The following is a 51,667-nucleotide window of genomic DNA, read 5'->3' on the forward strand; positions in this document are numbered from 1 at the left end:
TAACTGAAAATATGGCCGTTCTATCTTATGTACCTTGTTTTGTTTGTAGGACCAATGTCACTTCTCCTATAATTAGCAAATAGCCAGGCATAATGTAGGGCGTGCGTGGAGATGGATGCCAAAAGAAGAGCAATTGGAGTCTCTTTCGCAAAAAAGTTTTCGTCGATGTAGAAATAGCTTTTCGTTCCCTCTCTAAAGTTGGTAACTGCTAATGCATCTCTCTCTCTCCAAATAAAACTGAAAAAAAAAGAGAAAAACTGTTATAATTTAACAAGTTATACGTAATGATTCGAGCAGCGTTTTGTACTAAGTGGTTCAATATATACATTCATACTCTTCGATTTCCATCTTGAATACAGTAGACCATATTCGATAAGTTGATAGTTTCAATATATAGCGCGGCTAAATTGGAGTCAACATGAAGGTCCTTCCCAGATGCATGCATCGAGAGGAATATGTTAGGGATGTTATTTCATATTGACATATCGAAAGCTTCTTATGATGTTAGATGAGTGAGTTTCCTCATGTAAGGTAATGAATGGACGAACTCTATTAAGATTCACATTTAAAAATGTTCCACTTGTTGGTTATAATTCTATGGTACGTAGTACATACACTTGGAAATAATTATGCTGCAAAATTGACGTAGTTCGTTGTGCTGATCCGTGTAATAGAATTTCACATATGTTTGCCATACCATATGACTTCTCCCTCAAGCTGCCTAAGCGAGAATGTTGATTAAAATGAATAACAATTAGTTGTGTAGCGATGTATGCGGACTCCAAATATGAAGGTTCCCATTGATTCTAAATGAATTTCCATATTAAATTGGTTTAGGAAGTTAATTTACAAGGTCAGGTTATAGATTCTTATTGCGTGTACTTGAAGTTCGCTATATGACTTTGTAGATCAGTTTTGAAAATCAGAGGGTATATTCTTAGCATTACTAAATCTATCCTTGACCCTTGTTTTGCTGACGCAAGAGATGATAAATCTAAATGCTGCAAGAATCTTAGATCCAACAACGTACAATTGATATGATAGTTGACCAAAAAAAAAAACAACAATGAAATTGATGAACAAAAGAACTGATTCGAATCTTTCTTGCTTCAATCAGTCAACTAGGAAAAAGAAACACACCCAGCAATCATTTAAGGACAAATGCTTGAAGATTACAACCCAACATCCATCAATGACGAATCAAGAAGGGAGAGAGAGAGAGAGAGAGAGAGAGAGAGAGAGTTCGACATCCTCTCATGTCGAACTCATCCGCGTGAACTCATCCGCGTGTCCGGCAATCTAAGCAACCTGAAAAAAACACAAAAATATTTGAGAAATTTAATGAGCAAACAGTAGTTTAGGCCAACGAGCATTTAAACCCAGAATGTCCTGCGTATGAAGAAGATATTTCACGAGAGAGAAGAAGGGTACATTCTAGGAGTCACGTGACCATTTCTGTCACGCACTTTGAGGTTTGTGTCCCCCCAATCAGAGTCCATTGTTGGAGAGAGACATTTTCACGGGGTAAAAAAGAAGGAAAATGTGGGTCTCATTCGCTTGGGGAGATGACAATTTAATTATAAAGTTTGTACCCTTTCCATCACCTATCAAAGAATTATTTTCCCTGCCACACTGGTTGTGAAAATAGTGTTTTCTTGTTCTTTTTTTGGACATCATAACCAGCTAACACAACTCATGCAACCTTTCCAAGGAACATTTCTCACTGTACTTTTTTTCTGGGTTCACTCGTGTTCTCTTTATCAAGAGAATGTTGTGTTGTCCGTAGATGAATCTCTCGATAAAGCTATAATACTATAACATAAACACATTCATATATTATCAGCAGGATGTACGTGGTCTCTCTATTGCCAACGTTAGCGTGATGAACCGATATTCAAGACACGCTGTATCTTCACAAGTTACTTCAAGCAAAGAGAAAACAAAAGATGGTTAGGGTTCTTGAGATATAACTTGGGATAAATACTTAACTTGGATCTAGAGAGAGCAAGTGTAACCGGGAGGAGGAGCCTTGCCACAAGTGAGCAGGAGCTGAAGAGCGAGAGGGACATAAATGCTGAGGTTCAAGAGCTTGAGCTTGAGGGTAGTGCACAAGCACACTGCCGCTTCGAGCTCGACAAGCCCTTTAAGCACTGGGCAACACTCATTCACCAACGGGTCGCCAAGCCCTATGTGCACCAATCCTCCCAGCAAGTCCACACAAGCCCCTAACTTGAGTGAGTCGATTGGGCACGTTGCCGGGGTCGTCGGTGGGGGCGGGCAGGGCTTGGTGACGGGGGGAACAGTGATGGGAGGGACGGTGATGGGGGGTACGGTCACGGGGGGCACCGTGATGGGCGGCTTAACAATTGGGGGTAGGGTGACGGGCGGCTCAACAATTGGGGGTAGGGTGATGGGCGGCTCAACAATGGGGGGTAGGGTGATGGGCGGCTTGACGATCGGTGGGAGGGTTATAGGTGGTTTGACAATGGGGGGCAATGTGACTGGGGGCAATGTGACTGGCGGCTTGACGATCGGCGGCAATGTGATGGGCGGTACAACAACGATGGGCCCCTTGCGGTGGTGCTTGTGGCCAGGCTTCTTGGGCTTCGGGGCGTGCCTGCTGCAGGAGCCGCAGCCGAGGATGGGGGCGGCCGAGGAGAGGCAGAGCATGAGGATAAGGAAGAGGGCATGGATCTTGGAGGAATCCATGGCTGCCTCAGAGAGAGAGAGAGAGAGAGAGAGAGGGTTTATGGAAGGTGATGAATCATATTAGTAGAGAGCACTGATATATAGGAAGAGGGAGGAGTGGAAGAGAACAAAATCCATTAATTAAGAGGCACATCACGTGAACTTTGGGCAGGCTCAAGGGGCAGCTGCCAAAATTTGCTAGTTGGCAAAACTGCCTTTCAAGTGCATGAATCCATTGGAAATTTATTAATCATCATTTTTAAATAATCGTTCGTAACTTAGGTACCGCATGATAACCATTCTGGTTCTGTCCAGAACTGATTTTTTATTCCCAGAATCAATTTTGGACCAGAAACCCGTTTGTTAACGCAATTTCATTTTTCTATTTCTGGGACAAGTTTTTGTTCCAGAACAGATTCTGAACCAGAAATCAGAACAAAAAAAAAGTTGGTTTTCTATTTCTAGACAAAAAATGAGAATCATTTCTGAGAGAACTCTTTCTTCAAAACACATGTTCATCTGGAAGTCACGATCTTTGAGGTGAGAAAAAAAAGCAAATAATCAAAAATTTCAAAACTTCACATAATGGTTTAAAATCTGTGGCTACCCACTTTGAGCGAAATTTAAATTTTTTTAGGTACCGAAAAAAATAAAAAAATCAAAAATTTCAAAATTTCACAAAATGGCTTTGAATACCTATGGCCACCCACTTTGAGCGAAATTTAATTTTTTTTAGATGCCAAAAAAATAAAAAATAATCAAAAAATCTAAATTTTAAAAACTTCACAGAATATCTTAGAATACATGTGGCCACCCAATTTGAGCGAAATTTAATTTTTTTTAGATGCCGAAAAATATTTAAAAAATAAAAAAATAAAAAATTTCAAACTTCACAGAATGGCTTAGAATACTTGTGGCTATCCACTTTGAGTGAAATTTAAATTTTTTTTATGTGTCCAAAAAAATAAAAAAATAAAAAATTTAAAAACTGTACAGAATGGCTTAGAATGCCTGTGGCCACCCACTTTGAGAGAAATTTAATTTTTTTTAGATGCCAAAAAAATAAAATAAGAAAAAAAGCAAAAATTTCAAAACTTCACAGAATGGCTTAAAATACCTGTGGCCACCCACTTTGAGCGATATTTTATTTTTGTAGGGACCTAAAAAAATAAAAAAAAAGCAAAAAAGTAAAAATTTTAAAACTTCACATAATGACTTAGAATACCTGTGGCCATCAACTTTGAGCAAAATTTTAATTTTTTTAGGTGCCGAAAAAAATAAAAAAATAAAAAATTCAAAACTTCACAGAATTGCTTAGAATACCTATGGCCACCCACTTTGAGCGAAATTTAATTTTTTTAGGTGCCAAAAAAATAACGATAAGCAAAAAAGCAAAAATTTCAAAACTTCACAGAATGGCTTAGAATACCTGGCCACCAACTTTGAATGAAATTTTATTTTTTTAGGTGCCGAAAAAAATAAAAAAATAAAAAATTTCAAAATTTCACGGAATGGCTTTGAATACATGTGGCCATCCACTTTGAGACAAATTTAATTTTTTTTAGGTGCTGAAAAAAATTTAAAAATCAAAAATACCATTTGGGCACCTAAAAAAATTAAATTGCACTCAAAGTGGGTGGCTAGAGGCATTCTAAGTCATTCTGTGAAGTTTTAAAATTTTTGATTTTTTTGTGTTTTTATTTTTTTTCGGCACCTAAAAAAATTTAAATTTCACTCAAAGTGAGTGGCCACAGATATTCTAAGTCATTCTATAAAGTTTTGAAATTTTTGATTTTTTGCTTTTTTTTCACCTCAAAAAATTAAAATTTCACTCAAAGTGGGTGGCCACAGGTATTCTAAGCTATTCTGTGAAGTTTTGAAATTTTTGAGTTTTTGAATCTTTTTAGGCACCATAAAAAATTTAAATTTCACTCAAAGTGGGTGGCCACATATATTCTAAACTATTTTGTGAATTTTTGGAATTTTTGACTTTTTGATTTTTTTTTGGCACTTAAAAAAATTTAAGTTTCATTAAAAGTGAGTGGCCACAGGTATTTTAAGTCATTCTATGAAGTTTTGAAATTTTTGATTTTTTGATTTTTTTTGAAAAAATTCAACAAATTTCCTATTTTCTAGAAAAATCTGAATTTTTTTTTATTTTTTGGAAATTGTGATGAATTTTTCTAGAATTTTTCAATTTTTTTGGATTTTTTGAATTTTTTTGAGATTTTTAGGAATTTTTTGGATTTTCTAATTATTTTTATTCCATTTAAAAAAAAATGATTTTTGTTCCTGGAAATAGAATTTCGTGTTGTTTATCAAATGGGTTTTTGTTTCAAGAAATAGAAATTTTGTGCTGTTATCAAACGGGTTTCTGTTCCAGAAATAGAAATTTTTGATCGTTATCAAACGGGTTTCTTTTATCAGAAACTCATCCTGAAACCAGAAATAGTAAAATCTATTTCTGGTTCAGGAACTTATTCCAGAACAGAATGGTTATCATTCGCTATCTTAGTGAGCGACGAGTGATTTTACTTCGGGGGTATAACACTGAACCGTAGGTGATAGACTTCGAGTAGTGACTGTTCACGTCCACGTGATTAGTCTTTGCGCAATTCAATTTGTATTTATCTCGTTGATACCCTTTAATCTCTTGTTATGCGATCTGCTTAATTTTCTTTGCTTTACATACGATAAAATGTGGGACCATTGAAGTGGATATGCTTTTTATTATATGATGATGATCGGAAGCGGAACTCGCACCTTCCTTGCTTGCGCCGGTTATGGAAGATAACTCCGCACGGTTGCTAGGAGGGCCTTGCCCTTAGCCCGAGATAACTCCGAGGTGCAATGCAAGCCAGAGGATTTGAACTTGCATCGCATGGGTGGGATTGAAGTACCGTGAGCAGTTGCCCTTTATCTCATGAGGCGACTTTTTTTTATTTACATGATCGGCTTATTATATGGGAAACTTTTAGGTATTCTTGAAACACGATTCCATCTTAGTCAATTGCAACATACCATTTGTTTTTTCAAAACCGATAACACTTGATAATTTATTTGGGCGAATAGATAATGTTATTTCCTTGAAATGCCCACGATATCTTTAAAGGTTAGAAATTCATTATGTATCAACAATAATTAACTACGAATTCACATATCTCAATGCAATGTGCATATACATTCTATGAACAATTCGAACTTATCGTCATCGTTCAAAATGTACATACATTTACGTATGGTTCCTTTCTTTATAGAGAGGATACTTGCCCAGCTACATTTTAGTACACCAATCAAATCTCATATAAGGAAAAATAAATGAACTTGCATTTCCATCGAATGTGCATGAGGAGCTCTGGGAGTTGAACTTTGTAATAGAGACGACAATTCGATCAGTCCACAATATAGATACACACTATCACCCTAATTGTAAAGAATACATTTTAGCCTTGCAATGGAGGATTACAATTACTCAATTTATGCTTAAAATGCATTTTTTGTGACATTCCGAAATTTCGCCCATTTGGGATTTATGAAATAGCTGATTTTATTAATGTACTTGTAGGTAGTCTCGCCTGGAACTGATCATTCCTAGGAAACTAACCATTAGGGAAAGGCTAATTAGGGATTTAAATTCGTACGACTAGAGAGAGTCGATCGTGACCCGACTCTCGATCAGAAAATCTTCGAGGTGACATTTTGAGCCAATGAGGGCCGATCGTAGGATAGTGAAGGGCCGATTCGTCACTGTTACACTAGTGGATCACGGGTGATTCCGTTTGACCACGAAATGAATTGACGAACGATGCAGAATCTATACTGAACGATCGTACCCATCGGAACTAGTAATTGATCCTTGCGATTTTATTGACAATTGAGGTCGCCACGATTTGAACGAACTTGCACGTGACTTGATTCAGTATCAGTCACGGGTCGATTCTTCGAATTTCCCTGAAAGCCGCCCGTTAGTCTGAGATATGCACAAATTACATTATATAGAATTCAATTATTAAATTGAGACCAAATTGGGCATCGAAAAATTAGGAAGTCACGGCAGAACGTTAGGACGACGCTGCGGTTGTAAAGTGCAATTTTGGATGTGCCCGAATCCTTTAGAAAAATTCAATTTGGGCAAGAAAATGGGAAAGTGACCATTTTACCCCTAAGGATTTCTAAAGGGCTAGTTTTATAAAGCAAGGGCATTTTGGTAATTTTGCCCTAAAATTTGGAAAAGACACTTTTGCCCTTGGACTTTTTGAGAAATTCCAAGATTGCCCTTGGATATTTTGGATGAGATTCGATCTGGGCCGTCGATTTCAAGATAAGATCGAATCTAGACCGTCGGATGAAAAGATTAAAGAGGGGCATTTTGGTCATTTTACAAAATTGGGTCAAAACTTGGTAATTAAGTCAAGACCCATTTCTCTCTCTCCCATTCTCGGCTCCACCTCCCTCTCTCCCTCCTGATCTCTCTCTCTCCCACCGTGAGCTTCCCCACCGCCGGACGCCGCCCTCACGCCGCCGTGCCGCGCCGCGCCACCGCACCGCCCGTCCGCCGAGCCCCACCGCGCCACCGCCGTTCTCTCTCTCTCTCTCTCTCTCTCTCTCTCTCTCTCTCTCTCTCTCTCTCTCTCTCTCTCTCTCTCTCTCTCTCTCTCCCTCTTGGTCTCTCTTGGCCGTGAACTAGCCGAGCCGCCCAAGCCACCGCCGTGAGCCGTCGTGAGCCGATCGCCACCGCCGCCGCAAGCCGCCGCCGATCGACGCCTGTTTCTCTCTAGCCGCTTGAGTCTAGAGCCGGGTAAGTTCAATCTAAACCTCGCCTAGTTTTTCGGGTAAATTTGGACCCGTTTAGACGCTGTTTGATAGAAATTAGGGGCTGAACGAGATAACAGGCCGTAGGATTGAATTCGGGAAATTTTGGAGGAATTTTAGAGACCGAGTGTTGGCTGTGAATGGCTGTTCGAGGTGCTGTGGTGTGCTGTTGGGTACGTGGATGGTACCGTTAGGTCCGGCTCGGAATTTTATGAAAGTGCCGTGAAGAGCCGGGAATGAAATATTGTGATTTTAAGTGTGAAAATGACAGATTGATGGCTGTGCTGTGCGGTTCTATGTGCTGTGATGTGCCGATGGACATATGGTTTGTACTGTTAGGTCCGGCTCGGAATTTCGTGAAAGCGTCGTGAAGAGCCGGGAGTGAAATATGGTGATTTTGAGGGCGAAAAAGGGTGATTGATGGCTGTGATGGGTTGTGTTATGTGCTGTGGGGGTGTTGTTTGTTGTGTGGTTGGTACCGTTAGGTCTGGCTCGAGATTTTGTGAAAATGCCGTGAAGGGCATGAACTGATTTGATAATGTTTAGGTGTGGAAAAATGCCAATTTGTGTGTTGATCGTGTGTTTCGTGATATGACGGTGTGGTTGTGATGTATTGGGTGCAATTGTGTGCATGGAATTTAATGAGAATGTGTGTGAGCTTGAGATTGGGATCGGGCCGAGGCATTATAAACTCGGGTCGCGATCACGTAGGCCTGTCGCATTTGGCGCAGGCTGAGGATCGAGGAAATGGGAAATGAGATTGGCCCGAAGCATGATCAGCTCGGGTGAGAATGAGATCGGGCCGAGACGTTCTAAAACTCGGGTCGCGATCACGTAGGCCTGTCGCATTTGGCGCGTATTGAGGAAGTGTGAATGTGCGATCGGACCGAGGCGTGTGATGCTTGGGGCGCGATCGAGTGGGCCGAGGCGTGTTGACGCGGGCCGGGAAAGCGATCGAGTGGGCCGAGGCGTGTTGACGCGGGCCGGGAAAGTGTTTGAGCAAATGTGGGTTCGACGAGTGGATTGGAAATGTGGTGTGATTGATGTGTGAATTGATATGTAGAAAGTTCGTATATTGTGGCATGTGCGTGCGAAATAAATTGTTATGAGTATGGACTAATGTGCAGGTTGCGTGTGCCGAGAGTCCAGGTATGTGTGCTTGTGGATTGTTGTTTGTGGATTGGTTGGTTACGTGTCTGGATGTGTCTGGAATTACGTGGTGGCCTAGGTAGGGTTTAGGTTGTGACTTATTGAGAAGTGTCTCATGGTTGTTTCAACCAAACCATTTCAGAGCACCCGCCCGAGCCTTGAACCTTCCGCCGCTACCGCCGCAGCGTTTTGGGGATCCCGATGCACACCGAGCATTCAGGAGTAGAATATACCTTGGCTGCAAATCCCTTTTGAGGTCGAGGATGCGATCTGTAGAAACCAGTTGGTGTGCGTGTATTATAGGTTTGATATTAAATTGGTGAGTGTTTGATGTGAATAGTTGGTGGTGTAATCAGGAAATCCGTTCAGGTGTGTACTATCAGTTGATGTAAATCTGAGGAGTGTTGGAAGTATTTGGTTGTAAAGAATTGGATGTTGTATATTTATATATCGAGGTATAGTATTCTGTTTGGTGGTTTAGTAGTTTGCTTCTCCCTGGTTCTCCAATATTATTGTCTGGGATAATATGATTTGTTTTCGCCGCGAATTTACTCTGATGGAATCTTTGGGTCAGCGACGATTTCCTGGGACGTCGCACTGATTCGACCTGAGTAAGGGATGCCGCGCGCTCGATGGGGTTTGGGGCGTGACATTTTTTTTGTGATAAAAAAATTGAAAGTGCTTATAAACAGTGAGAAGAGTTAAGAGTAATAAAGGATCTATGACTACGTACTACCCTCCAAAAAAGGAGCCTCATAAAAATTGCGTTCGACATACTAGGCCTACAAGCATCCCATCAAATAACGAACAACATACCCTTTCATTAGAATGCCCTACATCCTTCATATGTATTTGGGTTAATACCACGAAAAATCCCAAACTGGTACATCTATGATAATTTTATCCTAAACTAATTTTTTGACCATGAAAAATCCCAAATTAGTTTACCTGTGATAAATTTACCCAAAACTAATTTTTTGACCGCAAAAAACCCCGAAATGGTATATTTGTAACAAATTTATCCTCCGTTAGTTTCCATTAAGTTGAATTTACCACAAAAAATCATAAATTGGGACGCCTGTGACAAACGGAGGGTAAAACATAAAATTAGTATATCTGTCAATTGCCGCGTGTCATTAAACTAAACAATTTGACAGTAAAATTTAACGGAAATAAATTGAGGGTAAATTTGTCACAGGTATATCAGTTTGGAGTTTTTGGTGGTCAAAAAATTAGTTTAAGATAAAATTATCACAAGCGTAACAGTTTGGGGTTTTTCGCGGTATTAATTCTATGTATTTTGGTCTTATCTTCTTGGCACTATATCGGTGAAGTCAAAATAGCACACTTCTCTAGCAAAAAAATGAAATTGTTTGACATAATCGTACTTATAAAAGTAGTAACCGCATATATGGTAGCCTTAAAAATAACACTAAGACGTAATCAGCAGGTTGCGATATTTACGGCTCTTGAAAAAATAAAATTAATATTTGACCAATAAGACTGGCTTATTTTTCATCTGAACGATACCTAGTTCGCATGAGGCTAACATTAATACGCCAGAAAATTAGTTATTGCGACTATAATTGCCCACTTTGATCAATCAATCCTAAAATGAGCAGCATATGATTAAGCACCTCATTCCTTTCAAGGTAATAAATCTTTTAATTTAGTCTGTAGCCAACACCGATTTCAAAGGGAATATATGTCAGATCTAACATGGAAGAAGAAACAAAAGCCCGTTAATTTTCTTTCCATGAAATGTATCATGTACCCCACGTCACATGCACTTCACATGCGCAAACCCTAACTTGTATATGAAGCTTACAACACATTGAAGACTACATATCATTACCCCTTCTCTCATGTTCTCCCATTTACAGCTTCCCACCAAAATCTTTCTCCAGGAAAATGAATTGATAGATAAAAAATATTTCTTCCAATTCTGTGTTGTCATAGTCTAAGATATGCCAAAAGTGACTTCTTCGCGTTGGAAGATATATCTATCACAGACATATATTTTGTACAAACCCTAACCAGTGCGACTTCATTCATTCATGCGTGTACACACGACTAAAGATGGTAACAAAGATGGAAATCTGTGTAGGGCTCCATGCTTGAGCATTTTGGAGTTACACATCGCAATGCATGTGAGGGGACCAGCTTGGAGCAGGAGATATTAGAAATTGCAGGGGTGTGTTCACGTGTTGAGAGATATGGGATTTGTTTATAATATCAATATTATTCCCTCCCACAAGAATAATAGTGTTGGTGATATTAAATAATTTATATCAATGACGTACTATTTTTCTTGATCCGGTTATTTTATATTGGTTGGAAGTTTCACCATCGGGTTCGACCAACAACAGGTCTACTTGGTACGTAGATCAAGTAATAGGTTATGTTAGGGGTGAGCGGTTCCAGGTTCCTTCGAGGTTTCACCTAGAACTTGGAACTTACCATCGGGCACTGATTCCTCATTTTTTGGAACCTGGAACTTACCCGTCGGAACTTGGAACCTATCCTGTCACAGGTTTCAGGGTAGGTTTCAGGATCTAACATGTTCTTTTATTATTTATTTCATTTTTAGTTAAAGAAAATGCAAATGAACGAAATAATACCGAACAAGCTTGTTGTTCACCAAATAGAATACAAAAGACTAGTTTTCCTAGTATTACGATTCAAATATACAATTAAAATGAGAAGTCATTACGTGAATCGATACTAGGAGTACGTGGTTTCATGTTCTGTACATGTTCCACCTTGAACCTGTCCATGAGAATAGGTTTATCATTTTTTGGAATTTGGAATTATCACAGGTTCCAGGTTGGTTCCAAGGTCGACCTATGTTCCACCATTTGCTGCTTCGATCCACTGACCACAACGTGTATTTAGACACACGAAAAATATGAAACATTAACAAGTCAAAAAATGAAAGCTCAGACTAGTGTTTCTAGATTATATATTCATTATCTAACGCCATAAAACATCACAAGATCACGTGAAGACAATGATCAAGAAAAAACGCAAAAAAACTTGTTTAGGTTTCAGGTTCCAGATTCCATCTACCTAGAACGTGGAACTTACCCGTTGAAACATGTTCTCCAATTTTTGAAACCTGAAACCTACATGTTCTCACCAGTCAGGTTTTCAGGTCCCAGGGTAGAACCTAGAACCATGCTCACCCCTAAGCTCTGTTTAACAAAACTCTCTTAGGATGCTCGTGTGACATTCGTGGTAGGTCATTGAGGAATATTAAGCTTATAAATATATTTTATTTTTGGGTCGTCTCGTTATTAGAAATTTCAAGAGGAAATGGGCCTTCATTTTTTACTCCAGCAGGATCAAATTGCTATATTTCAAGCTGTATAATTAGGGTAATATCACTGGTGATTTAATTGAAAATGATCGCTTGAATCACTTACAAAAATGAATGATCAAAAAAATATTTTCATCGTCCACAAAAATGATTAGATATAAATTATTGTCGATAATGAAAATATTTTTTATTGGCTAATTATTTCAAACAATACAAGTGATCATTTTTTGGAAAATATTTTTCAAATCATTCATTTCTCGTGAAATAAACAAAACTGTCAATTAAGTCACCTCAACTGTTTTATTGACATAATGAAACCACAAGTAATCTGAACATTAACAGATGTTCAGTCACATTCATTGTAACAATAACCATGCACCAACCTTCCTAAGAAATTTTTGATAGGTGCTTTCTTTAAGGCGAATGTCGAATCACACTTAATATTTGGAAGTGTTTTGCCAGCATAACAGTTTTTGGATCATTGTAAGAGTAGCAGTATGTTGGAGTCACAAATTCTTGAAGGAATGGACCATAATAATTTATAATAATTTATTATTTATTTTTTTATAGTCCAAAACATATTATCAATCTTATAGATGATTAAAGATTGACACACAATCATTTCTCTGTTTGGAATTATAATCTGCTTTCCTTCATATTCACAAGACTTCAGTCGAAAAAGCCAACTATTAAACAGCTAATTAATGCAGATCTGTGCAAGCATTAATCATGATAAACCTTCTGGTGGCATTTTGTTTTTTGTGCAGACTCGCTAATTAATTGGAAAGCGATGAATGTCTACTTTACCCCCAATTTGTTCTATCCGTTTGTCCTCTCTTAACTGTCTGTTTAAACTAGGTCAAATTAGGAGGCAGAGCACAGTGTTTTCAAGGCCAAGAGATGAAGAAGAAAGAAGAGAGATGGGTATGGAACAACACAGTAAGGCAACCATGTGACGAAGAAAGTGATCTTTCATGTACGTCACCAGCTGATCAGATTAGAGAGAGAGAGAGAGAGAGAGAGAGAGAGAGAGAGAGAGAGAGAGCAGAATCTCATGGATGCACAACCCAACAAAAAGCAGAATCTCATGGATGCACAACCCAACAAAAATCCATCCGCCACCTCTCAATGACAAACACCAGTTCACCCAAGTCACGGATGCACACAAAGACACCATCTTTGAGACCACATGTCCCCTCTCTCTCTCTCTCTCTCTCGTATTAGGGACTCGTGTTCAAATAATTCTTAATTGCTTTTGTATTTTAATTTTTTTGATTTTGTTAAGGTGACATGGCTCCCAAGTGGACGCTATGTCTGCGCCACGTGTCTAACATGTTATCGTTTCACCAAATTCTGGCCAAAGTGCATGACTTGCAAACGAAAAAAAAGTTCAGTGCCTTAGGTAATTGAAATCAATTAGTGGCCCAATTGCTGCGAACACTTGAAAACATTGAGTAAGATCAAACTCATCATCTTTTGACACATATACACTGTTCACTTATTTTTTTTTTCCCAAGAATCATATTCAAATAGTGTCAGTTTCAAGTAATAGTGATCTAACATTCTTCTTGTAAAAAAGAATATCAGATTTTCTAAAGTTTACAAGAGTGCGATCAAATCTTAAAATTTTCTAAATAAGTGCAATCAAATCAAAATTTTATCTAAAGAACGGAATCGAATACTTTCTTTTGCTTTGTTTATTTTGAGTGATAGAAAAATTGAATGTGACTCTTTTTCCAACTAGTCTTGGTTTTGATAAGGCACTAATGTGGTTTCAAAAGTAGGCTAAAGAACGGAAAAGTAGCTAGCAACCCTTTTGCTGGGTCCCCACGAGAAGCAGCCAAACTTTTCATGGCCAGCGGTTTGGGCTTATGCCTCAACTTGAGCAAGTGAGGGCCTCTTTGAGCTCCCTATCACCTGGCAAGGGGTTGGTTGATAAGGGTCAATTGATCCTCGCATGACAATCGTTATGGCCAACTAGGATGGCGGCGCACGGTGGCACCGCCACAAGCAAGGGCTTGCCCTCATGGCAGGGCCCGTGGTCCTCGTATGAGTGGCTGCAAGAGGGTTGGTCTCCCTTGCTGTCCACATAGGTGCTGCGGCGCGGCCCCCTTTCCCCATCTCTCTCTCATTTTTTTTCGGGTTTTAGTTAATTTTGCTGATTGGTGCCTACCATTGAGTATCCTCGAGAATATTAAATGACGCATTGGAGCTGTTTTGTTGCTCCAAATGAAGGTAGCTAATAGGAGTACCTGATTGCATTTCTGATTGTTTTTTTCAAACAAATTTTAGGACTTTATAACACTACTTTAAAGTTGTCCAACTTGATTGTACTTCATTTTGCTACAAGTGTTGGGAAATTTGGTTGTCATCCCTTCACAAAAACCAATTACAACCAAAGACACTTGTATTCGCTAAAACATGACTAGATTGTCAATCATCACGAATCACAATCCACCGGTGCGTACTACTATCTCTAAATCTTAATATTCAATTAATTACCCATAAAGAATCTAAAATCACCATTACCAGGGAAAAAATTCTCACCATCAACCACCAATACAAAGCCAAACGGGAGAAGGCGGAGCAACAAGATTCACCACAACAACAAAGAACAATTCTAGAGAGCACCCGCGTTTCGTGCAACATCATTGCTTTTAATTGAGCACCGAATTCTTCTGTCGAACAGGACAATTCTGCAGCATTAGTTGGACTGTCACATCTGTTTGTGTGTGTAGTAACTCACCATCAACCACCAATACAAAGCCAAAAGGGAGAAGGCGGAGCAACAAGATTCACCACAACAACATAGAACAATTCTAGAGAGCACCCGCGTTTCGTGCAACATCATTGCTTTTAATTGAGCACCGAATTCTTCTGTCGAACAGGACAATTCTGCAGCATTAGTTGGACTGTCACATCTGTTTGTGTGTGTAGTAAAAAGTTGATGAAGGCTTGGATTTTCACTGGTCACCCAATTGGGCTCTGATCTCCTCCAGTGAATGAATGGCTCCCAATGGAGCTTTGTCTTCCGCAACGATGTGTGGGGGTTTGAGATGTGGTGGTCGTGCTTCCTTCTTACAAAATTGACTTTCAGACAAAGTACAAAACAACCACGGGGTTTCTCAAGTTGTATTGGTATTCCTCCTTTCTTTTTCATTGGTCAGAGAATCTGTAGTACAATGGAGGAAAGGATCAATGCCCCTCATTGGACGTGGATGGCACGTGGTCTTGGCCGTGTTGGGATTGTATTCTTGGGGCTAGGAATGATCTTTTCGTTTTCGTTTTCAGATGAACTCCCTATGAGGATACGTGGTCGGAAGCGTTTTCTAATGATGTTCTGATTAGGGGAAAAATTTACTTTTCGCTTGCATGCTTTCATGATTTTTCTAATCAACTCTCTATAGTTTTAATCTTTCTAATCAAGTCTTACTATTTGCGTAAATTAGCTAATCAGGTCTTTCGACATTAACTCTGGCCAAATCCAGTTGACATGTCTGTCGGACAAAGTCAGAGTGCGATGTGGGTAATATTTTGCCAATATTGATGGCCACATAAATTCTACCATGGGAAGAAAAAGAAGAAAAGAAAAAAAGGCAAAAGTATCTTTTTTTTTTCATGGCAGCATACGTGTTGGCAAAATGTTGTCCATGTCACGTCGTCGAACAATAGCTTTGGCTAGATTTGGCCAAATTTAGTGTTGGAGTGTCTCAATTAGACTATTTGACGAGCATAATGATTTAATTAGAACAATTAAAAGTAGTGGGACTTCATTAGAAAAAGCGAAAAAACATAGGAATGAAAAGTAATTTTTTTAATTAATTCCTATTTCAGTTAGTTGCTCTGTAGTTCTCTTAAGATGGAATGAACTTTGTTTCTTCGGTATGATTGGATATAACTCTAATAGATCATGTACAAAGAATGTCAAGATTTAGACCGCTTGTCTTGAATATGGACCTACAACTTATAAACTGTCACTTTCTTGGCTATATATTCAACCTAGAGGGGGTGAATAGGGTGATTATCAAAACTTGAGGTAAAATTGCTGCAAAAACAAGTTTGAAGGTGCATAAACATTTAAATATATGCAAGAGTAAGCTGATGAAATCAAGTGCAGTATACTTTTATGAAATAAATATGGAAATAAGTAGAGAGGGATAGAAGATGTTATACACAGAACTTATAATGGTTCGATTTAGATTAAGCCTACGTCCACTTTCCGGAACTAACAACCACCAGGCTGGCATCTACTAATAATCTTTTGAGAGGTTACAAAGTAGCTTGAGCAGCTTTTACCCAAAGCTGGTAAATCACACTACCGAAACCCAAGCACTACTGCAATACTCGTACACTTTTCAAGAGAGATTACAATCCATGACAAACACTCTCGGTAAATGAAGTTCTTGCTTAATAACTCAACAAAGTATAAGTGTATCAAAGAATAAAGCTTTCTCAGTTTGTAGTTGTTCGCATTATTCGTGTTTTCTCGGGCATGCATTGATCTTCTTGTATAGTCTTCTTCAGTATACAAGCTAGCTGCTTGACAATCTTGAAGAGGATCAATTTAGCTGTTGAAGATAAACAACACAATCACTAGGAGAATTGGTTGTCCATACAATCAAATCTTCCTAGCAATTGTGTAGTTTTCACGAATAGAGTTGCCTATATTAAAAAATCCCTTTCATCAAAGTGATTGACAATTGATTGGATTCTCCTTCATGTATCTCTTATGGAGTTCTAGGATGTGGCTTGTGTTGTCAATATTCCTTGGGACTTAGATTGGTAGTCAAAGGAAAATCCGAGTCTTCAAATCAGAATGTGTAATCACATGACATGTACGTTCATCTCATGTTATATAAAGAGCTGCTCATATCAGCGATCCGTGAGTCTATCCAACCATTTCGCTGGTAGTAGGGGTGTGCAAAAGAACCGGGACCCGCTCGGATCGCCCGGAACCGGACTGGAACCGGTCCGGTTCCTGGTTCCAATTTTTTGGAACCGGTACTGTTTGGGCCGGTTCCCGGTTCCAGGTGTGGAACCGCCCACCCGGACCGGACCGATAATATAATAATAATATATATATATATTTTTTTAATTTTTAATTAAAAAAATTTGACCAAAAAAATTAAAAAAAAGAAGAAAATTTGTTATCATGTCTAAAGCTCTTGTGTAGTTGGGATACCTTGGTCATTTTTCCCAATAATTAATGGGTACCCACTTGATTTATGGATGATGTGGTTAATATAATCGATCATAGTGTAGGAATTGTATGAAAAGTTATGTTATTTTCCTTTTATTCTGTTGATCCGATGTTGGTCCACAAAATTTTTTTTTATTTGTCTAGGAAAACTTGTTGAGACCGGTTCCATGGACTCGCCCAAGAACCGGACCGGACCGGTGGTCCGGTTCTCGAGCGGGTCCATGGAACCGACGGGCGGTTCTCGGTTTCAATTTTTGGAACCGGTCCTGTAGTGGGCGGTCCACGGTTCCGGGGTGGGAACCGCCCACCCGGACCATGCACACCCCTAGCTGGTAGCTGAACAATACACTGTTCACCTAATACCTCCAAGTTTCCAAGAACTTCCCGTTTCTCTGCCTTGTTCACCCTCTATTGAGGTCCTTTCAGTCTTCACGAGTATTTCCACTTGGTATTTCGGAACTCAATAATGATGATATAACTTCCTTATATCAGTCTTACCTGAAAAAAAAAAACATCATTGCATTTATCAAGTAATAACAAAAATTAGATGATTATGTCAACTTCACAATATCATAGAAGATGTTCTCAACATTCTTGAATAATGTCATATTGCTTCGTTATGCACTGCATAACAGATTGAACATGTATCTTCCACTCATAAGTTGTCGCTTCTCTTGAATGTTTCCTTATCTTCACTGTAAGATTCGAAGAACTGAAAAGTTTGCGCCAAATTCGGAAGAACTGCGTAAATCCAGGAAGTTGGACTAGAAGAACAAGAGCATAAATGAAAGATCGCGCCTCTTCTCATCAGACGTTTTTTTTTTCACCATGATCTGCATGCATCTTGAGAAGAGAAATGCTATATGCACTAAGAAATCCCACTAGAATATTTCTTTTATTAAGTGATAACACAGGATTTAATTCAGTGTTGAAACAAGTGGGACCCGTGCTATGAATGATTTAGCTTGTTTAAACATCCAATATGAAGTTATTGCATCATTTAGTAAAAGAATTTCAGTAAGTTTTCTTAGCACATGTAGCATTACTCTTTATGAGAACATACCAACTTAGGGAAGCCATTTCTCTTCTGATCTTTCCCTTCATCCACTAGATATCAACTTTGTTTGGCTGAATTGGGAAGCGTATTAAAGTCAGAAGAGGATTCTGCCTGATTCATCGCGTTGGTTGGGCTAAGCTTGACGAATATAAGATTTTTGGGCCCCATAGTTAAGAAAAAAGCTCATAGAGCACACTAACTTGCGAATATGCCCACTAACAGTAATCGCATGATCTCACTCTGCAAAATACAAATGTCCTTCGGCAATGTATGCTTATCTGTAGCCTCTCTTTCTGGACAAATACATTGACTTGGGCATTGGAGATTCTCGGTGGACAAACGTCCGACCGCTTAATTTTTTGGCGGTGCGAATCTTTCAAAGCATTTGGGTCGATCACCGTTTGGTTGAGGATCCGCCCAGTTTGTGCGTCAACAAAGCTTATTTTTACTAAATAGATTCTTATCATACTGGTCTCCTCCTCTTAACATGTTCTTAACATGTCAAATTATGCAACGGGGCACAACATTTACTGAAAGGTCTTGAAACGAAAACTTCCCAAACTCAAGACTGTCAGCGTCAAGAAAACTTCTAGATCGAGGTGTTAGCATTCACAAACATACCATCCATTATCTGGTGATAGTTATCTTATTTCGAGAAACTTGCCTGTTTCTGGTGACTGTCTATCTTATTCAGCCAAGAAGGCTCTGAAAGTTCTATCGTAATTTGAACCAGCCAATGAGAGAATCAGATTACAATGTTTACCAAACTTGATGAGTGTAACTTCAATCAGAGCATGATGGTTCAGAAACCTCTGCATTGTGATCGACTTATGGGTGACTTGGCATGATGGTTCAGAAAACCTCTTTCCTTGAAAGACCACGCCAGTCCAATGTAATCCACGTCTCACGATCAGAAAATGTTAGCAAACATTCAAAAAAACACCGGGTACACCTGCAAAAACAGCTTCTTGTTGAATGGACAAAATGCCGACACACTGCATAAACTCAAGTGGATGCTCAATGTCAGACTCTTGAGAATTGAGATGACATAGACAGTAGTCTGTGCCCTTGCTTCCGCCGTTAAAATCTCATCCAGAAGAAGTTAGAATTGCTTCTAGATATCATCTAGTTAGTATCTTCTACCATCAGTTTTGCCCACTTCACAGACATTGGCACGGAAAGACAAACATCTTCTCCTCTTAGATCTAGTCATCCATGACAGCATAACAGTAGGATCAAGGATTGCGCGAGTTAGTAATCTTGTTAGATTTTGGAGGAGCTTTTGCTGAAGATTTTAATGATCACAATCATTTTTGGGACATCCCAAAATTGTCTACTTGTGCTTGTTTCTTCTTCATTTCTCCTTTTGGTTTTTTGCACGTTTAAGTTATTTAAGAAATCTTGGTAGAATCATTCATTTACCTAGATAGAACTAGTGCTTGCTCTGTATGACCAAAAAATTGATAACAGTAACAGAAACTGACTCTAAAGTAGGGGTGAGCAGTTTCTGGTTCCTTACAGGTTCCGCTTGGAACTTGGAACCTATCCTCGAGTACAGGTTCTTCATTTTTTGGAACCTGGAACCTACCCGTCGAAACGTGGAACCTGGAACCTACCCTATCATAGGTTCCAGGGTCGGTTCCAGGTTCTAACAGGTTTTTTTTTTTTTTTCTTGTTTCATTTTTAGTTAAACAAAACGAAAGACTAGTTATTGAACAAACCACAAAGATTGTAAACGTGTAAAGAATAAAGAGTGGCCTGTTACATAATGGATTTGTTTATCATTTGCAACTAAGAATGAAAACTCTCATCAAAATCAAGATGGATCTTACAAAAAAAGAACATGACATCATTTGTGGTATATGTAAAAAATACCAATAATAACAGCCATATATGTTGACATATATGTTGAGCAAGATTGAAAATGATGGCCTGAGATAGATGTCATCATCCGCTTTAACGTAGAACTCAGCATCAAAAAGTGCATAGGCGGTTTTGAAGAAAGCCAACCTGCAATTTAAAGCAGATGAGAGAGAGAGAGAGAGAGAGAGAGAGAGAGAGAGAGAGAGAGAGAGAGAGAATGGTGCTCACATTTTGTAGGGGAGCTTGTTGTACTCCTCTTCTATATCCAACAGCAAGAAGTCATCATACTGTGCCACTTCCCTTTTCAATTCCATCATCTTCGCCCCATCATCACTCCTACCAATGACAAATCTAAAAACTAATCCAGTGTCTTCCTCCAAGCTGCAATTTTGTCCATATACTCACAATCAAATCAGATTTTTCACATATACCACAAATGATAAAGCATAAATGAGCCGAGATCAATTACCACAACCACATCCGTAGTAATAACAATTCCTAAATATTCTACGTTAAAGCCATCGGAGAAAGACCGAACGAGATAAATTCTTCATAGTAGCAAGTTTCCTGGTGACATAAGCTATACTCATGATTTCAAGTTTGCTTGCATTGACCCCAACTGGATCTAAAAAGATCACCCTTTTCCCCATAATCACATCCCAAACCTACCCATAAGAAAATTCTCAACAAAAGAAGCAGACACAACACAAGGGCAAAATCACATAACCCATATTCCCCTCCAAGCTCCTCTAGACTAGAAAAGATATCAATTTCTCTACCAAATCCATAAGTAGGGGAGAATTGAGTAGTATTCAGATTTTCCTTGGAAATATTGTTCAGACTAGGGTAGCACAGACAAAGCTATCCTCTAATTAGAAAATACAGATGCCCTTTTACCCATTAGGATGAATTGATTTTGTGTGGCAATGTTGAGTTTTTTACTTGTTAGATTGTGAATCACTAGGAAAGAGGCGAATAGAGTCAAAGTTTACACTCTGCTTTTTCACTTGATTAATTTATATAAATCAGAGTTTACACTCTGTTTTTCCCACTTCTTTGGTCCCATTCATTTAAAACTGAAACCAACTCCTGCAGGCTGCGGCTATAAGTCAAAAAGTAAGGAAAAATAGATAGAAATGCTTTATCTATACTAATACCAATTCGGAAAAATTAGTTCAAAGCAAAGAGATATGGCCATGGCTATATCTATACCCATTCAGATGCCCTTTTGCCCCAAACGAAAAATCAACTCAGCCATTACAACAATTTTAGCAAACAAACAAGTAGGAACAAAACTCCAACTTCAAAGTGCTCTAACAACCGCACGAGCCAAATTGACAGAAAACCTAGAGTCGTCAACAACGCAACACCAAATCGGCCACTGCCGTCACCTCATCTGCAAAAATGAACCAGAAGGAGACGAAGAAGAAATTTGGTTACCTGATTCTTGAAGGTAGCAGAAGACGAGGTAAGCGAAGTGATGGAAGGGGCTCAGCGTCGCGGCGGTGGAAGAGGCTCAGCGTCGCGGTGGAACGCGGAAGGTTCAGTGTGACGCTGCCGATGAGAGTTTGAGAGCTGAGACTGAGAGTGAAAAGTGAGAAGTGAGAAGAAAATTAGGGATTTTACAATTATGGTACCCGGTTCCGGTTCCGGTTCGGATCCTATAGGAACCGGGAACCGGCGGTTCCTTAAAAAATAGAACCGGGAACCGGAACCTCCCTCCTTAGAACCGGGAACCGAACCGAACCCGTCGGTCCGGTTCTTCGGTTTCCGGTTCTATCCTGGAACCGTGCTCACCCCAACTCTAAAGTATTGGATTACCAAATTTAGTTGGAGAATTTTGACCAGAAAAAAAAGTTAGTTGGAGACTGACAACAATTTCATTGTCAATGTTGTAGAAATGACTCCTCGTGGGGTAAAAAAAAAAAAGTGACATCTAACTAATAGCTAACTAGTCACCTGCCAGTGCCACCGATCCCAGACATAGATTAACGCTATGCTGGTCCTGTATTTTCATAAATGCGCAAAAAAAGTATCATATGCATCGGAAACAATTTTTTAAGTTGACAAATATCTTTTACTGAAGATGTTTCCATGTCGCAAGCAATCGCAAGCAATCTGATATTCACAAAGGGAATGACTTAACGAATGGACAGTTTCCAAATGGCAAAAGGACACTATAAGTGTCATAAGTTGTGTACGGAGATCACTTTGGTGCCATAACTTTTTTTCGGATCACTTTGGTACCAAGTCGGAGGAAAAACGATCACTTAAGTGTCATAAGTTTTTTTGAATCACTTCAGTGTTAAAATTTTTGAAAAACGATCACTTAAGTGCTAAAAGTTTTGAAAAACGATAATTTAAGTGCTAAAATTTTTGAAAAACGATCACTTAAGTGCCAATCTCCGGCGAGCCACGTCAGCTTCATAAATTAATAAAAAAATGCCACGTCGGATTTCCGGCGAAAAGTTGTGTACGGCACCGGAGTTGGCACTTAAGTGATCGTTTTTCAAAAATTTTAGCACTTAAGTGATCGTTTTTAAAAAATTTTAGCACTGAAGTGATCTAAAAAAAACTTATGACACCAAAGTGAGCGCCGTACACAAGTTATGGTACTTGTAGTGTTCTTTTGCCGTTTCCAAATAAAGCAGAGTAGATCCACACGCAAACAGCATTCCTGTTTCCAGGAAACTTGTCCCTCGACCACAGTGCACTTGAGTTTATCAAGAAGAGTGCAAGTTTCTCTTGGAGCCATCGATTTAGTTTTTGTACCCCTAACCATAATGCATAGAGATCCATTCAGCTTTTCCTGACTCCACGTCTGCATTATCCTGCAAGACAATGTACTTCTCCTGTCTGCCTCCAAAGACTTCTCACTTGAAAAACCATAAGGGCTTGCAGATACATTCTAATATGCATATGGAACAATCAACACTGTCGTTCTTCTTCGTTCAATCTTCCAAATCTGAACAATCAATGCTGTCATTCTCCTTCGTTGTATCTTCTGGATCTTCGTTCATTTTCTAGAACAGGAAAAGATAAATTAGTCTTCTACCTTTATGGGAGGACAAGAAAATACAAATATGATCTAATCAGCATGCCCTAAAGTCCAAACATTACAGTCGTTTGCTTCACAAGCATTCGTGAACCATTGGGGAAAGCCAGTCACACGACCGAGTGTATGATGGTACAATCATCGGGCATGAGAGGATCGATGATTGCTTAAGATAAAAATGTGCCGATTGCAAAGTCTACTGTCGCTCGCATGACATAATTGATCCGTAGTTGCAATAACTACTGTCAAGTGGGCAATACGACCCATTAGTGAGTTACCATCCCACTAACAATTGAAGGTGCAATGCACGTTCTTACACCAACGTGTCAGAGAGCCCGCAATGTTGTTGTGCTAAATATGTACACTGCTCATCTTTTTTGGTACACGTTTATTTTCTTTCCACGAAAATTCTGAATAAGTATTGGTTGGTGTGGCTTTCTTTTTCAATTTTATTTTTTCAGAAAGGCACCTCTCGTTAATGAATCTAATTTTAGGTGCAGCACACAGTTTTATTTATGTATGAACTGTTCATGATTAACGAGGCAAGTGTGTTGGAGGAGAGAGAGAGAGAGAGAGAGAGAGAGCTATATATAGGGACAAATGGAACAGGGGAAACACAGTACTTGGATGTTGCACTCGTGTGGTATCCATGTGTTGGATAGATCAGTCAACCTTTCCAAGGAATTACACCAGATAACTTGCAAACTCTCCACGAACACGAGAAAAAGGAAAAAAAAAAAATTCAGTGAGCCATGAAAAAGTTAAAAAAGTGAAAAAAGATATACCAAAACTGAGTTAGTTTTTTTTTTTTGGTAAGGAATCCAAAACTGAGTTAGTTTCGTCTTTATTTTTCTATAAACTTTTCTCTTTTTATGTTAAATTTTAAAGGAAAAATGTAGTTGTTTTAGAGAAATCTATTCGAACAATCTTTCGCGCGCGGGCACCAGACTTTTATCTTTGGTTGGTGAAATATTGACATGATCGGTTTCATGTTTATATAAAGGATCCTTATAATGTCAATTGCCAGCGTAAGAAATAATTTACGTACGCTCTATTGGATGGCTGACATGTGAAAGAGTTAATAATTATCTCGGGTGTTTACCTTCTAGACTATCCACTAAGTGCGTCTATGCGTTTAGATTAACAAGGCTACTCCATGCAAGTAGAAATTCTCTGATTGAAATTTAGTTTTGACTCAGGTGATATTTTAGGATCTCATCTTCTACCTTAGAATCATTTCTCCACTTTAGCGATTCCCACGCAATTAAAAGAAAATTTTGGGTTACTTTAGTTTTAGGAGACATTTAGTATTTTCGTTTTATCACAAAGTTCTCAAGAGACTACATTTTATTTTCTAAAAACGACCTTAATTTCATTGTGCAATATTTGAGCTCTTCAATATTTGAGACTACATCGAGTTCACTAAAGATGAAATTTTCATCCAACACACTCGAGAAAACGAAATTTTCTCACTTCACCGACGCAAGAAGAGTTTTGGGTCCATAGAAAGGTCCATGCACATGAGAAGAGAGGTGCGACATGTGCCACGAGAGCGCAAAACGTGGAACGTCTATTCATTCTCTATTTATACGTCCCACGCACACAAATGAATTAATACAAGCGAGAGAGAGAACAGAGACAGATAGGGAGACAAGGAAGCCAATGGAACCAGGGAAAGAAAAGTCATACCTACTCCATGCGTTTCCGAAAAATAAAAGTTTGAAAAAAATAAGTGAAGGGTACAAGGAAGGCACACCTCGTTGAATGTCTTCCTGAGCCATCTCTCTTCATTGATTGAATCTTAAACGAAAGCGAGTATAATATCTTGCATTTCCTTGGTATCTTTGTGTTGGATACAGTAGCCAACCTCAACGATGGACAACTGAAAAGAGACAACTTATGCAAAAGCTCCAATTCTTCAAGGCCCTCAAGAACCTGTAGCCCATTGCACTCTTTGATCCATAAATCCTCCAGCTTCTTCGAGTTTGATAAACCACACAACGCTCCTAGGGAATGGCACTGACTAACTTCAAGTTTCTGCAATGATTCCATCGTACTGAGAAATTGAATTTCAAGTACCTTCGGGCAATATGAAACTCCCATTTCGCGGAGCTTCCTCAAGCTCGATGAAATAATTGACAATCCCTCGAGAAACTCGCATGCTCTCACGTCCAAATCTCTCAATAGTTCAAGCCCATCGAGTTGAATTTTCCTCAGTGGACAGCGATAAAGACACAATCTGGTCAAATATTTCAAGTTGGAAAGTTGTGGTCCAACAACTAGTAAGTCGAAACTATCCATGCAAGATAAAGTGAGATCTCTAAGTTGAGGTAGGCAACCCAACTCCGTCAATGGCACAGGAATATTTGAAAGGCCCCAGCTCAACTTCTTCAGCTTGGATAACTTTCCAACCCATTGCAATGGAAGACTTTGCATCGGGCTTGCCTGGGCAAATTCTTGTCCAAGGTTAGACAGATGCAATTCCACCAGATTCGTGAGGTTACTGAGATCCGGAACTAACCACAATGATGTCGATCGAACAAGTAGACAGTTCAAACTCGAGGGTAGCTTTGGCAACTCTCGAAGCTTATTGCAATATGTTATATCCAGCTTTTGGAGGGACGATAGGCCACCGATTTCAGTGGGAAGTTCGGCTGCAAGTTGGTAACAACGATATGCATTGAGCTCCTCCAACCTCTCTAGCGTTCCAATACTGGTAGGTAACCTCCTTATCGGACTACTTTCCATCCTCATCACCTTCAGTTGCTTGAGGTTTTTTATCGAATTAGGTAACTCAACAATGTTTGTCCTTGAGATATCCAACGTCTGTAATGATGTCAAGTTGCCTATTGATTTTGGAAGCTCCCCCAAACTTTGACATTGACGGAGTGAAAGGAACTCGAGTTGCATAAGCTCTCCAATAGAACTTGGAAGTTCCACAATTGGCGTCTCTGATAGATTAAGGAATAACAGGTGTTTTGCATTGTCAATAAAATCAGGTAAACTTGTAATTTTTGTGTGTGATATATCCAACTCAGACAATGATACTAATTTCCTGATAGAGAACGGAAGTTTCTCAATTTTGTTGAACTGTCTAATAGAGAAGTGCTTTAGACTCACCAGTTCTCAAAATCTCTTCAGGCAAATTTTGAAGGCTCGTACACCAAATAATGTCTAAGTGAGTAAGACCTTTTAGCTTCCGAATAGAGGAGTCAACTTCTTGCAGGTTTTGACAGTAATGGAGAGACAATCTCTCCAAACTTAGGCATTTGGAGAAGTCTGGAGTCTGTTTCAATCCACTACAATATGAGAGTGAAAGAGCTTTCAATTTGTTTGCCATCTGCAAAAGTCGCTGAAATAGTATTAGTGAGGATCAAAGAGAGAATACTATGTTGTGAGGACATAAGTACAAATTCACACCTTCAAAATGTTCCATCCACCCCAGTCTTCACTATTTTTAAGGTTTGAAAGTTTGAAAACTGCTAAAATTTTCAAGTGCAGATTGGCCATTTTACGATATAGAGGAGGATAATCCCAAGAGAGCCATCTTAGCTCCAAGAGATGATTGTTGATGTCTCCAACAAAAGTCCCTGCTCTTAACTCGAGGAATTTCAAATTCGGCATCCTCTCAAGTTCTGCATCCACAATGCTGATGGGATCCCAAGAAAGTTGAACTAGATTGAGTGCTTGAACTTTATCCTTTCTCTGCCAATAGAAACCATCAATGAGTATGAGCTTGCAAACATTGAATTTTTCCTTCAGAATGGCCAAAGGAAACTTTCAAATGGGAAGCATGAAAGTAATTGTACAGTTGATACTGTGTGGATCCTACTTTTACTTTACCTCTTTCGACCTTAGTACTTTTAGAGCTTCTTCACCATTCCAAAACCTACTGCGCCCTGTCAAATTCCGGGTACATTCTTGGCGAACGATGTCTCTTCCAAGGTCTCTCAGTTGATCATGCATTCATATAAATTCACCATTAACAATTTTAATTAGACACAAATCAGTAAGTTCTTCCAATGCGATATGTGGGAATAGATCGCAAGCATCCCAGAAATAGGTTGCGCTTGATTTCTTTTCATTTATGAAGAAGCATGCGATGTCGAGAAAAATTTCTTTTTCCATATCTCCTAATGCATCGTAACTTATCTTCAACGTTTCTCAGACTTCATTATGAGGTGCTTTCTTCAATCTTTCTAGCATTTCTTCCCATATTTTTGTTCCTTTACGATGAAGAGAGGAACCTATGACTTCAAGAGCCAATGGGAGTCCCCTGGTTGAAGATACAACTTCTCTAGAGAGACTCTGATGAGTGTCAGGAGGAGAGACGCTTCGAAAAGCATGCCAAGCGAAAAGCTCTAGCGCTTTATCAAGATCCATCTGCTTTACTTCATAAGCTAACATTCCCATCTCTTCATCTAGAATGCGCTTATCCCTCGTTGTAATAATAATCCTACCCCCAGAACAAAAAGCGTCAAGCCTCCCCATTAGTTTCTTAAGTTGTTCTTTCTTGTTTAGATTATCTAGAACAACAAGAACTTTCTTAGAACTAGCTCTCCTTGTTATGCTATGTATCCCTTCATCAGTGTTACTAAAATTGTCTATAAATCTAAAATCAGAGATGTCGGATGCCAATTGTTTCTGCAGATTTACGGCAAAAGTACATCACAAGTGCCATGACTTGTGTACGGCGATCACTTTGGTGCCATAATTTTTTTTCGGATCACTTTGGTGCCAAGTCGGAGGAAAATCGATCACTTTAGTGACTTCGGCCAAAAAGCTGACATGGCATTTATATTAAAAAAAAAATGGTCTGACTTGTACACGGTGAAAATTACATGGCTTTTTTTCGAATTTTTTAATTTTTAGAAAAAAAATAATAATTAAAATAATTAAAAAAAACAAAAAAAAAAAGGTGTTGCAGCAGCGGCGAGGGAGCCCTCGCCGCTGCTGCCGCCAAGCCACCACCGCCGGGAAGGGCCGGCGGTGGTGGGCGCGCAGTGGTCGGCGAGGGTCGCCGGCCCTTGGCCCGGGCTTGGCAACCCTCGCCTAGCCCGGCGAGGGCCGGATCCGGTGAGGCGAGACCTCGCCGTCGCACGGGTCGCGACGGCGAGGTCTCGCCTCGCCTCGCTAGGCGAGGCCACGCCTCGCCTTCGCCGTCGCGACCCGGGCGCGGCCTTGCCCGACGAAGGCGAGGCGAGACCTCGCCGTCGCGACCCGAGCGATGGCGAGGTCTCGCCTCGCCGGATCCGGCCCTCGCCGGCGAGGCGCGAGGGTCACCGGGAGTCGGCGAGGGTTGTCGAGCCCCGGCCAGGGGCCGGCGACCCTCGCCGACCACTGCGCCCACCACCGCCGGCCCTTCCCGGCGGTGGTGGCTTGGCGGCAGCAGCGGCGAGGGCTCCCTCACCGTTGCTGCAGGGCTTTTTTTTTTAATTAATTAATTAATTAAATAAATAAAATATAATATTTTAAAAAAATACACGTCAGCGGGCTAAACGGCGTCGTTTTTGATTTTTAATGCTGACTGGACCTCTCCGGCGAGCCGTGGACCTCTCCGGCGAGCCATGTCAGCGCCACATCGGATTTCCGGCGAGCCACGTCAGCATTGGCACTAAAGTGATCGATTTTCAAAAAAGTTGGCACCAAAGTGATCCGAAAAAAAGTTATGGCACCAAAGTTGTAACATCCTGAATTTTGATCTGTTATCGGGATCAATAAAGTGTGTATTAATTCTCGTTTGATTTTAGTAAGTGTCGCCCGGACTTGATCAATCACGGGATACTACCCAAATGGGAAAGGCTAAATAGGATCAGGTACGTGGACCAAGGACCCGATCGCGATTGAGTGCCGAGTTCGAGAAACATCGAGGGAATATTTTGGACCAATATGGGCCGATCTTAGGAAAATGACGGATTGATATAGTCAGATACGTACGATCGGATCGCGGGTGATTCCGCACGACCGAAAGTACGCCTGACTAACGAACCCCGATTTTAATCCAAACGATCGCGACCCCCGGTACTAGTGATAATTCCTCTCGTTCTCTCGAAATTTGAGGCCATCATGACTCGGACAATCCTAGGTCGATACGCGTAACACCTAAACAGCCGCCCGTTAGTGAGAGGCCCTAAGACTTCGAAACGAGTTATTTTGATCGCAATATTGAGCCTGAACTTCGATATCAAAATTTCAAGGGTAATTACGACTATTTTGCAAGACGGACGTCATTTTATAGTGGCCACACATGTTTGGGAGTAATATGGATGAAAACGGAAATTTCGACATAAATTGGGGAAAATTACAATTTTGCCCCTGGGGACTTCGATGTCCATTTCTGAGGCCAAGCGAGGTTATTTTTCGAGGCCGATGCCATTTTTGGGTGGCCACGCATACCGGGAGTCGTTATGGACAAAAATAGGAATTTCGACAAAAATTGGAAAAATAATATTATTTTATTCTCGAAACTTTACAGTCAGTTTTCGAGAGGTTAAAGAATGAATTTCGCGGATCCGACGCCATATTATGTTGGCCACGCACATATGGAACACGTATGTGCGAAAATTGGAATTTCGGTTCGGGATTGGAAAATTACAAAAATGCCCCTAGGCCATTTTTGAGTAATTCCGAAAATTGGTTAATTTTTGGGATTTAACCAAGGTTGGTTAAGGCTAAACCAGGTCTGGTCAGCTTGGGTTAAGGACAAATGACCATTTTACCCCTACATTATTGGATTGGATCAAATTTGGGCCATTGGATTAGGGGCAAAAGTGTCAAATGCTATGGATTAATGACACTTGGATTCCACCCACACTTTGTTGACCTATTTGACCAGACATTTCTCTCTCTCTCTCTCTCTCTCCCATTCTGTTCTGATCTGCCGAGCCATTCTCCTCCTCCCCTTCCCCGTGAATTTCTTTTCCCGTTTCTGTTTCTGGCGTGCACGGTTCTGTCCATTCTGGTACTGTTCACACCGGAACAGTACCAGCCGGAGCTGTCCCCGCCGAGCCAGCACCACCAGCAGCTAGTTTCGCCCAAGAGCAGCCACCATCAGCCCCGGTTTCAGCCAAAGCAAAAGAAAAACAGCAGCAAATCGCCTCCGTCGGTGTCGCCGCGGACCGCCGGCTTGCACCCGGAACGCCGCCGTCGATCCTTACCGCGCGTCGGTGATCGACCGCCCGTTCCCGTCGTCCCGAGTCGTTAATAGGCGAGTATAAACCCCTAAACCCCTAATTAGTTTAATTGTGCATTTTTAGGGGTTAATTAGGCCTAATTGAGGGTTAATTAGGCTTAATTGTGTGTGGGACGTTTTGTATGAGTCATTAGGACCTAATGAGATGATTTAATGGTGGATTAAGGCCTAAACAGCCCCTTGTTCTGGTACTGTTCACAAAGTACCGAAAATGTGCATATTTGTCTAAATTTTTCACTAATTGAATTCAATGATTCAAGGCTTGGAATTAGACAATTCAAGTGTTAATTAAGCTTATTTGAGGCTTAATTATGTATATTTGATGGTTGGATGATTAGGGTAAGTGATTAGGCCCTAATGAGATGGTCTAAAGGTGGTTTAGTGCATATGTGAAATTCGGTTCTGGTACTGTTCACCAGGACCGAATTGCACTTTTTGGTTCAAATTGAGATTTAAATGGTTCTTTGACTATGGTTTGAGTTTGGATATTCTTGGGGGTTGATTGGGACTTGAATAAACCCTATTGAATGACCTCATGATTGTAAGATCGATTAGTCCAAGACGGGCCTTAGGCGCATTAGATTGATTTGTGTAATGAATGCGCGGAATGAACTTGGAATTGATTGGATTAGAATAGAAATGCTTGGGTATGCCAAGAATGAGAGGAATATGTCTAATTTGAGCATGGTTATGCTTGGTGTTTTGGCATCGATAATTAACTTTAAATTCCCGGGCACGTGGTTTACAAAAGTACGTTGTGGTATGATTGAAATTGGGTGCTTAATGTACATGTATGAATTTTATCCAATGTTGGCCTTCGGGTCGGGCCTACGGGTCGTTATAATCAATTGTGGCCTTTGGGTCGGGCCTACGGGTCGATTTATCAACTGTTGGCCTTCGAGTCGGGCCTACGGGTCGTTTTATCAACTGTGGCCTTCGGGTTGGGCCTACGGGTCGTTATAATCAATTGTGGCCTTCGGGTCGGGCCTACGGGTCGTTATAATCAATTGTGGCCTTCGGGTCGGGCCTACGGGTCGTTTTATCAACTGTGGCCTTCGGGTCGGGCCTACGGGTCGTTATATCCAACTGTGGGCCTTCGGGTCGGTATAATTGCACTTGACTTATATTGATATCAAATGCCTAACCTGCAGGGCTAAGATAATGTATAAGGCGGTGAGCCGGGAATGTATTAACGTTGTTTTACCGGTTCATTGGTTGATGCGTTTTATTTACCCTTCTGGAGGTGCACATTAGCCTAGTTTAGGATTAGTGGTTTGTACTTGCTGAGATTTCTCACGGTTGTGGTAAAACCGACATTTCAGATCCCCAGCCATGAATTTTGAGGCCGAGCCCGAGACAGAGTTTGAGGCTATGACTTCCGAGGAGAAGCCGGAGCAGTCCGAGAGTTCCTCGGAGTCGTCGAGCTCCGATCCAGACTGGGAACCGTAGTTTAGGTCTCAGCCTTAGGTGTGAGGGCCGACCCCCTTTTTGACTGTAGCCTCTAGTGGTTAGCCAATTCCCCTAGGCTACCGATCCCGTTTTGTACTCGTGGCCCTTTTGTTGTATTTCTTGTTTATAATGGATATTGTATATATAAGTGTTATAATGAATGTATATGTTGTTTTTAATCGTTTGAATTTTGTTGGCTTGTGCTACTCATGGTTGCTTTTAAATTGTCTGGGTGTATATATATAATATATATACGTCGTTTCCGCATGTGGCGTGTTTTCTCTGATTTGGGTTTTCGGGTCGGTGACGTAACCTGGGAGCGTCGTACCTTATTTCGACCTATACGCGGATGTTCATGCTTCGTGGGGTACGGGGCGTGACAAAAGTGATCGCCGTACACAAGTTATGGCACTTGTGGTGTACTTTTGCCGCAGATTTACTAGGCCAATTGTGTTTGATTGTTCTCGGATGTCCTCAATGAAGCTGCATCGGCCATCAAAGCGAGGACATAATTCATTGAAAACAATCTTAGCGAGAGTAGTTTTACCGATCCCACCCATTCCATGGATTCCAACGGAACGCACACCAGTGCTGGAGTCATCATCTAACAACTTCATTATGGCTTCTACTTGTTCGTCTACCCCGACCAATTTGGTGTCCAGAGGTCTTTGTTTCACTTTAAGCTTATGCAGAACCTCTTTCACAACGAGATCAATGACTTCGCCGTGTCTGCCACAAACCAAATACTTTTAGTAAAAGAAAACACATAACAATCTCACTACCACTACCTAGCAGATAGCATTTGAGTAGGATTACTATTTCAAGTCTCGGGTTAATTCTATAAAGCTAGAAGAATTTTGGTGTAATAGACTCCGGAGGATATGATTGGTGCGATGCCGATAAACTTACAATTCCACCTATTTCTAAGAAAGAAAGATGTTTATATGTGGTCCAAATTACAGACATCATTCTAGAATTAGATCATATTGACTCATATATTTTATATGAATGTTGAACCACTCCAGCTTGTTTTCACTACCATTTACGAGAAAATAAGAGAATAGCATTTCGACTGAATCTTGAAACGAGTTCCATTAATAAGCATTTACTTACGCTTTCCCTTGTACTTCCCATCCCTTGATCTCAGCCACTTTTCTCAGAGCCGCCTCCCACCGTTGCCTGATCTCGCTGCCATGCCTCCGCTCGTGCTTCTCCAAGTCCTCCACGTACAGTTCCGTCCTGACCTTGACGTCAGAGGGCGTGACGTCAAAGAAGATGGGTAGGATCGCTGGCTTCCCGGTTGATTCGTTGAGCTCTGTCACACGAGCGAGCTTGCGGAGGCACCAAGGGCTCGAAGCGTAGCCTCTGGAGAGGACCGGTATGCAGATCTTGGAGTCGCCGACCGCTGTCAGGAGATCGTCGATCCGATCACCGGCATGAAGCTCTTCACTGTCTCTGTAGGCAATGATCCCCTGGCCGACCATGGTCCGGTAGAGGCAGTCGGTGAAGGTGTTGCGAGTGTCGGGTCCTCTGAAGCTCAGGAACACGTCGTACTGGGTCGCCGACGCGCCGGAACCACAGGGTGCTTCCATGTTTTTGGGGAATTTCCCTCGCAAAAGGTCTCTCGTCTCGCTCTGGTGTTTGCTTGCTCGGACTTGGAGCTGCGTCGCCGGCGGTGTTAAAAAGTAGAGAGCATGTGAATGCACAAGCCGATGTCTAGGAATCCGTCAAAAGCCTCTTGCTTTCGGCCAGGATCGCACAGCGATGCTTAAATGAAAAAGAGAGGACACTGACAACGTCCCTGTTCAGACAGGGACGTATGTCGCTGTCAAGGTCGACATATCTTTCCCAAATTCAACTTTATTATATGGGTAAGTTAAATTCATTTCTTCATCAAACTAAGCTGGGGAGCCGAACCCAGTACAAGTCACAAACAAGTGATTAATTTCAGCAAACCATTGCAGATAATACTAGCAAACTGCTCAGGCAACAACATCAGCTCCAAGCAGAACATGAATAGTAACTGCCCAAATATCCAAGACAGTGTTACTAGAGGCCAAGCACGCCTATTCACGATCGGCTAAACTGAACCCGCCAGTTGGATCTTTACGGCCAATCCCAAATCAGAATCAACATTTTGCTGCAGCAGCTCGTGTCCTTCGACACTAAGTCTCCCTGCAAACGTAAGAGACTTCTCGTCACAACGTCAACGGGAGGTGTAATAATTGAGAAAAAGGGGGAAAAGGAAAAGGAGAGAGTTTAGTCAAAAGGAGGGGAACATGCGGGACAAGGAAGAAGAAAATGAGGGCATAAGAAGACAAAGGAAAGAAAGAGAAAAAAAAAAAAAAAGGAGAGAGAGAGGGGAGAGGGAGACGTAAAGAAGAGAGGAAAATAAGGGAGAGAGAATGAGCGTCGCAAAGCAAGAGAGGAAAACGGAAGCGCAGCAACTGTGAGAGGGAGGAAGCCGCACGGTCGCTTTCTCATTTTTGAACAGTGCATGAAACCGACCTGTTTGGAGAATTTTAATCTGTTCAAATGCATTGCGCGCTTCAATCCGAGTCAAATTTGGATTTCTTGAGCCGTGGAAGCTTGATTTTGGTTTTTGTTGGAGAAGATTATCTAAGTTTGATCGGTTCGACTTCTTATGCTCTCTGTTCATATTGTGCATGGAGGAGGGTCTTCTTTTGGTCTTTTATATACACTTGCGGGGTCAATTAGCCCCGCCAAAAAGAAAAAAAAAAGGTGGAGTTCCTCTCCTTTCAGCCACACGGAGGAAGAGGAACACACGGTAATCTTTTTGTGTGCGAAGAGTTTACATCTTGCATCTTCTGTGTGTAGACGTAAGTGTTTCGAGCTAATTCTCCGTAGCTCTAAACACCGTGGGTTTGGATGTAACCTAGCGCTGGGAGGGGAAGTACTTGAGCTTGTGGACTATTGTACTTTGAAATTCTCCATTTGATTAGTGGATTATTTACAACCGACTCTCCCCGTGTAGCAGGACTCAAACTGAACTACATAGATCTCTTCTGTTCTTTTTTATTCCTCATTGATTTACTTGGTTATTTCATTCTCTCGCGTTGATTTGATGGCAAGATTTGATTAGCTTTTGCATTAATTTTACAACAAATAGTTTAAAAGCTAAGGCTATGATTTTTTTGGTTTTGATTTGTAGCTTTTGTTTGTTTGATCGTTGTCTAGAAATTTTGTCGTTGCAATTTTGTTTGAAGAAAAAATAGAAATTAAGAAGTTTAACAAAATGAACAACTTGGGTGGTGAAGGGAGATGCGCGCACTAATAATAACCAAGGTTCGACCAAGGCATTGGATGGTAAAGCTCAGTTGCTAGAATGCCGATAAAGATGAGTTTATAAAGAGGGTAAACAGTATAATTCTGTTGAATCTATCTGATGATATGTTAATAGAAGTGGTCGAGGAGAAAAATGCTGCAACGTTGTGGACAAAACCTTTAGACTCTCTATGTAACGAAGAGTTTAAATAATTCCCATATATGTTAAAGATAATTCAGTTTCAATATGTTGAAGGCACTTCCATCACAGTCCACTTAGATGAGTTTAACACACTCATGATGGATTTGAAGAATGCCAGTGAGATCACACAGGACCAGGATAGCGTGAGAGGATTGACGATTGCTTAAGATAAAAATGGGCCAATTACAGAGTCTACTGTCACTTGCATGACATAATTGATCCGTAGTTGCAATGACTACTGTCAAGTGGGTTGGATGACCCATTAGTGAGTTACCATCCCACTAACAATTAAAGGTGCAATGCACGTTCGTACACTAATGTGTAGGCGAGCCCGCAATGCTGTCGCACTAAATGTATACACTGTCTCATCTTATTTGGTACAAGTTTATTTTCTTTCCATAAAAATTCTCAATAAATAATGGTCGCTGTGGCTTACCTTGTCATTTTGATTTTTCCAGAAAGGTACCTCTCGTTAATGACTCTTATTTTAGGTGCAGCAGACAGTTTTATTTCTGTATGAAATGTTCATAATTTATGAGGCAAGTATGTTGGAGAAGAGAGAGACAGAGAGTTATATATGGGGGCAAATGGAACAGGGGAAACGCAGAACTTGCATGTTGCACTCGTCTGGTATCCTTGTGTTGGATAGATCAGTCAACCTTTCCTAGGAATAACACTTGGTAACTTGCTAACGCGCAAAGGACACGAGGACCAGGTGAGCCATGAAAAAGGAAAAAAAAGTGCAAAAAGATATACCAAAACTGAGTTAGCTTCATTAATTTACACACACACACACACACACACACACACACACACACACACACATATATATATATATATATATATATATATATCTTTTTACGTTGAATTTTAAAGGAAAAGTGTAGTTGTTTAGAGGAATTCTATTCAAACAACCAAGAGCAGTTGAGTTTCTGCATTTGTGCCCATGCACGAGTTTTTTTATTTTTTGATTGGTAAAATATTGACACGAACGTTTTCATTATATATAATTTTTTTTATTATGTCAATGTAAGGTATAATTTACGTACTCATCATTGGATGGTTAACGTGTGGATGATTATAAAACTTACTCCAGATACGCATGTCAACCATAAAATTCTGACAAAAAAAAACCATAAAATAATGAACGTTTCTTTTACGATAGACCTAATGATAATCCATAGATTTATATAAAGAGTATTCTAAATGAATTAATACATTCGAGAGAGAGAAGCAAGCAAACGGAACAAGCGAAAATGACGAAAAGTAATGCCTACTACGTGCGTTTCTGAAAAATAAAAATATATGAGAAAAAGTTAAGCAAAGTAGGAAGGCGCACCTCCATTGAATGTCTTCCTCATCCTGTAAAGAATCGTCTCTTTGTAGCACCTGCAGAAACCGTAATGATCTCCTAGTTTCGTGCAATTCTTTACTTCTAACTTGCATTCATTTGGTATCTTTGAGATGGATACATCAATCAAACTTTCCAACGATTCACACCCGTCACAATGCAAACTTCTCAAAAGCTCCAATTCATTAAGGCCCTCAACAACCAGCAGCCCATCGCACATTTGGAAAAGTAAAGTCTTCAGCTTCTTCGCGTTTGATAAACCCCACAACCCTCTCACGGAACTGGACCATCCAACGCTAAGTCTCTCCATTGATTCCATCGTACTGAGAAATCGAATTTCAAGTAGCTTTGGGCAACCTTGAACGCTCATTTCATGAGCTTCCTCATGCTTGATGAAATAATTGACAATCCCTCGATAAACTAGCAATTGGTCACCAGCAAAACTCTCAATATTTCAAGCCCATCAAGTTGAATTTCCCTCAGTGGACTGCTATAAAGACACAATCTGGAAAAATTTCTCAAGTTGGAAACTTGTGGCCCAACAACTATTGAGTCGAAACTGTTGGTGCAGGATAAAGTGAGTTCTCCAAGTCGAGGTAGGCAACTCAGCTCCGTTAACGGCACAGGAACATCTGAAAGGCCCCAGCTCAACTTTTCTCGGTTAGATAACTTTCCAACCCATTGCAATTGAAGAGTTCGCATTGGGTTTGATGCCTGAGCAGGTGCTTGTCCAAAGCCGTTAGACAAAGTCAATTCCACTAGATTCGTGAGGTTATTGAGATCCGAAACTAACCGCAATGATGTCGATTCAACATATAGATAGTTCAAACTCGAGGGTAGCTTTGGCAACTGTTGAGGCTCATTACAATTGTTTAAATTCGGCTTTTGGAGTCGCGTGAGGGATTTGATTGACGTCGGCACTACACAAACACAAGTATGTGATATGTCGAGAATAGTTAAACATGATAGTTTGCCAATTTCAGTGGGAAGTTCGCCTGCAAGTTGTCCACAACTAGAGGCATGGAGATTCTCCAGCCTCTCTAACATTCCAATACTGGTAGGTAACCTCCTTATTAGACTATGTTCCATCCTCATCACCTTCAATTGCTTGAGATTTTTTATCGAAATAGGTAACTCAACAATCTTTGTCCTTGATATATTGAACTCCTGTAATGATGTCAAGTTGCCTATTGATTCTGGAAGCTCACTCAAACTTTCACAGTCATCGAATGAAAGGAACTTGAGTCGCATAAGCTCTCCAATGGAAATTGAAAATTGCACAATTGGCGTGCGTGACAGATCAAAGAATGACAGGTGTCTTGCATTGACAATAGAATCGGGAGAAGAATAGCAGAAGTGCCAAAACTTGTGTACGGCGCTCACTTTAGTGCCAAATATTTTGAAAAACGATCACTTAAGTGTCAACTCCGGTCAGTTTGGCCGGAAATCCGACGTGGCATTTTTTTATTAATTTTTGAAGCCGATGTGGCTCGCCGGAGGTTGAGTCAACATGCTCAGTCAGCATGTACACATCAAAACGACGTAGTTTAGCATGCACACTTGGATTTTTTAAATATTTTTTTTGAATTTTTTTTTCTTTCTTTTCTTTTTTCTTTTTTTTTCTTCTTCTTCTTCGGTCATCGCCGGTGATCGGAGGCCGGCCACCGGCCACGGCCGGCCGCTTGGCCTCAGCGACAGCGAGGCCGACCTCGCCGTCGCTGGGTTTGGCGATGGTGAGGTCAGCCTCGCCATGGTTGGGCGAGGTCGAGCCTCGCTCGGCCATGGCGAGGCCGGCCTCGCCGTCGCCAAACCTAGCAGCGACGGCGAGGCCGGCCTCCGGTCATCGGCGGTGACGCAAGGTAGAAGAAGAAGAAGAAAGAAAAAGAAAAAAGAAAAGAAGGAAAAAATTTCAGAAAAAATATTTTAAAAATCGAATTATACACGTGGAAATGCCATGTAGACCGACTTTTTAAAAAAAAAATTCCAACTCGGTTTAAAATTTTAATTATAAAAGCCACGTATTAATTTGGCTGGAATTTCTCGCCGTTGGCACTTAAGTGATTGTTTTTCCTCCGATTTGGCACTTAAGTGAGCCGGCGAAAACTTTTGGTACTAAAGTGAGCGCCGTACACAAGTTTTGGCATTTCTAGTGTTCTTCTCCCCAATAGAATCATATAAACTTGTAATTTTGGTGCCTGATATATCCAACACAGACAATGATGCTAATTTCCCGCAAGAGTATGGAAGTTTCTCCATTTTTTCGCACCTTTTTAAAGAGAAGTGCTTCAGCTCCACCAGTTCTCCAATCTCTTCGGGCAAGGTCCAAAGATTCCGACAGTCAATAATGTCCAAGTGAGTAAGACCTTTTAGCTTCCCAATAGAGGGGTCAACTTCTTGCAAGTTTGGACAGAAATACAAAGACAGTCTCTCCAAACTCAGGCATCCAGAAAAGTCCGGAGTCCGTTTCAATCCTCCACAAAATGAGAGACAAAGAACTTTCAATTTGTTTGCCATCCCCAAAAGTTGCTATAATTTTATCAGAGAGGATCTCAGAGAGAATACTATGTCTATGTCGAGAGAACAAAAGTACAAATTCACACCTTCAAAATGTTCAATCCACCCCATTTGACGGTGTTTGCATGGTCTGAAAGTTGAAGAACTACTAGATTTTTCAAGTGCAAATTGATCATTCTGCTATGTCCACAACTAGAATCCCAAGAGAGCCATCTTAGCTCCGGGAGATATTGTTGCCGTCTCCAACAAAAGTCCCTTCTTGAGGAATTTCAGATTTGGCAACTTTTCAAGGTCTTCATTCACAATCCTGATGAGATCCCAATAATTTCCAACTAGATTGAGTGCTCTAACTTTATCCTTTCTCAGACAATAGAAACCATCAATGAGTATGACCTTGTAAACAGTCGTTCAGAATGGCCAAAAGGAAACTTTTAAATGGGTTTTAGGAAAATAATTGTACAATTAATACCATAAGGATCATAACTTTACTTTACCTCTTTCGACTTTACTACCTCCGGAGCTTCTTTGCTATTCCACAACCTACTGAGGCCTGTCAAATTATGGGTACATTCTTGGCAAACAATATCTCTTCCAGGGTCTTTCAGCTGATCATGCATCCATATAGCATCGCCATCAACAATTTTAATTAGACACAAATCGGTAAGTTTTTCCAATGCGATACGTGGGGATAAATCGCAAGCATCCAGAAATAGGATGCCATTGATTTCTTTTCATTTATGAAAAAGCATGCGATGTCAAGAAAAATTTCTTTTTTCCTATATCCTAATGCATCGTAACTTATCTTCAACTTATCCTGGACATGATTATCGGGTGCTTTCTTCAACCTTTCTAGCATTTCTTCCCATTTCTTTCTCCTTTGTGACAAAGATAGGAACCTATGACCTCAAGAGCCAATGGGAGTCCCCTGGTCATAGATACAACTTCTTGAGAGAGACTTTGATGAGTATCAGGAGGAGAGACGCTATTAAAGGCATGCAAACTGAAAAGCTCTAGTGCTTTATCATCATTCATTTCCTTTACTTTATACGCTAAGATTCTCTCCTCTTCATCTGGAATCCATCTATCCCTTGTTGTAATGATTATAATACTCCTAGAACCAAAAGTTTTAGGCCACCCCCCCCCCCCCCCTCCCCCCCACGGGTAGTTTCTCCCGTTGTTCTTTCTTGTCTAGATTGTCTAGAACAATGAGAACTTTCTTAGCACCACCTCTACTTCTTATGCTATTTATCCATGCATCGGAGTTGGTAAATTCTTCTACAAATCTAGGACCGAAGATGTTGGATGCCAACTGTTTCTGCAGATCTACTAGGCCACATCTGTTTGATGATTCTCGGATGTTGTCAATGAAGCTGCATTGGCCATCAAAGCGAGGACATAATTCATTGAAAACAATCTTAGCGAGAGTAGTTTTACCGATCACGCCCATTCCATGGATTCCAACCAAAAGCACACCAGTGCCAAAGTCAACATCTAACAACTCCATTATGGTTTCTGCTTGTTTGTCTACCCCAACTAATTTGCTGTCCAAAGGTCTTTGTTTCACTTTCAGCTTACGCAGAGCTTCTGTCACAACGAGATCAATGACTTTTCCATGTCTGCCACAAACCAAACACTTTGAGTAAGAAATCAAATAACAATCTCACTACTACTTCCTAGCCGAATAGATTGTCCCTGTTCAGAAAAGACGTTTGTCCCTGTCAAGCTCGAAATATATTCCCAAATACAATTTTTTTTACGGGTAAGTTAAATTCATTTCTTCATCAACTAAGCTGGGAAGCCAAACCCATCAGCAAACCATTACTGGCAGCTAGGTACAACAGATATTACTAGCGAACTACTCAAGAAACATCATTAGCTCACATGAATAGTAACTGCCCAAATATCCAAGACAGTTACAGGACCAGTTGTAATATTTGGGCCCATAAAAACCCAGCCATGTCTCTTAAAAGCCCAAGCCCAGCCAATTTATTTCTGCTTCAACAAATGAAACGCAGAAGCCAGCAGAATAAACGAAGAAAGCTGGAGAAGACGCGCGACCGTGAAGAAGGAAAGAGGGAAAGAATAGAGGATAGAGAAATTGACACGCGTAGACAACCCGGACACTCCAACTAGCCGAATCAACTATGAATCGCAACGCCTAGTAAGTATTCGAGCCAATTGTTTGTCTAATCGAAGTAATTTTGGAAGTTAAGGGTCATATTTCGGAATTATGTGTTATTCGAGCAGTCAAATCCGATTTTTGAGTTATTGAGCAATGAATATATATATAGAATTGGTAGTTTAGAGTGTTGCGGGGCTGTGGGATTTTACGGAACCCGATTTGGGTTTACAGTTTGCCGGATACGAATTTTTGAAGTTGCGCGCGCGTGGAGAACAGTGCGCGACCAGCGGCTTTTAGGCTGATTTTCATCGGTTTTCGGCTCGATTTTGGGTCGGCCAAGTTGGAGTTCTTGTAGTTCTTTGAATGGGCTTTCTTTTGACTATAGGCTCGCTTGGAATGGGGTTTGGTGGAGGGAGTTATGGCGCGATCAAGTTTCGCATTCAAGCTCCACGTTGCGGATGGCTTTAGATAATCGCTTTTGACTAGCGTTTTGTGGGCGCCTTTGACTTGTTTCTTTAGCAATTAAGCGTCGTTTAGCCGTTTTGTAGTTATCGTAGTATTTTACTTAGTTTTGACGTCGATTCTCGTTTAATTGTTAGGATTACGAGATCGTCGGTTCGAGTGAGCGTTGTTGTTTGGTTTTGAAGCATTCCTAGGTGAGTGATACTATTTCCTCCATGAATTTACAAACTCATATTTTGAAAATGGTAGCATTTTAATATAGTATGAGTTATTAAGAGTATGTTTCTTGTATAAATTGGATCGAAATTTTACTACCGTTTTAGTTGATTGAAAAAGGATTGAGAATGTTTTATGCAGTGGTCTAAAATGACCAATTGTAAATGTTTTGGTTAAATGTTTAGGGAAAGGAATTTCCAAAAGTAGTTCGTATTGATGACGAAATATTTTATGAAATGTATTTTAATTGATAAATGGAATTGTGAAAAGTTATGTGATTCGGTTTGTAAAACCGGTTTATGAAATAACTTTCTAGTGTTGATTGTGCGTTGTTGGAGAAATGTTTTGGTTGATATGGCTCATATCGCTATGACGAGAACCCATTGAGGGGGGAGTATCCATAATGTTAGGACGTCCTTTTAGGCCGAACCGCCGGCTATATAGGTGGTAGACCTAGCTAAGGGAGGTAAACTTGGTCGCCTTTGTCATGGTATTAAACATGACCATAATTTGATGATAAGCATCAGATTAGTCGATGGAATGGACCATCGATGTGTGATTGATGAGATTAATCAATAGAATAGACCATTGATGATTATTTGTTATTGTTGAATAAGTTTTGATGATTGATCTTGGACGTATAGATTTTTATTGGAAAGTTATTATATATTTTCAATATTTTACTTATATCGTATATTGAATTTGAGATGAGGAGTTATGATATTGTTTTATAACGATTCATAGTGAATGTTCGATCTGTTTGGAAGAAATGTATTACTCAAAGAGTTGTGGTTGCTCACCCTATTCCTTTCAATCCTTTTCAGGTTCTTTAGCTAGTGATGAGTAGTACAAGAGCGATATCCAAGAGGACTTTTGAGAGTTGACTTTTGGTTGGCTTGAGACTGCATCCTTCGGGTAAAAGGACGGCCATGTCATCCCCTCTTTTGCTAGAAACCGTAATGATCTCCTAGTTTCGTGCAATTCTTTACTTCTAACTTGCATTCATTTGGTATCTATGAGATGGATACATCAATCAAACTTTCCAACGATTCACACCCGTCACAATGCAAACTTCTCAAAAGCTCCAATTCATTAAGGCCCTCAACAACCAGCAGCCCATCGCACATTTGGAAAAGTAAAGTCTTCAGCTTCTTCGCGTTTGATAAACCCCACAACCCTCTCACGGAACTGGACCATCCAACGCTAAGTCTCTCCATTGATTCCATCGTACTGAGAAATCGAATTTCAAGTAGCTTTGGGCAACCTTGAACGCTCATTTCATGAGCTTCCTCATGCTTGATGAAATAATTGACAATCCCTCGATAAACTAGCAATTGGTCACCAGCAAAACTCTCAATATTTCAAGCCCATCGAGTTGAATTTCCCTCAGTGGACTGCTATAAAGACACAATCTGGACAAATTTTTCAAGTTGGAAACTTGTGGCCCAACAACTATTGAGTCGAAACTGTTGGTGCAGGATAAAGTGAGTTCTCCAAGTCGAGGTAGGCAACTCAACTCCGCTAACGGCACAGGAACATCTGAAAGGCCCCAGCTCAACTTTTCTGGGTTAGATAACTTTCCAACCCATTGCAATTGAAGAGTTCGCATTGGGTTTGATGCCTGAGCAGGTGCTTGTCCAAAGCCGTTAGACAAAGTCAATTCCGCTAGATTCGTGAGGTTATTGAGATCCGGAACTAACCGCAATGATGTCGATTCAACATATAGATAATTCAAACTCGAGGGTAGCTTTGGGAATTGTTGAAGCTCATTACAATTGTTTAAATTCAGCTTTTGGAGTTGCGTGAGGGATTTGATTGACGTCGGAACTGCACAAACACAAGTATGTGATATGTCGAGAATAGTTAAACATGATAGTTTGCCAATTTCAGTGGGAAGTCCGCCTGCAAGTTGTCCACAACTAGAGGCATGGAGATTCTCCACCCTCTCTAGCATTCCAATACTGGTAGGTCACCTCCTTATTAGACTATGTTCCATCCTCATCACCTTCAATTGCTTGAGATTTTCTATCGAATCAGATAACTCAACAGTCTTTGTCCTTGAGATATTTAACTCCTGTAATGATGTCAAGTTGCCTATTGATTCTGGAAGCTCACTCAAACTTTCACAGTCATCGAATGAAAGGAACTTGAGTTGCGTAAGCTTGCCAATGGAAATTGAAAATTGCACAATTGGCATGCGTGACAGATCAAAGAATGACAGGTGTTTTGCATTGACAATAGAATCATATAAACTTGCAATTTTGGTGCCTAATATATCCAACACAGACAATGATGCTAATTTCCCGCAAGATTATGGAAGTTACTCCATTTTTTCGCACCTTTTTAAAGAGAAGTGCTTCAGCTCCACTAGTTCTCCATTCTCTTCGGGCAAAGTCCAAAGATTCCGACAGTCAATAATGTCCAAGTGAGTAAGACCTTTTAGCTTCCCAATAGAGGGGTCGACTTCTTGCAAGTTTGGACAGAAATAAAGAGTCTCTCCAAACTCAGGCATCCAAAAAAGTCTGGAGTCCGTTTCAATCCTCCACAAAATGAGAGACAAAGAACTTTCAATTTGTTTGCCATCCGCAAAAGTTGCTACAATTTTATCAGAGGATCTCAGGGAGAATACTATGTCTATGTCGAGAGAACAAAAGTGCAAATTTACACCTTCAAAATGTTCAATCCACCCCAGTTGACGGTGTTTGCATGGTCTGAAAGTTGAAGAACTACTAGATTTTTCAAGTGCAAATTGATCATTCTGCTATGTCCACAACTAGAATCCCAAGAGAGCCATCTTAGCTCCGGGAGATAATTGCTGCCGTCTCCAACAAAAGTCCCTTCTTGAGGAATTTCAGATTTGGCAACTTTTCAAGGTCTTCATCCACAATGCTGATGAGATCCCAACAATTTCCAACTAGATTGAGTGCTCTAACTTTATCCTTTCTCTGCCAATAGAAACCATCAATGAGTATGACCTTGTAAACATTCGTTCAGAATGGCCAAAAGGAAACTTTTAAATGGATTTTAGGAAAATAATTGTACAATTAATACTATATGGATCATAATTGTACTTTACCTGTAACAGCCCGAATTTCGACGTAATTCCGGGATCAATAAAATTAACATTATTTCGCATTTCATTTTAGTAAGTCTCGCCCAGAGCTGATCACTCTCGGGATACTAACCAATGGGGTATGACTAACTGGGGAAAAACGATACGTGGACCAGGGACCCGATCGTGAATCGGACACTGATCACGAGAAATGATGAGGGAATATTTTGGGCCGACGTGGACCGATCTTAGGAAAAGTGATGGATTTGGTTTGGCCAAGGCCAACGATGTACAATCGGATCGCAGGTGATTCTGCCCGACCGAAAGTGCACGTGGCCAACCAGTCCTGAACTTGAACCGAACGATCGCGACCTCTGGGACTAGTGATAATTTCTCATCCTCTCAATGATCGGGACCGTCATGACTCGGATAACCCTAGGTCGATACGCGTAACCCCTAAATAGCCGCCCGTTAGTGAGAGACCCTGAAATTGGAAATTTAGCGAGTTTTGGTCACGAAATTGGACCCGGACTTCGATGTCGATTTTCGAGGGCCTGTGCGACTATTTTCGCGATTCCAACACCATATTATGTTGGCCACACACATTTGGGGTTGGTATCGTCGAAAAATGGAATTTCGACCCGGGACCGGAAAATTACGATTTTGCCCCTAGGCCTATTTTTGGGTATTCCGAATTTTGGGGATTTTGGAAATTAAATTTGGGGATTAATTGTGGATAAATATCAACCCCAAAAGATTGGACCAAAGCTTCATTTGATATTTTGGCTTGGATTAATGAGGACCAAGTGTTTTAGGGGTAAAATTGGAATTTGGAAAGTTTGGTCAAAATTTGATTATTTAAGTCAAGACCACACTCTCTCTCCTCATTCTCTCCCTCACCTCACGGCAGCCCCCTCCCCACCGAGAGCTCTCCTCTCTCCCTCACCGAACCATTTCCCCCTTTTGCTCGGCCGTGAGGATCACCGCCGGAGCTGCTCGCAGGAGCAAGCTGCCACCGCCGTGAGCCGCCGGCCAACCGTTCCCCCTTCCCGCTCTAGCCGAGTTAGTCTAGAGTTCGGGTAAGTCACGCCCTAAACTCTATTTAGGATATCGGGTATTAACGGACTCGTTAGACGCGGTTTAGGGTAGTTTAGAGGTTGATGGAAGTGATTATAGATGGATTAGAGGAGAGCTTGATCCCTTGTTGTGTTCATGATGTTCATGTGGCTGTTGGATGTTAGTTTGGACATGGTGGAATGAGTTTTGGAGGTTGAAACTCGGTAGAAATCAATTAGGGATTGAATCCGTGAGGTTTGGTGTGATTCTCGGATTCGCGGTTACTGTACCCGTCCGGTTTGCTATTTTTTTGGAGAATTTTTTGGGCCGAATTTGAGGAAGTTTTCTTCATGAAAGTTGTTCCCAACATCTTGAAGTATAACATATTTTAAATTTGGAATTTTTGGAGGCCATTTGGGTCGCACGAAAATCCATTTTCGGACCGTATTAAAACTGCCCGGAACACTGTTCATCCCGACCTTCTTGTCTTGCCGAATTTTTATAAAATTTTTCAGATCTATTTTCAATAAACTTCCTTCACAAAAGTTGTTTATGACTTTCTTTTCTATGACATATAAAAATTTCAAAGCTTTTCAATGTGATTTGGGTGTTGAAAGAAATGTATTTTGAGGACAAAATAGTCTGTTAAAGCGAACTGATTCTGGTCTGATTTCGAAGGACAAAAAGACATGGTTACAGATTGAACCGGATTTCGTGTTCTTCATAAGAAATGTTTATCAAGATGTTTTTTATGATATATACAAAATTTAGAATTTTTGGTGTTCATTTACTATTTATTTTGATGGGATTTCGGTCACTGTGTAAACTGTCCAGATTTACACTGATTCTATGGATGTTCATTTTTATGAGCGAGAAATTGTGTGTGACCGCGTGCCAAGTATGTGTGGCCGTGTGGCGTGATTGTGTGATGGTAATGTGTGTTGGCGTAAGGCATGCGTGGCGTGGGATTGTGTGGCCGTGTGTGATGTGTGACCGTGTGGCACGTGTGGTACGATAGTATGAGATGATTGGAATGGTTGGAAAAGTGGTACCCTGAGGCGTGTTCGTTTACGCGGAGTGAGTCCGTCCTGAGGCGTGTTCGTTTACGCGGGACGATGCCATCCCTGACGAGGTGACGATGCCCGGCCCGACGGGGTGACGATGCCTGACGAGGTCAGAAGACCGTTGGCCTGATGCGTTTTACGTGGGCGTGGTAGTGAAGGCAAGTTGAGTGTAGGATTCCGTCCTGAGGCGTGTTCGTTTACGCGGGACGATGCCGTCCCTGACGAGGTGACGATGCCCGGCTCGACGGGGTGACGATGCCCGGCCCAACGGGGTGACGATGCTTGACTAGGTCAGAAGACCGTTGGCCTGATGCGTTTTACGCGGGCGCGGTAGTGGTGGAAAAGTTGGGAATGAGCTGGACTTGGTTTGATGTGTGAGGATTGCGAAAGTTGACGCATGGCGTGAGTTAGTGTGCGAGTGTGATTGTATCGTGTGATGTAGTGCTCGATTATGGGTGAAAACTGCTAGGCATGGTATGGGACGTGCCCAAGTGGGTTTTGCTTTATAATCGAGGCACGCGCGATTGTGGTGCATTGATGCATGTGAATTCATATTACATGCTTTGGTGTTGCGACATGAATGATGCATCATTGTGGCATGTTGGCTGTATTATTATCTGACGTGCAGGGAGGTGTATGAACAATCTCAGGTAGGTTCGCGTGTGATTGTTAGTATGATCGGTTGTTTGTGTCAGGTATGTGTTGTTTGGAGGTACGTGATAGCCTAGGTGGGGTTTAGGGGTGTACTTATTGAGATGTAATCTCATGGTTGTTTCAACCAAATATTTCAGAACCCCGGTTTGAACTTTGAACCTTCCGCCGCCGTCGCAGCGTTTTGAAATACCGTTGCACACCGACATTAACGTGGTAGAGTACCCGACAGACAAGCAGGAGACTCAGGAGGATTCAGATTCAGAGGACGAAGAATCAGACTCGAAGAGGACGCCAAGTAGAGGGCGTAGGAGCAAGTGTAGGGGTTGTGAAATAGGCTTTTGAAGCGTACTATTTTGGTGATAGGGTACCCAGGTTATCGATCCTTTTGATATCGGTGGTATGTTGTGTGGCGGTGCTGTGTGCTTGTATATATGTGGTTTTGTAATTGTGGATATTATATAAGTTTGAATGAGAAAGGAATATGTGCATTCTCCCTAATTACCCCAGTTATTATCGTCCGGGTATTGGTGGTTTCCGCTGTTGATATAAATCTCTAATAAGTTTAATTTGGGTCGGCGATACCCTGGGATGTCGCATCATTCAACCAGAGAAGCGTGTCGCGTGCTCGAAGGGGTTCGGGGCATGACATTACCTCTTTCGACTTTACTACTTCCGAAGCTTCTTTGCCATTCCACAACCTATTGAGCCTTGTCAAATTCTGGGTACATTCTTGGCAAACAATATCTCTTCCAAGGTCCCTCAGCTGATCATGCATCCATATAGCATCGCCATCAACAATTTTAATTAGACACAAATCGGTAAGTTCTTCCAATGCGATACGTGGGGATAAATCGCAAGCATCCAGAAATAGGTTGCCCTTGATTTCTTTTCATTTATGAAAAAGCATGCGATGTCGAGAAAAATTTCCTTTTTCCTATATCCTAATGCATCGTAACTTATCTTCAACTTATCCTGGACATGATTATCAGGTGCTTTCTTCAACCTCTCTAGCATTTCTTCCCATATTTTTTCTCCTTTGCGACGAAGATAGGAACCTATGACCTCAAGAGCCAATGGGAGTCCCCTGGTCATAGATACAGCTTCTTGAGAGAGACTTTGATGAGTATCAGGAGGAGAGACGCTATTAAAGGCATGCACACCGAAAAGCTCTAGCGCTTTATCATCATTCATTTCCTTTACTTCATACGCTAAGATTCCCTCCTCTTCATCTAGAATCCGTCTATCCCTTGTTGTAATGATTATAATACTCCTAGAACCAAAAGTTTTAGGGCCACCCCCCCGGGTAGTTTCTCACGCTGTTCTTTCTTGTCTAGATTGTCTAGAACAATGATAACTTTCTTAGCACCACCTCTACTTCTTATGCTATTTATCCATGCATCGGAGTCGGTAAATTCTTCTACAAATCTAGGACCGAAGATGTCGGATGCCAACTGTTTCTGCAGATCTACTAGGCCACATCTGTTTGATGATTCTCGGATGCTATCAATGAAGCTGCATTGGCCATCAAAGCGAGGACATAATTCATTGAAAACAATCTTAGCGAGAGTAGTTTTACTGATCACGCCCATTCCATGGATTCCAACCAAAAGCACACCAGTGCCGGAGTCAACATCTAACAACTCCATTATGGTTTCTGCTTGTTTGTCTACCCCAACCAATTTGCTGTCCAAAGGTCTTTGTTTCACTTTCAGCTTACGCAGAGCCTCTGTCACAACAAGATCAATGACTTTTCCATGTCTGCCACAAACCAAACACTTTGAGTAAGAAATCAAATAACAATCTCACTACTACTTCCTAGCCGAATAGCATGTGAGTTGGATCATTATTTTAAGTGTCAGGTAAATTCTATAAAGCCAAAAGAATTTTGGTCCAACAGACTCGAAAAATTATGACTGGTGTTATGCCAATAAACTTACAATTTACCCCTATTTCTGAGAAAGAAGATGTTTATTTGCGGTCCGAATTACATATGGCATTCTAGAATTAGATCAAATTCGTTCATATAACTATTACTAGCCAAAATGGCCCTGCTTAGGTATGAGAATTGGTGAATTGGCTCTGTTTTTTTTTTTCCTTTTGCTTTTCTGGTGAGCAATGAAATTTACCACTCATATACCAAAAACCAGTTTGTATACGACACACGGACCAATATATTTCATATCGAGTTTTGAGCCCCTCCAGCTTGTTTTCACTGCCATTTACAAGAATCCATAGAGAGGAGCATTTCAACTGAAGCTTGAAAAAGTTTCATTAACAAGCATTTACTTACGGATTCCCCTGGACTTCCCATCCCTTGATCTCAGCCACTCTTCTCAGAGCCACCTCCCACTGTTGCCTTATCTTGCCGCCGTGCCTCCGCTCGTGCTTCTCCGAGTGCTCCACGTACACTTGCGTCCTGAGCTTGACGTCGGAGGGTGAGACGTCAAAGAAGATCGGTAGGATTGCTGGCTTCCCAGTTGATTCGTGGAGCTTGGTCACACGAGCGAGCTCGCGGAGGCACCAAGCACTCGAAGCGTAACCTCTGGAGAGGACTGGTATGCAGATCTTGGAGTTGCCCACCGCTGTCAGGAGATCGTTGATCCGATCACCGGCATGAAGTTCTTCGCTGTCTCTGTAGGCTACGATCCCCTGCCTGTGCATGGTCTGGTAGAGGCAGTCAGTGAAGGTGTCGCGAGTGTCAGGCCCTCTGAAACTTAGGAACACGTCCTACTGGGTCGCCGACAAGCCGGAACCACTGGTTTCTGCCATGTTTATTTTGGGGGGGCTTCCCTCGCAAAAGGTCTCTCGTATCGCTCTGGTTTTTTGCTTGCTCGGACTTGGAACTTGCGTCTTCGGTGGTGTTTAAATGTAGAAGAAATCATGTGAATGCGCGAACCTATTTAAAGGAATCCGTCAAAAGCCCTCTTCCTTGAAATGGAACCCACACGAACGTGCGAGAATGGACGTTCGAGCTTTTGACCTGGATCGGCCTCCGATGCTTAAATTAAAAAAGAGACGACCCTTAGAACGTCCCCGTCAGCTCCAAAGATTATTCCCAAACACAATTCTTCTTGTGGGTAAGTTAAAATTCATTTCAGACTTTTTGAGATCGAGGATAGGCCGGAGAATAAAAACCGGTGACATTCGGCTTGCAGAACAAGTCTTGGACAACTCAGCCGATCACTAATGATAAGAATATTTTAGTTAAATTAAAAGTCAAAAGAAAATTCTCAAAAATGCTGGTGGTTCGCTTGACATAACATGAGAGGGATTGTTACTATTAGAGAAAATTTTAATTAAAGGCATGAAGTATCATCATTTTTTTCAAATAAGAGCCTAAAGTGATCAAATCGTCTTAAATAAGGGTCTAAAGTGGCCAAATTGACTCAAATAAGAACTTTTGGCCGACCGGTGACTATTCCGGTCATCGGAGAAAGGAGTATTTTAGTCCAAAAAATTGTAAGTATATTTTTTTTTTATTTTTTTGACTTTCTTTTTCTTTTCCTTTTTTCGTTTCTTTTCTTTTTTCTTTTTCCTCTCCAGGCCATCGCCGGCGACCTCAGCGGGCATCGGCGGAGGGTCGCCCTTGCCTGGGCGGGCGAGAGCCGCCCTCACCTAGCCTTGCTAGCCCAGGCATGGGCGAGGCTTGCCATCATCGGTGTCGGGCGAGGGTCGCCCTTGCCTTGGCTATGAGGGTGACCCACGGCCTCGCTTGGCCTCGCCTGGTCTCTTGACATTTACTTCCACTTCCCCTCTAAAATCCATCATGTCACATTATTGGAAGACCTATTTCTTCAGACGGATGCTTCTGAGTCAAACGCTCATATATTCATCATCTTTCTTCGCGAATTACATCATCTTCAACCTTTTGCTCGTGAACTCTTTTTTCCATGGCACTAATCACC

General features: G+C 40.9%; 2 protein-coding genes and 3 pseudogenes across 2 annotated transcripts; all 5 read right to left on the reverse strand.

The window, feature by feature from the left end:
- Positions 1-1,274: 1,274 nt before the first annotated feature.
- On the reverse strand, positions 1,275-2,772 carry LOC115684268 (36.4 kDa proline-rich protein-like). The gene is made up of 2 exons (XM_030609009.2): positions 1,990-2,772; positions 1,275-1,308 (listed from the first exon to the last, which is right to left on the reverse strand). The coding sequence occupies exon 1, from the start codon at positions 2,707-2,709 to the stop codon at positions 1,996-1,998; it is 714 nt and encodes a 237-aa protein (XP_030464869.1). The 5' UTR covers positions 2,710-2,772; the 3' UTR covers positions 1,275-1,308; positions 1,990-1,995.
- Positions 2,773-22,862: 20,090 nt separating this feature from the next.
- LOC115684269 (disease resistance protein RPV1-like) lies at positions 22,863-27,791 on the reverse strand (annotated as a pseudogene).
- On the reverse strand, positions 27,308-33,491 carry LOC115684222 (disease resistance protein L6-like). The gene is made up of 3 exons (XM_056306466.1): positions 32,898-33,491; positions 32,225-32,513; positions 27,308-27,787 (listed from the first exon to the last, which is right to left on the reverse strand). Exons 1-3 carry the CDS (start codon positions 33,374-33,376, stop codon positions 27,308-27,310), a joined length of 1,248 nt encoding a protein of 415 aa, XP_056162441.1. The 5' UTR covers positions 33,377-33,491.
- Positions 33,492-36,988: 3,497 nt separating this feature from the next.
- On the reverse strand, positions 36,989-49,024 carry LOC115665821 (disease resistance protein L6-like; annotated as a pseudogene).
- A 206-nt stretch (positions 49,025-49,230) lies between these two features.
- On the reverse strand, positions 49,231-50,531 carry LOC115662364 (disease resistance protein L6-like; annotated as a pseudogene).
- Positions 50,532-51,667: the final 1,136 nt, after the last annotated feature.

Source organism: Syzygium oleosum, unplaced genomic scaffold (assembly GCF_021117445.2).
Source record: "Syzygium oleosum isolate NSW1041296 unplaced genomic scaffold, Sole_v2.1 Sole_v2.44, whole genome shotgun sequence".
Classification (NCBI taxonomy): Eukaryota; Viridiplantae; Streptophyta; class Magnoliopsida; order Myrtales; family Myrtaceae; genus Syzygium; species Syzygium oleosum.

Bases quoted from the DNA above. Each gene is read 5' to 3' on its own strand.
- LOC115684222 (XM_056306466.1), bottom strand. From the start codon at position 33,376: ATGGAAGCACCCTGTGGTTCCGGCGCGTCGGCGACCCAGTACGACGTG. The intron at 32,514-32,897 runs GTAAGTAAATGC...GGTTTGTGGCAG, and splicing joins TGGGAAGTACAAGGGAAAGC to ACACGGCGAAGTCATTGATC. The intron at 27,788-32,224 runs GTAAATCTGCGG...GTAAATCTGCAG, and splicing joins AATCAAACACAATTGGCCTA to AAACAATTGGCATCCGACAT.
- LOC115684268 (XM_030609009.2), bottom strand. From the start codon at position 2,709: ATGGATTCCTCCAAGATCCATGCCCTCTTCCTTATCCTCATGCTCTGC.